The sequence below is a fragment of the Vipera berus genome, assembly GCF_964194415.1.
Source record: "Vipera berus genome assembly, chromosome: 8".
Lineage (NCBI taxonomy): Eukaryota > Metazoa > Chordata > Lepidosauria > Squamata > Viperidae > Vipera > Vipera berus.
Window position 1 is genome coordinate 24,383,459 of NC_138211.1, and position 60,665 is coordinate 24,444,123.

At 47.9% G+C, this 60,665-nt stretch overlaps 1 protein-coding gene across 1 annotated transcript; it reads left to right on the plus strand.

Annotated features, from left to right (window-relative positions):
* Positions 1–772: 772 nt before the first annotated feature.
* On the plus strand, positions 773–43,049 carry TGFA (transforming growth factor alpha). The gene is made up of 6 exons (XM_081333617.1): positions 773–944; positions 13,436–13,489; positions 36,400–36,517; positions 37,350–37,499; positions 41,058–41,167; positions 42,540–43,049. Exons 1-6 carry the CDS (start codon positions 905–907, stop codon positions 42,545–42,547), a joined length of 480 nt encoding a protein of 159 aa, XP_081189743.1. The 5' UTR covers positions 773–904; the 3' UTR covers positions 42,548–43,049.
* The last annotated feature ends 17,616 nt before the right edge of the window (positions 43,050–60,665 follow it).

The window sequence follows — 60,665 nt, forward strand, 5'->3', positions numbered from 1 at the left end:
TTGATGGGCAATTTAGGACTGGTGGACACGCAGAGACAGAAAGATGGTGGTTCAGGAGAGCGCAGCCACTTTTGGGAAAGACACAGGCCCCTTTCACAAACAGACATGATGAGGATTTCAGAGAATTGGTTTCTTAAATAGAGATGTTGCCAAGGGCGTCTTCCAATCGCAAACCGAGTTTGGTCTATAAAAGGGAATCCCGGTCTGTCAGAGCAAGACTTAAGGAAACGTAACTATAGAGAGAAGCAGTAGTGGAAGACTGTAAAAAGAAAATGCATGGAAAACGGTTTAGCTAAAGGTTCTGACTTAAGAATGCTTTGGGACGCCTATAACGCTTTTATGAGAAGTTATAATAGCGAACCCTAAAAGAAGAGGCGAGAGAAAACATGAAGCATTTGGGATGAGATCAAGCGAAAGGAAAAAAAATTGAAGACATTCTAAAAGAAGTAGTTCTCAACAAATTGTCTACAACGGCAGTAAGTCTGTTAACAGTAATTAAGTAATTAAGTTAATGTTAACAGTGAAAGGAAATAAAACTGAACTATATAAAAAATGCGCCCGGCCTGACAGGAGACCCGCGCCGGCGCGTCCAGACGAGCGGGACGCCCCTCCGTCGCCGCGGTGGCTCCGCGTGTCAGCCGCAGCTCGGAGGGGCGCCGCCCACCCGGCCTCCCCCGGCGCGCCAGCCAACCGGCCGCGGGGGCGGGGCGGCAAGGGGCGGGGCGGGGCGGGGCGCGCCGCACACCTGCGAGCCGCCGGCCGGCCGAGCAAAGCCGAGCAGAGCCGAGCCGAGCCGAGCCGAGCGTCCGCAGCCGCAGGTGGCAGCCTCGCTCTCGGCATGCTGGGCGGGCTGGAAAGGTGAGCGCGCCGCTCCCGCAACGCTCCGCGCAACCGGCGGGCCACCATGGCCAGCGCGGCCGCCGAGGTCGCCCTGCTCACGCTCGGTAAGTGCGCCCGCGCGGGGACCCGGAGCCCGGCGCGGGAGGAAAGTTCTCCAGAAGTCGCCGCTGCTTCCCGGGCGGCCCCTGGCGGCTGGGGGTCTCCGGCTCGGGCTTCGAACCCCTCCGAAACGGCCGCCCCGCTCGCTCGCTGGGCCCCCGCCTTGCCAGCCCGCCCCGGGAGCCTGGGAAGAAAGCGGTTGGTCGGCGCGGCTGAAGCAGCCAGGCTGGGGCCAGAAGAGCCGGGGGAGACCTTCGGGGTTCGAGAGAAACGCCGGGAAGGGGGAAGCGAAGCTAAGAATCTTCCGCCTTAATGAGGACTACCTGCTTTTCTTTAAAGAAAGGGAAAACTGCGCTCAAAGCTTTCCAGCCTTTTGCAATCCGTGGCTAATTGGAATTCTGGGATTTGTAGGCACCAAGTTGACTTCTAGGTGAATTGTAACTATTTACCTCTCAGCTTGCTTGGTTTGTGCTTCCAGTATCTATCTCTGTGTGTGTGTGTGTGTGTGTGTGTGTGAGTGTGTGAGAGAGAGAGAATCTAGATCAGCAGATCTTCATTTTTCCTACAATATTTGGCAATTGAACCATTTGATATTGGAAAGAGTTGATCCTGGTAATTGTCTGTGTATCGCCTGGTGTTTTTCTTCCTTTAAACTTAAAGCCTTCTAAGGTGACTTTGCAAACCAGGGAGATTTTCTTTCTATCATTGCTGTCCAGGCTAATTTTTCTTTTAAACAATGTGAAATAGGTGGATAATTACAGAGGTGCTATTTGGGGAACTTTGACAGGCAATCCAGAGCTCCTTTCCCTCTGGTCTTGGAAAAGAAATCCTGGCTTTCAGGGCTGAGTTTCAAGGGCATGGAGGCTTGAAGGAAGATGCCTTCACAATTACAGTAGAGACCCCCCAGTCCTAGCCTCTCCTGCGCTTTGGAGTCAGCAGATCAAGACGTGGCCCTGCAGTGCTCTGGCTCATTTGGCCTGTGCTGTCAAAGCTTGAGCTGGCATTATTTTTCAGTCAGCCACATCTCTGGGCGCTCATATCTCCCTCTGATTGGGGAGACAGCCACGGCTGCATTGGGAAGGCCAAAACCCCGAGCACATGTTCTACCTCCAGGGGATCCCCATGCCCGTGCCCCACTTGTGCTGGTGGAAGCTCTGGGCTTTACGGTGGCAACCCATTCAGAGAGCGCCACGCTGGGGAAAGTCTTGTGGAGGATGGGCTGGGCTCGGGCAGAGCTTCTGAACGTGCCCTGGATGGTCCTGCTCTGTTCTAGGCTAGCTGTCCTTTCAGGGTTTGGTTGGTTTTGTTTTTTATATTTTTGTATCTAGAAACTCCAGGACTTCCTTCCTTGCAATTTGGAAACTTCTCCCTTAATGAGCTTTCAACAAAAATAGATTTGCCCTGAGTCACTGCAGTGCTGCCATTCTTGCACAGGACGTAGGAGAGTAATGCCATTGAGACATTCCTGGTCCTGGCCTCCAGGCACCCTCATTAAGCATCCCTAATGTAGACTTATCAGCCTGCTTACTTCCTAACTGCCGTGAATTAAGTGGGAACTACTTTCGAGTAAACACATTTCAGGTCTAGCTGCAAAATTACAGGCTGGAGAATGCTGCTTTGTTGACAGGCCCTGAGCACCGCTGCGGATGGGCAGAGCAGGGCTCTCAGGCAACACTTGGGGAGAGGAGTGAAGTTCAAGAGTGAGCCCATCTGGAAATGCGGTCTGCTTGATGTGGAACGAGGCTAATCATGGTCAAAATGAAGCTGGTCTGGAATTCAAAAATGTTTTGATGGTATAACAGTTTTCAGATGTACACACAGACCAGCTCCAAGTTCACCCATCGTTGAATGATGGCCATCAGAGACAAGGTTCAGTTGGACTTCTTCAAATATTTCAAGTATTTGAAAACTATTTGTCAGCAATGGGCTGTTTGCACAAGCCTGATAATCATCTGATGAATCTCCCTTAAGAAGCAAACGATAGAATCCAGCTTCTGCTTCCTCTGACTCTAGACATGGTGGCTGTGCTTACTCGAATTGTGGGAGTTATGTTCCCAGCATGTCTTGGGCACGGCGCTGAAGGCTCTTGAGCTAGTACCCCAAGGAGTGTTGGGCTATTGTGTTGCAAGAACTGCAGGTATTATGAACACCACTGTCTCCTAAACAGATTACAGTAGATTAAATCGGATATCTTTGCAACGTGCAAGATCCCTTCATTATTTGGGTATAATTCTTAGAGGGTGCAAGTATCAGCTGCATGTTTGTCTAGAGTTAGAATTGCTCAGTAGTTACATAAAGAGGCTGGTCCTTCTTCAGAATGCATTCAGAATGCATTCTTCAGAATGCATTCATCTAATATTATAGGGCCCACTCTGGGAAGAGGTTTCCTGATCATCTCCTGAAAATGGCTGGGTGAGCAAGAAGCCGGACAATGGCCAAGACCTCACTTTCTTGGGCTGCTCAACCGTCACAACAGCCTGGCTCATTCTAAGCATCAGCACAGCCACAAGGTCAGAGTGCCAGAAGCATGGGACATTGCCTTTGTACTGCCTTGTAGAGGGGGAAGGGGGGCAAGTGATGATCACCATACCTCCTCCTAAGGTGCTGTGCATGTGATACATGTAAAAAAAAGGGGCGGATTTCATTTGCACAATTGCGGAGACTATCTTGATTTTCTTGACTCTCACTGCAGGTGCCCTGTTTGGATGGCGCTGTACTTTGAAATGGTCTTGCTTGTATGTGTGGATTGATAACAAAGTGGGACTAATGTCTGTTCTTACGATTTTCTGGGTTTGCCAACGTGTGGTGTGTACGGTACATAGGTTTTCCAACACCTGTTGCGGACCGCATGCATCACAGCAGTTTTCCTACAAGCAAGCTTAACTTGGCTATTGACTTAGCCTGTTCTTGAATCAGCCTAGCATGTGGGATCATGGACTAAGCAAACTTTTTTGGTCTATGCAACCATCTCAACTGCAGAAAAAACTAACTAAGCCTGGGATGGTGTAAAACAGCTTGCAGTGGGCAGGTGCAGCCAAACGCGCTTTCTTGGGTGGGGTCTTTGTGATGTCTGCGTTCTTAAAGGCACCTGTTTGCTACATTCCCAGAGGGGTGGACTAGAAGACCTCCAAGGTCCCTTCCTGCCCTGTGATTCTAAAGAGCTGTAAGACCAGGCCGACTGCCAAACACACAACATGCAATCGTGACTGTCAGAACTTTGAATCCAGGTCATAAGTACCTTTTGGGGTTCTCTTGTCACTTCAAAAAGTCTCTAATTGACTGGTTGTCAGTCAAGGACTGTATAAAAGGCAGGTGTCCCAGAACACTTGTTCTGACTAGTTGTTTTTTATGTTGGAAAGAAGAAGGAAGCTAAGGGCTTCTAATCTTCGATAAGAAGGAACAAATCAGAATTTTTGCACAGAGGTGGGTGACTGATACACTTTACAAATAAATAAACTCCATGTCAACAAATGTATTGATCAGCAGTTACGCTGTCATTCTTTCTGCTTCCTTTACTGTTGAGGGCCGTGAATGGCTTCCAGGCATTCTAGTCAGGGCAAGCCATATTTTCCCTGCTTTTTGGTTGGGGTGTCTGCTTAAACTTTTAGCAAAATGCAAGTTTTAATCAGGATATAGGCTATCCCAACTCTTCGGAGGTTTTTCCTGATAAAACCAATTTTTAAGAAATCACAATGCTGTGTTACTTTGAGTTCAAACTTAGGCTTGTTGGCCAACAACCCTGGGAGAGATTCATCTGAGCGGGAGCCATTTCCTAAATGCGGCTGAACGGCCTGGCAGATTAGTAGTCTCTGGCCTGTGATTTGCAAGAGGAAATGGTCTGTTGGGAGAAAAAAGCCAATTCAGGCAAGTCCGGAGTTATGCTAATTCCTCTTGATGTCATCAACTTTGCTTTCCGTGTCAGGTTGCTGGCCTTCTCAGATGGGAGTGGGCAAGCTTTTGAGTATTTATTTATTTATTTATTTATTCATGGCTATCGGAACAGGAGGGGCTGGCGTTTTGGTCCCCTTGGGTTGGAGATGGTTGAACTTCAAGACAGGCATAAATAAATCTACCCGAAGAGACTCAATACACTTTTAGGGATTATTTTGTGGGAAAGCCACTGTAGAAAATTAGTAGTTGGCTGCCCAGTGCCAGCCCTGTGGCTTGGCGGGGGTTCTGGAGATTGCTGAGGGGAATTTCAGAGCTATGAGTTCTCCTGCCTTCTCCGGCATTCTCTTCTGCCCGCCTGCTAAAGAATTTGAACGCCTCTTGTTGCTTTTCAACAGAGGAGCCATTCCTGAGTTTGGCTATGAGGAAGCGTAGCTGAAAAACCTGTTGTGGGAATCCTGCCTTTTTCTCTGGCTCACTTCTTTCTGGTCCTGAGAGGCCTGGAATGAGCCACTCTGCCCTTGGCTGGCAGATTCTTTCTTGCCACCGAAACTGCCTGGTTTCTCTTGCTGACTACTCTAAAGAGAGCTGTCGAGCTGGGATGCTGAGGGCACATGGCTCTCTCTTTTCTTCCAGCCTTGCTAGTGGGAGGGCAGGAGCTGAGGGGCTCCACAATTAGGGGAGGGGGATGACTGACAGTCCGTCTGCCTTGTCCTAAGAATACCTTCTTTTACACCTTGTAGAGCAGTGCTTCTCAATCTCAGGGCCTTTAAGATGGGTGGACTCCAATCCCCAGCCAGCAAGGGTAACTAGGCAATTCTGGGAGTTGGAATCCGCTTGTCTTAAACACTGCTGAAGAGGTCACTCTGTGGCTTGCCAGACCTGGTTGGAGGTGGGGCATTTCAGGAGAATCTCCCTGGATTCTTCAAGCAAATAAGGGCTTTTTGTCATGGGGTGAAACATCAGGAGGCCTCTGATCTTGACAGTCATCCAGTGCCATGGCACCTGCAACAGATGGAGCTCCAAAGTGGAGGAAAGATGGCAGCCGTGTCCTCTTTGGTGCAAATTGCTTTAGGACACGGGAGGGAGAGTTTTTCAGGCAGGGCCACATCTTTGCTTTCAAAAAAATGTCTTTGGCCTCTGAGAACATTGGGGGGAGGCATGTGTTGCTGATCCACGTCACCTTGGGAGGGATAGTAAGGAATATAGGCCACATGATCAGGAAATTTTAATGTGTTTGAGCAACATGGTGGAACTAAGGTAACATACGACATACGACCGACAATCTTTGCTGGCATGGGCTGTTTCCAGAGGAGGCAGAGGAGGAGAGGACCTGGAGCTTATGGGGCAAAGGAACTGGATAAGGCTGTCGGCAGGCCCAGAGGAAGAGAGAGAGGCTTTTGGAGGAGTTGGTGGCGGTGGCAGCAGCGTGCTCCAGGGGTGAAAAGAAGCAAGGCCTCTTTAAGGAAAAGGTGGAAGAGTCAGGATCAGAAAAAGGAAAGAAGGCGAGGTTGTCAGAATACAAGCTAACTTGAGGGCTAATCCACATGGAGCCCCATTTCCATCTGTCCTGTGTGCCATTGTTCACTCCCTAGAGACTAAAATGGACAATGTGAAATTTGAGCGGGCCCTGAACAAGGAGTATATATCGGAGGTGGTGACCCTTTGAGAGCTGTATGCAACGAAATTTCATTTTGATGTATGCCGATTGGTGTACATTCAAAGTGACAATAAAGTTATCATCATTATTATTGCTGACCTCAGAATGGAGGGGCTGAAATCCCTTTTCTGGTTGGTTGCTATTTTTCAGCTGCTATTTTGTTTCTGACAAAATAGGTTGGAGAATTACTCTCATCCTGCACCCATACTCCTGCCCTGGACTGTGAGCTACCCGCGTAGTTATTTGCCTTGAAGAAGGCCCAAAAACGTGGTCTAGAAGTGCCCTCAGAACCTTTGGAGGAAGCAGCCATCATGTACTAACTGCTTTCATATATTTGGGTGGCTGTCGTGACCAGCGTCAGATCACTTGGTATTTACAGATCTTATCTTTTGAAGTGATGGCTTGGATTATATGTCAATGAGTTTTAAGGGAACAGAGAAAAATGTGGCCCAGAAAGAGGATAGCCATATATCAGGTGTACTTTGTGGTAGACTTCCTGAGATGATAGTAAGAGTGTAGAACAGGGGTCCCCAACCCCCAGTCCGTGGACCGGTACTGGGCCGTGGCATGCCAGCAACCCGGCTGCACAAACAAGCAGCGCCCTATCTGCGGGATGCAGGCAGCACACAAGACCACACACCCTCTGGTCTGTGGAAAAACCTCTCTCCACGTAACTGGTCCCTGGTGCCCAAACGGTTGGGGACCTCTGGTGTAGGAGGTCCTTTCCCATTTTTCTCTCTTTAACCTCCTGCTTTTCAACACAGTGCTTTACAATGCTTATTGATTAGATTTTTGCCCCGCCTTCATTAGTTTTATAAGTAACTCAAGGCTGCAAATTAATACCCCTTCTTCCTCTTGTTTTTCCCACAACAACCCTGTGAGGTAAGTTGGGCTGACTGGCCCAAAGTCACCCAGTTGGTTTTTGTGCCTAAGGTAGAACTAGAACTCACCATCTCCTGGTTTCTAGCCCAGCACCTTAATCACTAGACCAAACCGCTTGCTCTTACTCAGAACTTACAGGTCTTCATTATTTCCAGCACTGTCCCATCACCTTAACTGGTGACTTGGAATTGGCACTTAGATTTTCAAGCTGCCCTGTATTTTGCGTCCCTTTGACTCAGGAGCCACACTTCACTAAATGAAAGCAGTTAGGCAAAAACTGATTTAGCATTAAATTTTAATTCAAACTTGATAAGTTTTATTTGGCACCATGTGATTATTCCCCATGTAAATTTTCCATTTTTTTACAGACACAACTTGTGGAGGGCTCTTGGGCTGCCTCCCAAAATATGTGGGGGAAAAAATGTGGCCTCAGAGCCTGAAGTGTCAGGTTATCCAATATAAACAAGATAAGAACTGAGGTCTTCTCAAGAGCTACGTAGTGTGTAGTGTAGCGCTGTAGGAGAAAGGAGTTGGGGGCATTCATGTCCTTCTGAACTCTTGGCAATTGTCTGGTCAAGTCTTTGCACTTTTCCAAGGCAGCATTTTGGGGATGGTTTGTCCCAGCATCCTCCTTCCTAAGGATGGCCCAAGGTGCCCCAGCTGGCTTCATGTCCAAGGCAGGACTAGAACTTACAATCTCCCTGGCCCCAGTCCATGACCTTAAACCATAGATCAAACCAATTTCTTCCCCAGTTCAGAGAACCCCAACATGTGAAGGCCAAGATGGTGTGGTTAGAAAAGCTGAGGTGGTTTGTGGCTTCTGTAGTACCAGCATTTCTTGCAGGAACTGAATTGAGGTTGGTTGATGAAGAAAACTTGCAAGCTGTAATCTTCACGTTCTCCCTCTTTTCCCCTGTTCTAGACAAAGAGTGCTTTGCTCACAAGTGACCTCTGGTTCATAAATGTTTTAATCTAAATTACCTTGTGGGATTAAATCATCAACTTGGAATTCAGTTTCTCATCCTAGCCAGATATCTTTGGTGATTGCATTACTTCTTTGCTTCTTGCATGAGGATCTGTTTGTTATGCCAACTTGGCTTAAACTTGATTGTGACAACTCAGTAAAACATTTCGTTTGTGTAGTGAAACACACTGGAATATAATTACTTCCTATCCTGTCTCAAGCAAGTATTCTTCTGAAAGGCTTGTGCTGACCCCTTTCAAATAAAAAAGACAGGAAAAAGATGCTGAGACCCCAGAAAGAATGCAGAGAAGACCACCAAACATGATGAAGGGTCTGGAGGCCAAACCATATGAGGAACAGTGAAGAGAACTAGGTCTAGTCTAGCGAAAAGAAGAATGAGGGGTGACATGATAGCTGTCCTCCAGTATTTGAGGGGCTGTCACAGGTAAAAGGTTTACCTACTCTCCAAAATTCCTGAGCGCAGGACAAGAAGTAACGGGAGGAAAATCATTAAAGAGAGATCAATGCTAGAACTAGGTATAAATTTCCTGATAGTGAGAAAATTAACCAGTGAAACGACTTGCCTCTGGATTAACTATTTGACCGTGATTCTATGATATAGAAACATAAGGATGGTATACAAGGGATGGTATAAGGTCTCCTGCTGGAGGAGGGGGCTGGACTAGGAGACCTCCAAGGTCCCTTCCAACCCTATATTCTGTGTTGTCTTTTCTAAATAATCCAGTGCCACTTGATTAGAAGAAATATGGGCATGGGGGTCTAAAGCTTCAGGCCAGGAACAAACCACCCCTTTGCATGAAAAAGTGGAGTGTAATGGAAATATTTTTGAAACTGTTGTGAGGGCTGTTGTGGTGTGTGGAGAGATTCCACTAACACCATTATTGCTAAGCTCTTTGCTCCTGCTTAATCTGGCATCCTGCGCTGCAGCTCCCATTGGTGCTTGCCATATGGTGGAGGATGCCCAACATGGAGATCTTCCCTATAGATTAGAAGACCTCCAGACAGTAAGTTGATCATGACAATCTGAGATACAACACCATTTTGTATTTTTAGTTGCAACCATATCAGATATGATCTTAAGCTCCTCTCCAGGTCAAAAAAGTGTAGTTCCTTCCATAGTTTTTGAAGAAAAGAGGAACATGATGTTTGTTCCTTTCTTATGCAACTGTTGTAAGGCATAAAAAGAACAAAACTCAAATGTCCAGGATAAGGGTTAGCAGCACACCCTTTTCTCAAGAAATCTAGAAATGTGTAGTCATCATTTCTCATCTCGGAGCATCTTCTGACATAGATATCAAATGGAGAGGCTACGCCTTGGCTTATGTTTCAGTGTTCATCATATGTGTTGCTTATACTCATTAGAAAGTTTGAAAATTGTGCGGTGTGTTAGATCATAGTAAATGGTGCTTAATAATTTTACCTAGTAAGGGTAAAGCATCTCTGCTTCAGACTGCTGGATTCCAGCAATCACTGGACGGCCTCCTTGTGGTAAAAGAGGCCACAATCTGTCGCCCCCCCCCATCAAAACGCCTTGCCCTTGGGGAGAGCAATGGGGCAAACAAGGGTCTTCGGGAGTCTCTGAAGCTAAATATGATGGATGATCTTCAGGATGGAATCTGACATTTTGGGATTAATGGCTAACTTGGCCCCTTTTAAGCTTCATGTGATTAAGGAGTGGGTAGTGTGTCAGAAATAGTACAATTGCATAATTATATCATGGAGATACTTGATCAGAGGGATTGTATATTTGACATAAATTGGAGGAGTTTCTATATCTTCCCCGCAGAAGTGTTAAAAAATTGGGAGGTGCCGTTGTGACGGAGGCCCCCACTCTCCAAAATGGCTCCCTTCTCTGCCATTGATCTGGCCGCCCCCGTTGAGGCCTAATCATTTCATGGCTGAAGAAGGAAAGGCACCCTTTAAATCTTGAAAACCTAGCAGAAATTGGGGGGTCGTGTATAGTATAAAGAAGCTAGCCATCAGAAATATGGCTTGTTTTTAAAAATTGAAATGAACTTTGGTTTTTATAACTTGTTTTATTAGGAGCCAAATTATTGGAGGACTTATTTACCAGAATAAGATGTAGCTGTCTACCTCCATAGGGTGGGAGGGGGAGGGGCTGCTAAAGCCAGGTTAGAAAGAGATATTTCAGCCATTCTGCTGAGTGGGAAGGGGCTCTGGGGGCCTCCCAGGACAGACCATCAGCAGTTTCATCCCTCCAAGCAGGGAAACTCAGTCGCCATTCCTCTGCTGACTCATTAGGATTCTGCTGAGTCAGAGGGAGTCCCCCCCAGGCGCTCCTGTGCTGCCCATGTTTTATCCAGAGGCCTAGCTCATCATACATCTGTGGCAAGTGAAGCATTATGGACCTGGGCAGTCCCAGATATGCACCTCTATGCAAAATACCGCCCCCACCGTGCTTTCTCTGGGAGAAAGTAGGGGCAAACTGGGGTCAATTTCTGCTGCTGATTTTCCCTGCCTCAGTTTCTTCTTTCAATGGCTGGAGATGCAGGTGGGTTGGCCTTGGCCTTGCTTTCTGCCACCTTGGAACAGCCGGTGCAAACTCCCTCTGGAACAGACTGCGGGAGAGCGCCCTCTTTCGGAACGTGCTTTTTCTGCCTTCAGCCTCTCTCGGGTCACCCCGGGTCTCCTTTCAGGCTGCTCTGCCTCTTCCCTGGTGGGCTTGGCTGGCCTCCGTGGGTGGGTGGGTGGGTGGATGGAGGTGCTTCCTCCACCCCGGGGTGCCAGCGTGCTTCCGACTGTTGTTGATGGAAAGCAGCGTCAGGCCTCTGGAGGCAGGGGCGGGCGAACCTCTGCGCAACCTGCACCTCGGGTTCTCTCTGCGTCTTCCCAGACGTGATTATGCAGGTCACAGTTTCAGCCTGGAGGGGTTGGTTCCTTCCCTGCCATCTCACGGTGACTCAGCGGCATAGAATTCCAGGGAGGGGAGGGGGTCAAAGTACAGCTTTTTATACCCGTCTAGCGTAGCTGGAGCCTAACCCTGCGGCCTTGGCCAAGTTCTTTCAGCCCGTGGCGGAGTGTCTGCCCACACCCTCGTGGAAAGAGCTTCTCCACTCTCCAGACGGAAACCAGAATATGCCAGCCTGGACGATGGCTTTGTGGCACCGCTTCCTTCTCCTCCACTAGGCAGTCACGCTGGTTTCTCTTGTGTGGTCGTGTCAGAGGGGACTCGGGGCAAGGCCACTCCAGGCTGGCCCTGAGGTCACCGGCAGGCCAAGCCCTTCCATAAAAGAGAAAGCCCCATTATCAGCCAGCAGAAGTTAAGGCTATTGCTGGTGAAGTTTCATTCAGTAATTTTATTAATTAACAAGATCTCTTAAAATGTTTCAGTTTTTTGAGGATTGGAGTTTGGCTGAGTAGAGAATTCATCAGGACCTGAATTGGACAAGCTTAGGAAGCTGTATTGCACATATTGATTTTAGAGGGCCATTGTGGGAAGGTCCTTCGCTCTTTAATTGGTTTGCCTTTTTGAGGACTTGCACTAGGGCACGGGTGTCAAACTCGCCACATCATGTGACGTGTCACGACGTATTGCAACTCTTTTTGCATTGCCTGCAGTGGGGTGGGTGCGGCTTCAGTACGATGAAACTGACCTGCGGGCCGGCAGTTTGACACCCTGCACGAGGGGCTCCTTTTAATTCCCCCTGCAAGATGTGGGAGATTGCATGAACAGTTTTTCAGTAGTTGCATTCAGAACCAACTGTGGCAACTGCAAAATGCACGGGTGGCCCAGAGTTCCAGCAGACTGCAGCAAGGTAGGGAGAACCTGTGAAGAGATTTTGGCTTCAGTCTCAAATTAGGCCACGTTGTTTGTGTTGTGTTGAAGATTCAATTCTGGGTGTTGTGTCAGAACATTTATAAATGGAGGAAGGAAAATAGATCCTCTGACATGGAAGATTCCTCCAGGGATGGTACCGTGTTTGGGAAGGTCAGATGAATAAATACTTTTCCTCCAGGGGAGAAGAACCTTACCTGAAATTGCTCTTGGGACTTGGATGTCAACATTTTGGATTTCCCCTGACCATTTTGTTTATAGGCTGTTGCCTTTGGTGGACAAGAAACAACAGAGAAAACAAAAGTTCTAACAGGATTTTTTTAAGAAGAAAGCCCTTGGGTGGGTGACTGGGAGGGAATCTTAAGATCGGGGCCTCTCCGATTCTTTCAAATGGCGTTTCTCAATCTTTTGCAACTTTAAGATGTCTCCACTTCAACTAGATCCTCAGAGCAAAGTATAAATGTTGATAAATATCCAACCCCCAAATTGCGAGAGAACAGCAATCTACTAAAAGCTGCCTGCTGGCTGTGAATTCTGGGAGTTGAAGCTCACACATCTTAAAGTTGCAAGGCTGAAAAAGACTGCTTTAAAAGCTGCTGATTCTGAGAAAAGTGGGTTGCATTACTAGCCAGGAGTCAGGTGGGTCATAAAGATTGCATGTCTTTTCTAAAGCAAGTAGCCACGGAGGGTGGCTTACAGCTCTTGACCCACATTCCTCTCTTTTTTCCTGCCAGATCTCTCCCTCCCCTCAAGTCCAGCTCATTCCCCAGCTGAAATTACAAGTCTGTTGTCTTACTGCAAATGGGACCCAGAAAAATGGTTGGAATGTATGCATATGCACATAACTATACTGGTTTTGCAAATATGAGGCCACTTTGGAAAGTAGTCACAGCAAGAGCTGCTGTTTGGACTTAAAGCAGATTTGCTCAAGTGCCGAATGCCGATATAATTTCCCCCTCATCAGTATTTTAAAGGAAGAGAATGTGTTGCTGTCATGGAATTGCCATCTGCTTCATGTGGATGTGGAAATAGGTAGTCTATCTTGCTCTGCTCACAGCAGCCAATGGGACTTGCTCTAGAGCAGGGTTTTTCAAACTTGACAATTTTAAGATGTGTGGACTTCAACTCCCAGAATTCTACGTGTGTCTGGCCATTAACAAACCCAAATTGCATCTCTTAAAATATGTTGCCAAAATGTGATGTCATACAACCAAAATTTAAAAGTCAACTTGTATTTCCAATTAGCTGCTTGATTATTTTTAACTTGGATGTTTTCTTCTTGTAGGTGTTTTGTTGGCGGTGTGCCATGCCTTAGAGAACACAACATCAGCCTTGAGGGGTGAGTTTATTGCATCAAAAGATCTGATACCTTAAAACTTCACCAGCGACTGTTCTTCTCTTCCGGTGGGACTGTGTGCTAAGCATCAGCCACTCTGGGGCTTGGATGCATGGAGGAGAGCAAGCTTTTGAAGCTCCCCATTGGTCTTCTCTAGCCAGAGGCCTTCCAGGCTTGTGGCCACTTGTGGGTGGAGAAGACCTTAACCCCATGTGCTTGAGGGGGCAGCTGATTTCCTCTGGATCATTTGTAAATCAGCAACTTGAGGGAACTCAGCTTTTATCTCAGCAAGCGATTGGGACCAGACAATCCCCACAGTATGGACTGTTTGGTCCATTCAACAGCAGTAACTGTGACAGGGATTTAGGTGTCCTGGTGGATCACCACTTAAGTATGAGCCAGCCATGTGCTGCAGCTGCCAAAAAAGCCAATGCAATCCTAGCTGCATCAACACAGATAGCATCAAAATCACTCAAAGTGACAGCACCGCTTTGTAATGCCTTGATAAGACCACACTTGGAATACTGCATCCAGTTCTGGTCACCATAATACAAAGAAGATATTGAGACCTTGAAGAGCAGAGAAGAGCAACAAAAATAAGAGGTCTGGATGTTAAACTGTACAATGAATGGTTAAGGGGACTAGGTATGTCTGGTCTAGGAAGGAGAAGGACTAGGGGTGACGCGATAGCAGCCTTCCAGGACTTGAGGGGCTGTCACAGAGAAAAGGGAGAAAGCATCGGAGGGCAGGAGAAGAAGCAGTGGCTGGAAGCTTGTTAAAGAGACATCCAACCTAGAAGTAACAGTGAGAGCAGTTAACCAGTGGGACAGCTGGCCTCCTGGAATTGTGGGTGCTCCGTCGCTGGAGGTTTTCAAGAAGAGACTGGACAAGCATTGTCTGGGATGGTATAAAGACGCCTCTCCTGCCTTGGGCAGAGTTGGACTAGTATAATGTAGTCATAAGTCGAGGACTTCCGTATAGGCGGTCCTCAACTTATCACAATTGAGCCCAAAATTTCTTTTGCATTTGTTAAGTGAGTTTTGCCCTTTTTTACAATCTTTTTGCCACAGTTAAATGAATCACTGCAGTCATTAAGCGAATCTGGCTTTCCCCATTGACTTTGCTCGTCAAAAGCCGTCTGGGAAGATCACAAATGGTGATCACATAACCCTGGAACACCACAACTGTCACAGATGCATGCCAATTGCCAAGCACCTGAACTCTGAACACCTGGCCATGGGAATTGTGTGAAAAATGGTCATAAGTCACTTTTTCAGGCCTGTTATAACTTTGAAGGGTCACTAAATGTATGGTTATAAATCGAGAACTACCGGTACTGTTTCATTTTTGCCTTTGCCTTACTTCTTAGCAAGTGTGTGTTCTTCTTGAGGCTATTATTGCTGTCCATAGCAGAATTTATCTTTTTGAGGATCTCATCTTTCTGAAAATAACATTTCTTGTTCCAGAAATATGTGGTCCTCGGAAGCTAAGCAGCACTCCCTGCCTCTTACGAGAGAATGTCATCCTAAGTTAAAAAGCTCTTCTATTAATAATGAAATTATTATTATTATTCCATCACTGGAGATTTTTAAGAAGAGACTAGACAGTCAACTTGTCTGAAATGGTATAGGTTCTCCTGCTTGAGCGGGGGGCTGGACTAGAAGACCTCCAAGGTCCCTTCCAGCTTATATCCTGTCCTGTCCTACCCTACCCTACCCTACCCTACCCTACCCTACCCTACCCTACCCTACCCTACCCTACCCTACCCTATCCTATCCTATCCTATCCTATCCTATCCTATCCTATCCTATCCTATCCTATCCTATCCTATTCTATTCTATTCTATTCTATTCTATTCTATTCTATTCTATTCTATTCTATTCTATTCTATTCTATTCTATTCTATTCTATTCTATTCTAAATAAGAACTGTGGCCAATGTAATTGGATTTTCTCTGAATCCTTAAATGAATATCTCTTACTGTACATTTCTGCCAAGGCAAACTTGTGTGTTAGTGAAGTACACACATTTTATCAGATTCGTAGAGTCACACCTGCAGGATTAGAAAGATGGCAGTGGGCTTCCCAAAAACTGGACATGTGCTTAAAAACCCCTCCCACAATTTCAGCATCCGATTGCAGCCTTTCAGGACACGTGTCCAGCAGTCGTCTGAAAACTCCTAGACATGCTTCAGAGTGTCTCATGTCCATCGGTCTTAAATGCTGCAGTGGCAGACCTCTGCCCCGGAGAACTTTGTTGGGGTTATGCGGCCAGCAGCCCATAATAAAGCCAACTCTAAAGCCAGCAGGCTGGCTCTTTTGACTGTCAGTCAGGGGCAAAACAAGAGATCCAGCTGTTGCCTGCACAACCTCTTTAGACCTGTGAGTCTGTCTGATGCTCAAGTGAAGCTTTCCCATGTTTCATTTGGGGAAGGGGCTTCTGCGTCCTCACTAACCCCCAGCTTCTCGCATAGCCTCCTCTCTTAATCTCCCTGATCTCTACCAAACAAACTCCAGCAGTTTCTCCAACATACTTTTGGAGGGCACCGCTTACTAATTGCTAAAATATGCAGGTGCGGCTCAAGACATCTCTGTGGTTGCTTTTTCTCACAGCAGCCTTCAGTGGCATCTTGTTTGGCAGCTTCCAGCTGATGCTGCTGAGAAAAGTGCTCGGTGTCGGTGTTTGTTCCATCACCATTTCTCTGGCAGCATTTTGCTAACGGAGGAGGCAGCGTCTGGGGCCACCTTGTGAAAGGAGCGCCTTCTTTTCTTGTCCTCATTTCTGCCAGGCAGAATGACTTCATCAGGACTGGCAGTTATGTGGCGAGGAAGAACAAGTGACATTCCTGTCTTTCAACTTGGTTTTAATTGTATGTTTGCCTCCATCATGGCACGGCCTTCACACACTTGGTAACACGACTCTGCTGTTGATGGTTCTGCTTTTAATGTACTGAAGTTGTTATTTTTTCACTAAAGTAATTGACCAGGTTCTTCTGGACCTCACATTTTAAGGAGGGTTCAGGGAAACTGGAGCTGGTTCAAAGAAGGGAAGTGAAGATGGTCAGAGAGCAGGAACTGACCAGGAGAGCTTGAAAGATCTGGGAATGTTTAGCCGAGTGAAAAGGTGATTGCAGAAGGATCCAGAAAGGAGAGCTCGAGAAGGCTGATCTCTCTTCTGTTGCATCTGAGAATGCAGGACGTAGAATGGCGGATGTAAGGAATGAGAAGAAGATTCTAATTGTCCATTAGACCATGGCTTTTCAAACAGTGGTATGTGTACCACTGGTGGCACTTTGGCACCTGGCAGGTGGTACGCAACCTAGACAAGTGTAGCGGGGGGATGAGCTGAAGTGACAGCAGCGCTGCACAGGCCTGGGGGAGAGTCAGCTGAGGCTCTGCTGAGGGCCCAGGATCAGCGCGCGTGGCTCCAGGTGCTTCCGGAGGCCTCGGGGGTGGCGGGCAGCCACACGCAGTCTTTGGGCGGAGAGTCAGCTGGAGCTGCAATGTTGCTGGGGCTCTGCTGAGGGCCTGGGTTGGAGCACGCAGCTCCACCTGATTGGTGCTTCCAGCAGCCTCGGCTATCACAGGGAGCAGTAGACAGGCCTGGGGTGAGAGCCTCAGCTGGAGCTGCCGGGGCTTAGCAAAGGGCCCAGGATTGTTGCGCACAGCTCCAACTGAGCAGCACTGTGTGCCCCAGCCAGCCAGGGAGTGGGTGGCTGCATGGGGGAGGGAGACTGGGGTAGCAACTGATCCTGGAACTCTGCCTGGGCCCCAGAGAGTGGCGCACCCGGGAGGGAAAAGGAGGACGAGGCGGGAGAGAGGAGAGGATATAAAAGGAGGTTTTTGGCGGGAGAGGGAGAGAGAAAAAGACGATGGGGGAAGAGGAGAGGCTTCTGGGATCAAGCGAAGGAGAGCCCAGCAGCAGTGAGGAGAAAGAGAGAGGAGAGGGAGAGAGGAAGAAGGGCTGACCAGCCACCTGAATAGCAAGGTAGTGATGCATATTAATACATAAGGGTAAATTTGTTATTCATTTGTCAGTGCAAAGGGAAAGTGATTCAGCAAAGGAACCATTACTGAAGAAATTAAAACCGGTACTTTTCCCCTTTTTTTAGTCATTAAGTTGTTGACCCCTTGCTAAGCACTGGTGGTACTTCAATATTGTCATGTCCTAAAAGTGGTACAATCTGTGAAAAGGTTGAAAAGCCGTGCATTAGACAAATAAGAACAGTAGGATCAGTGACCAAGGAAGGGCACAGGCACCTCTTTGCTGGAGGCATTCAAGCAAAGCCAGGGAATCATTTTCTGGGAAGGATGATAACGTGAGACTCAGTGTCCTCCGTGGCCCCTTTCAAGTTGGTCATTCTATGAAGCGGCATCTCCAGTTGAGCACTGGCGATTCCAAGAAACAATAATGTCCCTTCTCTGGGTGGCTGTGAAAGTTGTCTTTACGGCACAGCTGACGGGGACAGGAAGGAGGCAGCTTCCTGTCTCTCATCAGGATCTTTGCTATCCCCATATTGGGCCTCCACATCTGGAATCTTTAGGATGAAAAAACCCGTGATTTGGAAGTAGCCATCAACTTTCGTAAAGATCCTCACATCATATTGGTGCATACAGTAATCATAGGATGAGTCTCTCTCTCTCTCTCTCTCTCTCTCTCTCTCTCTCTCTCTCTCTCTCTCTCTCTCTCTCTCTCTCTCTCTCTCCCTCCCTCCCTCCCTCCCTCCCTCCCCCCCTTTCTCCCTGTCCCTCACTTCTCTGGACTCTTGTGTTTTCTGTCACTAAATTGCAGGCACCGAAACATCTGGCAGCACTGTTAAGCGCAAATTAACAATCAGTAGAATAGGAAATACAGTAGTGCTGTGGGAGGTGATGTAGTGCCTTAAACTACAAAGCCCACAATCCATTTCCAGTGACCAGACTGCCTGGAGCTTATGGGAATTGAAGGTACCAGGTCCTCTAGTTTTGCAGTTCAAAGTGTTGCGAACGGGAGAGGGTCAGTAGTTGGTGGTCCTCTGTCATTTAAAGAAAAATTGTGGCAGAGTCTTTCTCAGGCCTGCCTTAACTTCATCATCCTCATCCTCAACCAGCAGTGTGCAGCAGCAGCCAAAAAAGCTAATACAATCCTGGGTTGTATAAACAGGCATAGAATCAAGATCACATGAAGTATTAGTACCGCTTTATAAAAACTTAGTGAGACCACATCGGGAATCCTGCAGCCAATTTTGGTCACCATACTACAAAAAAGATGTTGAGAGTTTGGAAAAAGTTCAGAGAAGAGCAACTAAGATGATCAAAGACCTGGAGACTAAAACATATGAAGAACGCCTGCAGTACTTGGGTTTGGCTAGTCTAAAGAAAAGAAGAAATAGGGGTGACATGATAGCAATGTTCCAGTATTTGAGGGGCTGCCACAAAGAAGAGGGGGTCAATTTATTCTCCAAAGCGCCAGAGGGCAGGACGAGAAACAACAGTTGGAAACGGATCAAAGAGAGAAGCAACCTGGAATTAAGGAGAAACTTCCTGACAGTGAGGACAATTAACAAGTGGAATAGCTTGCCCACAGAAATCGTGGGTGCTCCATCACTGGAGGTTTTTAAGAAGAGACTGGACAGTCACCTTTTTGAGATGGTATAGGTTCTCCTGCTTGAGCAGGATGCTGGACTAGAAGGCCTTCAAGGTCCCTTACAATTCTATTGTGTTCCGTTCCGTTCCATTATTATCCTCCTCTCCTATAGAGGAAAATCAGACACTCCAGTTGAACTACAGGATTTGCCCAAATGGTGCCTTGAGGGTATCTCCTGAGTTCTGGGGTGGGAGAACCCACACCTGCCTGCCTCATAGTCCTCTCACGCACTGTTTGCCCCAGCTCTGAGCCTATAGATTCAGCCCAGCCTTCTTTGACTTCAACACTCAGGGGTCCTGACCCCCCCTCCCAGTACTGATTGGGGACATCACCTAGAAGGGAAAGGTTTGATTGGCGCTCTTGATCCTGCAAGCCAAGCTCAATTTCCTGAGTCTGAATTGGCCAGCCTTTGTTGGGCTGCTTGATAATGTTGGTGGCAGGATTAGGATGAGTGCCAGGAGCCAGAAGATCAAAAGGGAGCACTAATTTTGGCTGAAATGGCTCTCTGTTACTCATCAAGTAGTGGTTCTGCTGATGTTTTGCAGCCACGGGAAGGGAAAGCTGTGCTGCAGCTGCCGAGTCAGGCTGGGGCAGGGGAGGGGGGATGAGGAGGGACTTCAGTGAGTAGTAAGGAAATACAATTGTTATTTTATTCTTTCATTGATTTCCACACTCTTGTGCGAGATGTGAGATGCTACTGCTTTGTATCTCATGCACTTTGAGTCCAACCACTCTTTTTTCCACATAGGAAGCCACGTATGGGGCCACGTACTCGCTCCTGGAGCCAGAGCTCTAAAGGGCTTTGGAAGGGTCTCTGAAGGAGAAGCCCTCATGCTCTCTGGGCAAGCCATGAATGACAGTGTGGGAAGCCAGGCAAAGTCTAGGCCATTAGAGAGAAGAGTGTGCAGTGAAACGGAGTGTTGCCCGCCCCATCGCTAAATAAGTGCAAGAATGCCACGTTTGGTCCTTGAGCGTGTCCTCGAGGCTCTCTCCTCCTTTGGAGGGATCTGTGAACCCAGCCTTTTATATCAGATGGGATGAAAACGGGGGTTAGGGGGAAGGTGCCTGCGGCCCGCCCTTGCTCTTGCTGCCCCAGAGGGACTGAACTGCCCAGGGGAGGAGTCTTCGCAGGCAATCCCAGGATTGGGGCACCATGACGCCTTTAGACTTCTTAGTGTTGAGATGTCAAAGGACTCCTTACAAGCCCACGTTTGGTCGTCAGTGTGGGCTGTAAAAATAGGTGAGTCAGTTTTTCACAGGGAAACAATTTCTTGTTACTCTGCCTTGATATGTTAGCACAGAGTTCCCCGACCTTTTGGGCACCAGGGAGAGAGTTTTTCCACAGGCCGGAGGGTGCGTGGTTTCGTCTGCTGCATGCCTGCATTCCGCAGATGGGGCTTTGCTTGTTTGTGCGGACTGTTGCTGGCATGCCATGGCCCGCTACTGGTCCACGGACCAGGGATTGGGGACCCGAGTACCTGGACCCTTGAGCACAGTCTGAGATCTTGGAAAACCTTTGCCTGCTTCATTTGAAGAATGTGTGACGTTTGGCACAGATTCAAGCATTGTTAAAATATATGTGGGAAATTTTTACTGTCCTAAATGCCAATTTTGCCCTTGGCTATTCAGGGTGGTAATGTAATGTTTTACATAAATACAGGTAGTCCTCATTTAGTGACTGCCTCAGAGAGAAACTGTTTGCAGTTATGATGGTGATGAAAAAGCAACTTTGCAACCAATGCCTGCATTTGCAGTCTTCACAAAAGTAACACAAAGGTAAACTGAAGTAAAATTGTAATGTTTCACTTAGTGACTGCTTCACTTTACTAAGTTGCCAGTCCTAATTGTGATTGTTAAACAAGGGTTGTCTGGATTAGAGTTAGAGTTATATATTTATCATTACTTCCACTTTTCCATAGCATTAAAAGTGTAAGAGAAGACCAGGCAGAGCCCGAAGGTGGGGTCAGACTTTCTGGTTGTTTGCGTCTACAGACTACTCAAGGGAAAAAGGGAAGAATGGGGAGCAGCACCCTGGCTGGACTTGATCACAGTGGGGATGGGTGCACTGTTGGAAGATTTGAAGAGCCGGGTTGGGGAGAGATGGTCACGCAGAAGTGTTATCTGTGTGTTTGCTAAGAGTTAATGTCCAGCCTTCATCAGCCATCCCATCCACACATGCTCTGGATGTGGGTTTGCTCCGAGGGGAGGGGCACGCCTTTCCCCAGCTCTTGTTGCTCTGTTGGACGGCTTCCCTTCCCAAACCTCTCAGGACTGCTCGTCTCTGCTGAGCTGCTGACCAGAGTTTTTGATCCAAAAATGCTCAGGACTGATTCACGCATACTTGGCCTTTGTGACACTTTGATTTGGTTCTGCCCGCACTGAGGATGGGGGTGACAGGACCGCCCCGTCCCCAAATCTTGGTTGAGTTGTAGCCAGTTGAGCTTTACCTGTGGAGTGAAGGACCGGACACGTTTAAAGACGGCAGATTTGGCCTGTGACCGATGGCATCTTTTTATAATACACACATCGATGCAGAAGCGTGTGCGCAAACGCGCAGTTTAAGGAAAGGGTCCACTCTGCCCCTGGAGACATGATTTGCCTCTGGCTCTTGGAGAGGAACGTTGAGAGCCCCCGGCTCCAGCTGTGGCTTGCAGGCCATCTGCATCTGCTTCAGGGGGTCCCTAGGCCGGAGGCCTGGAGCTTCGTGCTGCTGCCCTGTGGCCTGGCCTGGGGGTCTCTCGTGAGGTGGAGAAGGCAGCCGTTGAAGCCCAGGCGTGTTTTTGGTTGGCCTCACTCTGGACGTTCTAGAAAGGCCCCAAAGGCCGCCTTGGTCGAAGGGTGAAGGTGTCGGATCAGGCCTTGGACTGAGGGCTGGGCGGGGACTGGGAGGAGAGGCTGAACGCCTGGGTGGCCTTGTTTGGCTTCATCTCTTTATTTTGCCACCCATCTCCCCTACAAGGTGACTCTGCTGGCTGCTCAGACTCTGGGGTCCAAACTGCCAGCTTGACTTCTTCACACACACACACAAACACACACACACACACACACACACACCGTGGGAACCCCCTGAGTGGACCAAGCCTTGTCAAAGCCTATGGAGGTTCACAGGTTGCTATCGCTGTCTCAGGTTAGCCTACCCACAGGGCTGCTGTCGTGCAGAAAGAGTGGGTTCCCCACCTTGAGCTCTAGCAGGAGACTAATTCAACCTCTGTAGTTGAGTCTCTTTCTCTTATTTTTAGAACTATGAATTTTGCTTGAAGGAACCACACCATTATGATTTAAATTTGCACTTCTCAGCTGCATGTCCTCCTCAGTCGACTTCAGGTGCCAACCAACTGGCTCTTCAGTGTCTCCGTGCAGTTGGCAGATGAGCATAAAAGCTCCTAAGTAGATTTCTACATAATGCATTCAGGGACAGAATAGAAATAAAACCAAGTTAATCAACCTCTCAGCCCCTTGCTCTGGGAGGAGGGAGGGGCGGTTTCCCGAGCCCAGCTGGGGTGGGTGTGTCCTGCAGCCTCAACCTGTCCTCCTCCTCTTCCTCCTCCTCAACCCCCCCCCCGGCCCAGCTGGGCTCGGCTTTCAGGGATTCTTTATCGGGAAGACATGGGGAGCTACGGTTGTTGTGCTCCCCGCCTAGTGCTGGTGGTAGCCTCAGCTGAAGATCCTGGCTGGCAGATTGCAGGGTGGATGGGTTGTGGGGAGGGGCCACGCAGGATCCCAGCAACTGAAGCTGTTTTCCCCTTCCTCTGTTTCTCTGCCTTTCCATCCATCTGAAGTTGCTTGGATGTCCTGGGTTCCCCTTGTTGTTTGTTTTTAAAGCTAAATTGCACAGGTCCTGGATTGCTGCTTTAGGCCCTTTTGCACATTTTAGTCCGTTGCTTTCTCGAATGGTCTCTTGGCTGCCAGGTCAGACTGGGCAGAGCTGGGATGGGGAGGCACGGAGTTCCCGGCCCATAAAGTGACTCAGAGCGAGCGCCTCTGTCTTCCCAGATGAAGGCTACCTTGTTCTCACTCATGGCCCTCCCCAAGCTCCCCCACACCAGCACAGAGGAGAAGAGAAGGAGAAGCAGAGCAAAACCCAGCAAGGCAGGAGGGAAGGCTGGGCAGCAGCAAACGATGTGCCCGAATAATGGGTCACCTATTCCGTGTGTAACAAAAGGTAACAAAACCTATTCGGTGTGTGTGTGTGTGGAAACAGAGTCTGTGCTTGGCAGCTAACAATGCTAGCAGGAGGGGTGTGTTGCTCTGGCCAAAAGCCAGGAACCCAGACAATTATAGATGCCTTTTAAAATCCCTCTCACCCACACCCACTGTAAAGAACAGACAAGTTGAGAGCAAGCTGGGGAGGGGGGCTGTCTTTGTGCACCCTCCCACCATGTCTACAAGTCTAGGAAGAAAGTCCTTAATTTTTTGTCTGCGCTGAGATATTATATCTACTTCTATAACTGAGAGGTTTAACAGTAGTAAAGAATTGTCAGTGCATCTCCATCCTGTCAGGTATACCAGGCCGCCCAAAACAAATTGAATTCTCCAGACTTCTGATATGTGCAGTCCACTTTATGCTTGCCACTTTGCATGTGCCCGAGGAACCATGAACACACTCAAAATGTAAGACTTTGTTTATAAAGACTCAGTAAAACATCACCAGCCAGATAACCTGTCAATGGCACAGTGCTTAAAATTAGCTGTTCTTATTTTCCATATTGTGAAAAATCTGGGGAGGATTACAAATATATTTAATAACATTCAACAATCCTCCTTTCTACAGACTTCAGAGTAGCATCATCAAAGCTTCTGTGTATCTCCAGAATCATTCAGACACTGAATCTGGAGGCTGGACTCAGAATGGATGAGGGAAATCTGGTTTTTCCAATTTATTGGCATCCTCAAACCTTGACTGTTGCAGTGCCTTCTTTGTGAGATGGCCCTTGAAGACTGTCTGAAACAGTGTTGTCTCCTGCTTTCCAGGCTAAATGGAAGGATCCCTTGAGGGTGTATCAAGTATCACACAGACTTTTTATATAAGCATCTCCTGCCAAACAATCTATCTGGTGGTGTTGGGGATTTCGGGGGAAGTGATAGTTCGGCCACAAATACTCAGCCGAGGCCACAGTAACCAATTCCGCTACGTCTGTGTAAGGCCAACGTCGGGAGAGGCTTACTGAGTAAACTCCTTCCTTACTGCAGTTTAAGAGGGGGCTCAAACTAAATGTATATTCCCCAGCTTTTAAATACTGTTTTAGTTTCACATGTTAAGCTTTCTTGCTTTGTTGGTTAAAATAACTGTGGTTTACAAGCCACCGTGGCCTTAAGGGAGCAGGTGGCGCCTCCTTTTCTCAGAGAATAGCTGCAAGAGATGCCCTGCCCTCCTTCCTCAGGTGGCGGCTGCCAAGCTGGTATTCAAGAAAAGTCAGAGACTAATAATCTTGCGATATTGCAAAAAAGCACGTGGGAAACTGTGTATGTGTTCTGGATCAAATCAGAAATGATTTAGGACTAAATATTGCTATACTGTGTTTATATGGAGTTTAATGTCTTCACAATTAAAATGCATCCCTAGATGTTCTGAATGTTAAAAATTCCTTCTTTAACATTGCCCTTCTTTATCTTCCCAGTCACTTTCTTGGGCAAGATCTACCCACTCAGGGTTGCAGGTCTCCAGGCCTTTGATCCTCCCCCCCCCCCCCGCCCAGGGCATGGCTCTGTCCTCTGTAAATATTACTGTGGGATACTCTCAGATACATGAATATACTAAAGTCATTTCCCAAGTACTACATACCTTAAAATAGGAAATAAAAATAGGGGAAGGGAACATGTGCAGAAATGCCGGCTGTGGTGCTGATTCCAATCGGAGCCCCCCAGTCCTGAATCATCCTTTGTCTTGTGTGGTTGTAGCTGCCCACAAGCTTACGCTTTGGCAACTGTTTCGCCTGACTTGTACAGTGGCCCACAAGTGTGACATTATTCCACTGCCGAAGGTCCCTCTGATGTTTAGTGGATGTTATGAAAGGATATAATTGAAAGGCAGTTGAGGGAGAGAAAGAGAGGCCATAAGCCTCTCAGCTTTTTCCTTTTCTGGCCAGGGCTACAGAAATATTGGTAACTTGACACGATCGATGTACGTAGGGGTGGGGTGGGGTGGGGGGTTCGTGCTTTGCCCAGGTTCAAAGAAAAGGAGCCTTGGAGACTTGCAAGGGCTCAATTCATGCACCATCGTTATTTATGCAGCGCCGTGTTGAAAAGCAGCCTGTGTCTGTTGGGCAGTTCCTTTCTGGCAGTTGAATAAAACCCCTTTTCTAGCAGTTAAGCTTGACTTTGGATGCGAAGGGGAAAAATCTGGGAGGCTCTGCAACCTCCACATCAAAGGGGCTGTTTTTCTTCATTTTCAGTGCCAATTCCTCAGGGTGGAAACAGCCATTAGCAAATGGAAGGGGTGCATTTTCCTAACTAGACTAGAGCATCTGCCGGGCCAGCTTTGCTGTCTGAAAGGCGTCTGTCCTTCTCTTCCCTGGCCAAAGAAGAAACCTCCACATTATCGCCCTGTAGCTCCCCACTGCGCAGCACAAGCTGCTGATGCTTGAAAGGTGATTCTGAAGTCACACATCTTTTGCGGGTGTGACCATGTGCACGTTGTTTTTTCAACATTGAATTTCTTCCTGCTGGCCCACAGCCCATGGTTCATCTCCTCTCTCCTCTTCTTTATTTTTTTCAGTTCTCCGGCTGTTTGACCTGCCTAAAATGGGAAGTTTCTTCTAACGGTTACTTTCTCTTGCTTATGTTAGGCCCTGGAAACGAACTGCATGAATGGGCTCTGCTGAGCTCTCCTTGTGCCTGTTCCTGTGCTATGTTGACACAGCATAGCCAATACATTTATTCCCTTATATATTTATTAGCTTTTTAGCCTGCTTTTACTACTGTTATAAATAACTCAAGGTGCCAAACATAGCTAATGCTCCTTCCTGATCTTATTTTCCCACAACAACAACTCTGTAAGGTGGGTTGAGCTCAGAGAGAAGCGAGAGAGCGCGATTGGGTCACCCAGCCGGCTTGCTTCCTAAGGTGGGACTAGAACTCACAGCATCTTGCTTTCTTGGCCAGCACCTTAACCAAACTGAGTTTATCAAATATCTATTAACACTTCAATTATTGTTTGGTGTTGGGGAATAATGCAGACAGAGGGCCTTGGAGTTTTCTGGGTTTTATATTTAGTTCCTGTCTGGCTGAGCATGAAGCAATGGGGGTCTTGATAGAGTTCATTTCACGTGCAATGAGCCTTTGAAATCTGGCTCTTCTGGACCATGGGCCAGAGTTTATCTTGTCTGGGTGTTTAATAAATTTACACACAGATTTTAGAGGCAATCAGTTGTGAGGGTCTTTGCTGAGCCGCACATAGTGTGCAGAGTTGCTGCTGGCAGCATCTGCTTGGAAGGTCTTTCTTCTGGCTTCGGCTGTGTTTGGTCTGCAAGATCATTGAATAGTAAAAGTTTATTGCAAAATGGTTGGGAACAATACTCAGGAGGGAAGAGTTACATGGGGTCTCTCTCCCTGAGCATTTCCTGGTGTAGTGCTTTATAAATGATCTATTCTAGAGTTGCATTTCTCCACCTCAGCAACTTTAGGATATGCAGACTTGAACTCCCAGAATGCCACGGCTGGTATTTTGGGGCTTGAAGCTCGAGCATCTTAAAGTTGCTGAGGTTGAGAATCACTAGAGCAAAGGTTACCATTCCCTGAGATCCTGAACAATTATAAAACAGATTGCCATTTTAGATCTATCGAAGCAAACCAGGATTACCATCAGAACTCATTGATTGCACAGATAAACCAGCTTCCAGCTTGTCCGACCGATGTCCAGAGCAAATTCTGACAGAGCTCCAGTTTTGTGTTGCAGGCCTGATTGCTTGCGCAAATGAGGCCAGGAGCCATCCAAGTTCATTCCAAGCCCAGGGAATTAGGGAGTGGCTTCTTGTTGGGAGGGATTTCCAGCGTGCCATTTAGTACGTGCCACTATAGGAAAATGGAGGAAAGGCTATCATGCTCAGGTTGTCTAGAGGGGCCTAGGACCCAAAGTGGGACACAAAACTGCAAAGAAGCCCAGGTGGAGCTGCCAGCGGATCCTGGTGGAGCTGCTTGGGGCAGTACTCAAGCATAATCTCGGGCAGTTTCACAAGCAGTTGCCGCCAGAGAAGCACCTGGCCCAGGAACAAGTTCAGAGAGCAAGCCAGCTTTGAGTGTGCAGATCTGGTTTCCGCGTGCACAACTCGAGGGCTGCCAACCCTAACCCCATCCAACAGCTAGCATGGTCAGCAATAGCAGAACATGGTCCTACAGGGGTTTTTTGGGGATAGGGGGAGCACACAAATTAAATTCATAGTTTTAGATGACAACTAGACCTTTGACCCTTTGGGTCATCATTTCAGAGGTACTTCTTTGCCTAAACAGAAAACAGAACGACCAGGGGCGGGCCAAAAAGCAGTGGTAGTGAGAGCGAATTGTGACTTTGTGCTGGCTTCCCCATTGATGTTCCTTGTAGGGAGCTGGCAGAGAGCATTGGAAATGGTGGTCATGTGACTACAGCTGACTGTGCCTCAGGCCTCCCCCAAGACGATCATTTAGGGAAGCAGGTTCTCGACTTTTTAGAAAAATGACTTTTTCTAAAGACGCTGGTTGCAGGAAGGCGAGGCGGAAACTGAGGTTCCCACTCTCCAATACAAAGAGCCAAACACACCGTTCCCCATCCCTCCCCCCGACATCCGATCCGTTAGCACCCAAGCCAGGATCGCCACAGTGTTGTGGGAAACTCAACATCTGAGTTTAGGCTGTTTAGAATTTCACACCTGGGCCAGGCGGCCTTGAAGATGCCCTGCACACATACAGCTCTGGTCTTCATGTGCCAGTTCCCCCTCCCCTTTCCCCCCATTAGGTACACAGGTGTGGATTGCCCCAAATGCCTCCCCCTTCCCCCCTGGATGGCAGGATGCCAGCAAGGTGCCAGGCTGACGATGGGGATCCCGACAGTGGGGTGGCGTGACAGCAACACTGAGACAGCCACAACGGTGACATTTTCAATCCTGCGTGAGTGATGGGTCCTGGATTTGGGGCAGCTTCTGTAAGTTAGCTCATCTGAGATACATTGATTAAGAAATTGTTGCCCCATGATGCACTGTTTTGCCCAACTGAAGGTTACAAACAATCAAACAGACACAAGAATTTTAGTAGTATATAGACATCCCAGAGGCTGAGAACTCCTGTTTCAGTGCATTGTTGCACTAAACGCACTTCGAGCTATTCATTTATATGGTCTCCCTTCTCACATGTGGGTCTCTGGGGACTCACAAATATTAAAAACAAAGCTCATAAGTATCAAAACAACAACAAAACAAATTAAAGACAGTAAGCCAGAAAATGTAAAATGCAGAAGACTGCCCACCAACATATTATGAACAACATGGCCATATCACCGGCCGCATCTTTCCATGGGATCCCCAGCTTTATGGCGAAGTAAGCTTAGATGGCCAGTAGGATCCTCTCATTTCTGTTCTGTGATCCTGTGATTCAGGCTGAGCATTGACAAAACCTGTGTGATTTCTCCTTGAAGTGGAACTTTGGGAGCTTAAAAGCCATTTCTTGGTATGAATTTGCAACTATGTAGACATTCTATGGAGATTCTCACTCATCCAGGTCATGGTTGTGCCAAAGGTGATTTTTCAAAAGGCAACTGGACTTCCTTGGTTTTTGAACTGAACTGAAGGAGCTTTTTGGATGAGAAGCAAAATGTCCATAAGCAAAAACACCTTTGGAACAAGACAGGTACATTTTTGACCTGATATATTAACTCCGGGTCCCGTTTCCAGAACTGCCTGGGCACGGGATGGTACAGGAATCAAGTGGCCCATAACTGACTTGAAAATCATTCTGATTGGTAGTCATGCATAAAATTGGGGAGTGGTGTCATGTGGGGTGCCATGAGGTTCAGTCGTAGGTACCCCTTTCTTAAGAACTGTTATTCCTGACTTGGATGAAGAGATGGAAGGAAGATCCGTGAGATTTGCAGGTGAGCCTAAATTCTGTAGGATAGGAACTACACCTCAAGGACTTGCAATAAATAAAATTCAAAATAATTTTGATAAATGATAAGGATAGGCTGAAAGTAGCAGATAAATACAATGTCCTTGACAGCAAACTACGTATGTCAAAAACATGAAGGGCTTTGCAGCTTTAAGATACAGCAAAATAGCACTTAAATCAGGACATAATTGCCCCACTTCATCCTGCTTTGGTCCAACCCCACCTACTTCCCCGTTGCCTCATACATCTGAAAGGATGTCAGACAGGTGGAATAAGACCTGTTCTCTCATCTCAGCATGGAGGACATGGAATAATGAAGGTAAATTGCAGGAATTGTTTGCTTGGGGAAACACATCAACTATTTCATTTGTGTAAACAGTGTTTCTCAGCTTTGGCAATTTGATGATGTGTGGACTTCAACTCCCAGAATTCCCCAGTCAGCATGCTGGCTGGCTGTTCTAGGAAGTTATAAAAATAAACATGGATTTTTTAAAAAAAATATCTGATAAACAGAATTTTAGAATGCAAAGAGCTTCATGTTGCTGATCAAACCCGCAGAAGAGCTGCAGCTCGGTGTGCCTGAGTTGTCCTGCTTGGTTTCGTGTGGTTCTCCCAAGAACCCGGCTTGGCAGGTGACTAAGCCAGCCTTGGGCATCTTATGTGCTTCAGGAGGAGTCCTTGATGCCCAACAGGTTTGGAGGAGGCTATTGGCCAATGTGCTAGATCAGGGCTTTTCAAACTTTTCACCCACTGTACCACTTTTAGAATATGGCAACATCCGAGTACCACCAGTCGCCTAGCAAGGTGTCAAAAAATTGATGACCAAAAAAAAAAAAGAAAAAGGAAAAAAGTGATGAAGTACAGGTAGTCCTCGACTTACAACAGTTCGCTTAAGGACTGTTCGAAGTTACAATGGCACTGAGAAAAGTGCCCCCCAAGCCACACCCGAGCAAGACACCTGCCTGCCCCCCCCGGCGGCGCTCTTCCTCCTGTCCGAGGTTTTCATTGTGAGCATTTCTGTTGAGGATTGGCAGTGGGGGTGGGGTGGGGGTGTTTGGTTTTTATTCCCCCCGTATGCTGGGTGGTTGCAGCAGGTTTTGGTCACTTCACATGACCCTGGGACACTGTGACCGTCATAAATATGAATCAGTTGCCAAGCATCTGAATGTAAATCACAAGACCTGGAGATGCTGCAACATTCCAGCGGATCGGCACTTCTGGGCTCAGCAGAAGCACCAGAATCGGCGTCGAGCTCTAGCTCGATCCTGGCACTGATCCTGGTGCTTCCGCTGAGCCCTGACAGCCCTGCAGTTCCAGCCGTCTCTCGCTCAGGGTTGTGCAGTGCTGCCACCGGTTCAGCTCATTCCCCTCCCCCGCTACCACTTTTCTAGGATGGTCGCATACCACCTGCCAGGTGCCAATGTCCCACAGGTGGTACCCGTACCACTGGTTGAAAAGCCCTGTGCTAGACCCTTTGGGTTGTCGGCCAGGGTTAGCGCAAGCCCCCCTTTGACTTTCCAAGATGCCCCTTTCAAAGCCGTTTAATCTCTTCCAGGCGACATTCAACCGGGTGCTGGAAATGGCTTCAATTAATTTTGCTGCCTGGTCTGCTCCCCCTTAATGGGAACAGGAACTTGAGGGGGCTTAGAAACGGAACAGAGATTTCCAGAGGGGTTAATAGGCAAGGCAGAATATTGTTTGCAAATCTTTGGGGAGAATCGGGGATATTTGGGGCTGGGGACGGGCATAGGAGAACTTCTCACATGAATAAAAGTAAGCGATACGCGTTGTCGCAATTCCCGAGGAAGGGGAGGCTAATCCTCTCCCTTTGCTTTGCAACAAAGCGGGCTCGTTCCTTTCCCTGCTCGTGTTTCCCTGGAGAATAAACGGCTGCAAGGTAGACCAGTGGTTCTCAATCCGTGAGGTCCGCGATCTGGTCACTGGGGGTCTGTGAAGAAATGTTATAACACAAATCTTGAGTTTTGGAGTTCTGTGGCTATGGTTTGTGTCCACAAAAGGTGTCTAAAGGGGGTCTGTGGCTAAAAAAAAGGTTGAGAACCACTGAAGTAGACTACATAAATAGATATAACATTAAGTGCTCTGACAAGCGTATTGTGGTTTGGGTTTTGGTAGTACTGTGTTTCCCCGAAAATAAGATCCGGTCTCTCTCTTTTTGCTTCAAAAGACCCATTAGGGCTTATTTTTGAGGAATGGTGGAGGTCCCGCACTGCAGGCTGGGTGTAGCGTGCCCCCCCCTGTCTTACATGGCTTTGGCGAGTGTCTGGCAGGCAGAGGGAGGGGGCCAAGCAGCATGTTCGGTAGGTCGATACTGCCACCATGACATTCGGCATCCCATACCGTGCATTTCAGGGCCCATGCGGCCAGGCGACTCCCTGCTCGGCGACCTCCCGCCCATTCAGTGACCTGGCTGCCTGTTCCCTTTCAATCCCCACTTGAGCCAGACTGCCATGTTACGGAGGATGGGCATAGGAGGCTTGGTCCCCTTACCAGGTCCCCCTCCACCGTTTCGGAGCCAGGGTGGAGTCACGGCAAGTGACGGTCCCTGCCACCTCTGCTTTGCCCCACCCCGCAGATCACCTGCCCGCTGGCGGCTGCCGCCTCCTCGGCCTGCCGCTTGGGTTCTGCAGTTCTGCTTCTGCCTCACACTGCCTGCTCGCCGTTTGCCACCTGCATTGTATGGTTTCAATGGCAGCAGCTCTGCCAAATCCCTGGGCTGGTGGTTTCGGCCCCCTGGCCCCCTTCACGGCTCTGCCCACACAGCCACGAGATTTATATCAGGGCTGACGGCAGGGAGGCTCCGTAGCCTGTGCTGCTGTGACCAGCTGCCAACTGCCCTGTGGCTGTGCACAGCAGATGCGGCTGTTGCATAGTGATGGCAGAGGCCTTTCGCTGTCACTCCCCCCGTCTTTGAAATGGTCACCAAGTGGGGAGTGGCCTGGCTGCGGGGGCCCTGAGGTGCACAGGTGCAGGGTGCATGGAGCAGCTACACACACATACACACACACACACACACCATCTGCCTCACCTCACCTTGTGGCGGCACCAGTGCGCCGCACAGCCTCCTGCCCCGTTGTGGCAGTGAGCAACCAGATGGTGGGACGGAGTGGGCAGGTTCTTAACTAGGCCTTATTTGGGGGGAGGGGGAGGGATTTTATTAGGTGCATGCGAAAAAAATCATGCTAGGGCTTATTTTCTGGGTGGGCCTTATTTTCAGGGAAACACAGTAGGATAGACTAGACTGCCACTGGACTGTTCAAAGTTACAGCGGCACTGGAAAAAGTGAAATGATTGTTTTTCATATAACTGTTGCTATATCTCCATGGTTACGTGATTAAAATCCAGGCACTCGGCAACTGGTGTCATGTGATTATCCTTTGGGATCTTCCCAGTCAGCTTCTGATAAGCAAAATCAATGGAGGAAGCAGGATTCACTTAATGAACATGTGATTCACTTAACAACTTAGTGATTTGCTTAACAACTGTGGCAAAAAAATCATAAAATGGGGCAAAACTCACTTAACTGACTTGCTTAGCAGCAGAACTTGCTACTTTGGGCTCAATCGTGGTCATAAGTCAAGAGCTACCACTATATGTTTAATTTAGCTTGGAACAGAAAGAATGCTTGAAACTGGTGGGTTTCCCGTTCCTCGCTTGCTTTGTATCCTTGCGAGACCCAAAAATGGGCAGAAAGGAGAGTTACGGATTTCTTCATCTGTCTCCCATGAGACTGTGCTGTACCCACTGCAGCCCCTGTTGTGGGATGTTCCCTGTTCTTAAAGGGGTGCTGTCTTTTTGATGGATTTGAAGTGTGGTGGGGAAGGAGCAGAGAGATTTGAGAGCTGCCAGATGGCCATGAGGGGAGAAGATGGCGCAGCTTCCTCCAGCCTGAGCCAGGAGCCGCACATTTCCCAGGCCGGTACAAGGGTGCCATGAAACATCCCCGGAAGGAAAAGGGAGACGGCCGTGGCTGGGGGAGCACAGTCAAGGCCCTGCCTGTGTGTTGCCATAACAACCGTCTTGCTTTTTTTGCACCCACAGACCTCCTGGGGACGCCCGTTGTTCGGCTGTGGGTGGTGGGTGAGGGACAGGCTGCCTCCATCTCCTTTTTCACCCTGAGACTTTGCTGCTTTAGGTGGGTCTCGCAAACCCCGTGTTGTGTTCTGGATGCGTCTGATGAAACAGGCTGCGATCTATAAAAGCTTGTGCAGTGGGAGTCCTTTGGACTGGGACAGCCACAATCAAATCAAAGAAAATGACAAGCTCCCGGCAGAAAAGATTAATGCTGCTCCTCCTTGGAATCCGGAAGTCAAGAATTTAGGCTTCAGAAATTATCGCCACCGAGCACTGACTGATTTCTGACTGCAAATGTCTCTGATCTGCAACTTGGAGCATTTAGGAATTAGGCTCTGACTGCTGAACATGTGCTCCCCAAAGGCCGCTTGGGTGAGGTTTGTCTCTCCCAGTTGTCAAGGATAATAAAAAGGGAGGCAGAGCCGCCCACCAGCGGTGCTCAAGTTCTCAGGATCCCCATTTGGCAGCTTTATTCCTGTGAAATATGAAGCCTGGTGCAACTTTTGGGTAATTGCATAACACCTGGTTGCACCTGCTGGAGTGTTTCGTGAAGAGTTAAGTAATGCCTGCAAAGGGAACGGCATGCCTGACTCACGGGTTGGGAAGGTGGCTCCTGATAGGGCAGTTGGGTGATCTGATGTAGAAAGCAGTGCTGAAGATGGAAGTAATTCAGAGTGGGGTTTCAGGACACATGGTTTCTAGGGCTGGGACTGATGTCACGCTCCATTATCCTCTTCCTGCAAATGGATGTGGTTTGATCGCAGTGCATTCTTTCTCAGCCCACTGGCCTGAGAAAAATATGGGGAAGTTCCTTCCTGGGCTGAGCAGCTGTTCCTGCTCCTGGGATGCTAAAGTTTAACCTCACTGTAGCATCTCATAGCTACCGGGTCTCAAGGCAGGCAAGATGAAACGGGCTTTGGACTCTGGTGCCTGCAGGGCGTTTTCCTTCTCCCCAAAGACACCCTCTGTTTTCAATTCACACGAGGCAGTCTGAGCTGGGATATAACCCCATTTTCTTGTACGGGTAGTCCTCGGTTAACAGCTACAATTTGGATGAGAATTTCAATAGTTGAGTGAATTGGTTGTTAAGCGAGATGCCACGTGACTGCCCACATGACTGCTTCACTTAATGACTGCAATTCTGACACTCTCTATTGTGGTCGTTAAACAATGACATATGCCATTAAGAGACAGAGCCCCAAATAAGGAGTACTCTGGGAGGGTGGGGAAAAGCCAGAGAAGCTGAAAATCCAAGCAGGATTTTCAGCCCTGGAGGGAAAGGCTCTCGGGCCTGGCTCCTGAGACACCCCGTGGCTCCCTTCTTCACCGAGCTGCCTCACTGTTCAGAAGCCGAAAATCCTCCCTGTCAAAACCCGTGAAGGATTTTCAGCCCGAGTGAAGAGACGCTCGTGCGTGGCCTGAGGCACCCAGGCGTCTTCCCTTCTCAGATGGCCTTTCTGCATGGAGCGAAAACCGCTGCTTGGACCTTCGTCCTCTGCTCTCTTGGAGAGGCCGACTCCCCTCCGCATGTGAGGGTGAACTCCTTCCGTGAGATACAGGAACGGGGTCCAGACCTGCAGGCGACTCAGCCCGTTCCCAGAGATGAGAGGAGTCCACTCGGAGGCGCAGCAACAGCCTGCAATTCCCCACTGACTTTCTGGGGAACCTGGCAAATGGCGGTCACATGATTGCGAGGTGCCTGGCAACTGGTTGTAAGTGTGAACAGGTTGCCAGGTGCCCAAAATGCGGTCGTGTGATGATGACAATGATTGGATTCCTGGTGACCGCCTGAACCAGCCTCTGCAGTTGTCTAGGGTTAGGACTTTTGGAGGTGGTTTGCACCTGCCTTCTTTTTGCTAGGGTTGAGAGAGAGGACCTGGCCGAAAATCATTCAGCTGACTTCGTGCTTCAAGCAGGACTAGAACTCATGATCTCTTTGCTTCTAGCCTGATACTTTTAATCACTCCACCAAATTTGATTCTTATAGTATATGATCGAGTGTCTTGTATGACTCTAGCCTTCCTTATACACAGAAAAGTTAGAGTTACAGGATGCAGAATAACCAAGTTGGAAGGGAGGTCTTGGAGGTCTTCTAGTCCAGCCCCCTGCTCAAGCAGGAGACCCTCTACCATTCCGGTCTCTTCTCAAAAACCTCCAGTGATGGAGCCCCCACAACGTCTGGAGTTATGATATGCCACTGGTTGATTGTTCTCACTGTCAGGAAATTTCTCCTTAGATCTAGGTAATATTCTTAGTTAATAGTAAGGTTTCTTACTACAAAAATATACTTGATGCGGCATTTTATGTGCTCTTGGTAGTTATAACAGGAAGAAGGTATAGATTTAGATCTAGTAGTGGATCTCTTAGCTATTGGTAATAAATTAATAAAGAGTTTTAAATAGCAACAAATTGAGCATTCCCTGCTTAGATCTCTACAGAACGAAAGCACCAAAATGAAGTGAGCAGGATCTTTGCTTGGCAAATTATGAGTTTTATTCATTTTGATCCTCTAGAAGAATTCCTGGGCTCAGATTGCTATCATTTTTAAGTCTGTCTTCTGCATCAAGATCAGCTTGATGGGCATTAAGATTCTGGGGGATTAAAAAAAGCCAAAATAGATTCTAAAAGACTAGTATCTGCAGATTATTTTTTGCCAGAATGCCCCAACATTGGGCATTACACTGATTTACATATAAGTCTTCATTTTGTGTTATGCTGACGAAAATATGAATCCATTATAAGCAGCAGACTGTAGTTGATCATGGAGTGACAATAGCAGCAGCAGCGATGTTTTTAAGAATAGAGGGGAATTTTCTTGGCACAGAGGAGAAGACTTTCATCCAGTGCTTGGGTTGAAGACCATTTTTGCAATAGATCAATCATGGTTTGGCCTTGAAAGAGCTGGGGTTTCACATGGTCTTATTTTCCTGACTATAAAATGGGTGTAATAAGAAACCTCACTGTTTATCATAGAGTACACTTGAATAAAACGTTCTGAGCAATCTGAAAATATTCTAAAGAAATTAAGAATGTCCCAAGAAAACAGGTTGGAATGCTTTTTTTAAGATATTCTGAATTGGTCTTAATATAGATGTGAAAATTAATAAATCCTTTTGGACTTTTAGGTCCCCCGGTGGCAGCTGCAGTGAGGTCCCATTTTAACAACTGTCCAGATGCCCACAGTACTTTTTGTTTCCATGGGACTTGCAGATTCCTGGTGCAAGAAGAAGAACCCACCTGTGTGTAAGTGTTTACTTTTGCATTCTGAAGTGCCTGCGCAGGTGCATCCAAGAGCTTTAGAGGGGGAGCAGAGCGAATGGAAAGAGCCCCAGGAGCCTTATTGTGGAGAGCTCAGAGGCCCCTGGACATAGAAGACCGAGGCCCTGCAGGAGGGAAAGAGGGTCTCCTGTTAACTAAGACCAGCTTCTCCAACTCTGATGTTCGGCAGCTGGGCTAGCCCCTGGCCTCTCAATTTTAGCAACTTTGAGAGGTGTAGCCTTCAACTCCCATAATTCCTGGCTAGAGAATTCCGGGAGTTGAAGTCCACTTCTCTTAAAGTTGCTAAGGCTGAGAAACGCCACCTAGACAATACTGTATATCTTCAACATTTGGATTATAGCATCCCGTACAGCCATTTGCCCAGGATGACATCAGGTCTCTTCTGGCCATGGGTTGGGGGTCAGACAGGAAGACCTCCAGGGTCCCTTCCAGTCCTGTGACTACATGTTTCTAAGACTTAAAAAGACTGACCAGAGGAGAGGAGCCCACACAGAAATGGAGTCTCATAAAAGGCGTTCAGGCTGAGGACAGATTTGATGGCAAATGCTTTTCCGCTGCTTCTCCCTCACCGGAGAGGTCCTCAGGCTGCTTAAATCTGGCTCGGGGCCCTGAGCAACAGGGGGCCTGATCCCCTCCAAAGCCTCTCACACTGTTGCAGCCTGGAATCCAGATCGTCTGCCTGCTCCGTGGCCAGCGAAGGCAGCCAAATCCCACTTCAGTTGGAATGAGCTGAGCTGGTGGTCTCCCCTCCCTCCCTTCCTAAGATGAGGCTTTGGCTTCCATTTTCCTTGCGCAGGTGCCATTCTGGGTACATGGGAGCCCGCTGCGAGCATGCCGATCTCCTGGCAGTGGTGGCTGCCGCCCAGAAGAAACAAACCATAACTGCCTTGGTGGTGGTTTCCGTCGTCGCCTCCATTGTCGTTATCATGGTCTGTGTCCTGATACAGTAAGTATAGTTATGTGGAATGCTGATTTGAATTTGCATCTGCCGAAACCTCTTTGCAAGAGCTGCTGGCCAGGAGGCTCCTCTGGCACAGGGAAGACACCACAGTGCCAGGGGGCAGGAGAAAGAGGGGCTCGACCTGGAGAAATGCAGCATCGGGCAGACTACTGTGTGATTGTCTTCCCAAGCATTGCCTACATTGAACCCTGGTTTGTGACTAAAATCTGCCTGCAGCAGGAGGGGGAGGGCAGAGGGCTACATGCAGCTTGTTCTAATTTCCAGCTGCTTGGAGGGCAAAACAGCTGCAGATGCGGCTTTCAAGCTTGAGGCAGGGCTCTGGGAGGCCAAGCAGCCCTTCTGAGCATAAAACATCCCCAAATGCTCCAAACAGCCAGACTGGCCCTCAAGATAGCCTGTTGCAGAGGAGTGTTTGCAACTCAAAATATTTTGTGCACATAATTGCATGAAATGAATGTTTGGTTGCCCTGTGCTTGGGCACTGGCTGCTGATCAGCTCCCACAAGAAGTATCTCCTTGAAGTCACAAACTCTTAGTTGAAAATCTTACTTTGTACTTAGAAGTTCTAATTCTCTCGATAGGAATAGCTGTGTGAGATGCTGCAGTGCCTATTAATGCTAAACCCAGGCTGTAATTGTCAGCAACAGTTAATAAGCTATGAAGTGCACAAAACACAGGCGTCTCTGTTCTCACTTCCTGCTTGAACTAAAATATTTAGCAAAGGGTAATCTAGAGATGGATCAAGTCTGTGTTTTTAGGTAATCACAGAGCTAGGACATTCTGCAGAGAGAACAGCAGGCTGGGAGATTAAGCAGCCAGTGTGAATTTTTCTGCTTTCATTCCACTGGTGCCATTATGTAAATGATAAGTAATTCTGTCAGAACCCCCTTCAGCCGACTTCTTAAGAAAGTAGGACTCTTGGAGACAAGGTTTTCCAAGTAGGAACTTTTACTAAGAAGTAGGAGATAGCAGGCATAATAGACAAGATCTGAGGAATCCCGTCACAGATCGATATTTTTAAAGTGTCCCCAAGCAAGCCCACAGTTCATCCGGGCAGTTCCGTATCAGCCAAGCTCCAGATGGAAAGCCCATCGTGGGAGAGTAAGCAATCCGTTTGCAGCAGGATCATTTCCACCCCCCTCACACTTCATTCTGAGAAAGAAACCAGATTCCGGAGAGTTTCATTCCTCCCTTTCCCACCCCCTTTCCTAGTTACCCGTAAGATGAGAGGGAATGCCTAGTGAGAAAGCAATTGATTATATTGTGATGGATAGCAGGCAGGCAGAATAAACATAGGTTACATTTAAGGGAGGAAGTGAAAGCCATAAAGCTCCATGCCTGTTCCCTCTCCTCCTTGGGAATGGCAGAATCCAGGGGGAGATGAGATTTGGGGTTAGCTCAGAGGAGATAGTTAGAAATGAAATATAAATGGATTCTGACAGATTCCTTTGCTGACAAAGAGGTAGGCGCCCTGTGTCAAGACATTTAAAGTTTGGGTCCTTCCGAAGGAACAGCTCCTGGAAACGTAAGTCATTTGCAAGCCATTTCAAGGATTTTCTGCAGGCAGGACGAGAGGAGAGGGGCAGCGTGTGTGTCTGTGGGCCTGCCTGTGGTTCCCGGTGGCTTCCCTCTTCAGTCTGCTCCGTGAATGAATGAAAGGGAATGTTTGCTGAATGGCCTCTCAGGCCTGCCCTGCCGAACCAGCCAAATGTCCTTGAGTAGCTTCTCATGGTGGCATTGTGAGTTAGGTTGTTTTTGTTCTGATGGCAACGTGTGTGTTACAACTGGACTGCCTCCATTAAACTCAAAGTCTCTGCCGTGTGATACGGAAGAATGGCTGAAGTGGCTGATTTCCCAGTCTGAGGGTCTCATCTTGGGAGACGCCTGACCTCTTTCACTCTTCCTTGATATTTTTTGTGTCTAGACCACCCATCTCCCTCAAGGAGGGACTCTGGGCGGTGTACAGTACAATAGTGGCAAATAAAACAACACATAAAATTAGAATTAAAATATTAGCTGTGTGGCGCAGTGGTTAGAATGCAGTATTGAACTCTTCCCATTGCCAGGAGTTTGATCCTGAGCGGCTCAAAGGTTGATTCAGCCTTCCGTCCTTCCAAGGTCGGTAAAATGAGGAACCAGATTGTTGGGGGGGGCGTCATTATGCTGACTGTAAACCGCTTAGAGAGGGCTGTAAAGCATTGTGAAGCGGTATATAAGTTTAAGTGCTATTGCTATTTGGGATTAAAACTTTAAAATTATAAGATTATAAAGTTAGAAGAAATTTTGAATTGGCAAGAAAATGTTTGAGAAGGCAATTTAACCGTTAAAAACAGATTGATGAAGGCAGAGGGAGGGGTCTCAGGGCACTCACCAGCCCCTTGGCTGGGTGCTCCCCTGGGCTCTCCATGTGAGGCTGCAGAGCTGCGTCTCAATTCCTTTGAAGAAGACCAGGAGAGGGGAGGGCCGGCCTCACCTCTGCGGGGAGGGAAATATTCCATAATGTGGGGGCAGCGGCAGAGAGTGCCCTCTTCCTAGACCCCCCAGTTGAAATTCTTCGACTGATGGGGTCTGCAGCACGCCTTCCCTCCTGACCGGGTGGGACAGGCCAATGTGATGGGACGAACGCGGTTCCGTAGGTAACCTCACCCTAGGCCAAGTAGGGCTTCGTAGGTCACAACCAACACCTTGAAGTGGACCCGGAAGCAAAGCAGCACCCAGTGCAGCTCACAGAGCTGAGTGTTACACACACCCTTCTTTGGGCACCTAAAATTGCCTGCGGGGCTACATTTTGTACCTGTTGAAGCTTCTGGATACTCTTCGAGGGTAGCCCCATGTAGAGCATGTTGCAGTAGTCCAAACGGGATGAGAAGTGATGGAGCCTCCCTGTCCAGGAAAGGCCTCACTGGCACACAACAGGGAGTTGGGCAAAGTTGGCCCTCCTGGCCACGGCTGCCACCTGCCCTTCCTTTCAGCTTCCCTCTTGAAGTATTCTTGGCCACAACGGTGCCTGCCTGCTGGAGCCCATCCTGGGCTGGCTGCTTCTCTGGGGCTGGCAAAGGAGAGGAAGAGCCGAGCCTGGCACGAACCTCCGTGTACAGCAGAGCTCTCTTTTGGGCCAGAGCCCGTGGCAGAATCCTCGGCTTTCGGAGGATTGCAGCTTGGCTTCCTTGAGTGGTCTGGGAGGACAAGTGGTTCTAGAGAGCCTAGTTCTTTGGGGGGGGGGGTTGGGATCAGTCCACCAAATTTGGCTGTCAGTATTGGGTTAGCTGAAGAACTGCTGAAAAGACTGGGATTCCAGTCTTGGACTGAAGGGCTTTCATGCTGTTGTCAGACTCAGGGGCTGTGGGACCCTGCACACAAGTCTTGCTTCAGACAGGCTGAAGCCACATGTCCCCAGCCCTGCAGAGGCTGCCTCCCGACAAGTACCCCGTTGTTTCTGCTCCAGAAACTGATTCTCTGCTCCTTCCTTTCCTTCCTTGCCTGCCAGCCATTCCCGTCCTTGGCCCAAACTTTGATTAACCCACCATTGTGTGTGTTTCTCTAGTTGCTGCAGGATACGGAAGCACTGCGAGTGGTGCAGGACGATGGTTTGCAGGCATGAGAAACCCACTGGGCTCCTGAAGGGGGCCACGTCTTGCTGCCACTCAGAGACAGGTAAATCAGACAATAAAATCCTGGTTCTTTTATTTGGTGGGAATAAAGAATTAGAATAAAGGAATTAGATTGGCACTCAAGCATTCTGGCTTTGAAGCAGAAGGGAAAGGAAAGCCCTGAGGATCCGGCGGTGTTCCAGGCAGGAGCACAAAGCTTGCAGGGCAGGGGATTGGGGGGCGGGGGTGGGGGCTCTCCAGACTTCAGAAGAACTGCGGGGAGTCCTCAGAGGGCTCCCTGCACCTGAGCATGTTGGCTGAGCCTAAAAGCTAAGCAGGGCCAAGTCTACTCCCTCCTGGCCGAGAGACCACCAGGCCTGCAAGGCCAGATGGGAGGTCGGGAAGACCATCCGAGGGGAGCCCCCTCCCAGCTCTGCCGAGAGAGTATCGGTGGAGTTCCCAGGAGTAGTGCTTGGCTCAAGAGAGGGATGGATTAGAGACAGAGACAGAATCGTGGTTTGTAACACTTAGTATGAAAAACACCAGTCCCCAATCCCTGCCCACAAAACACACCTCAGCAGACCACGAGGCTGTCCCCGTTTTATAGTTCTGTTCCTCTGATCGACAGGACTGGAATATAACAGGAATTCCCAAGAGCCGAATTCACATTTTTTCAGGCACAGAGCGCTGGGCTCGTCCAAATCCCAGATCTCCCGGCCCTGCCTCGAATGCTGCAGAGTGAGCAGACCAGGATGTCTTCTGATTCGGGGGGGGGGGGGGGCTTGGGGAGGACGGAGCCCCAGCCTTCCCCCTCCTGCCCCAGAGGGGACAGTCTTCCTACAGATGGGGCTTCCGTAGGCAACAGCCTTCCGGCAGGGGGGAGGTCTGGTCGTGGGGTGGTGCCGAGTTGGGAATTAACTTGCCCTGCAATGTTGTAGAGACTCTTTTGACATCGATGCTTGTGGGCACAGTTGTAAGCAGGGCTAACCTGCCTAGTCCCTGACCCAATTCTTGACTAGCATCTGATATCTTCCTTTGGAGAAAATAAGATTTTCCTCACTGGATCATTTTATGGTTTAGCCAAACCTCTGTCGGCCAAATGGCCTGAACAGTTCTTGGGGAAGGAGATACCGTGGCCTCCTCTTCTGCTCCACCCAACGTTCTTCGGCGGGAGATTCTTTTTGAATGGGAAAATCTGCTCTCTTGTCTGAAGACCTGTTTGCCACATCTTTGTCTGGTCTTCTGCTTGAGCAAAGCGGTTGAACTGGAAGATCTCCAAAGTCTTTTTCCAACTATGTTATTCTGTTAAATAATCCCTTTTGAAGGCACGATGGTCATCCTCCCATTGTGTGGTCAGTATTCTGTTGCTGCGCAAATATTAGTCCACAATAAAGAGGTTTCTTTGGTATGAACTTACCTAATTGCTTGTTTTGCAGTTGTCTGACAGAAATCAGGTCTCCTGTAGTTCCACGGATGGCAACAGTGCAGCGCTCTACCTGGGAGGTCTACAATATTCTGAGAAAAACTTTAATACGGACAAGACAGTTTCCAGGGATTTAACCTGAAAGCCAATTTAGTGCAACTTTTGAGGCCTTCTCCTAATCTTCCACCATAATGCTGGTCATCCAGAACTTTGCTAAAGGAGCAGCACAGTTGCTGTAGCTTCTGACTAAACTTCTGCGTTGTTTGTGACAACCAGCAAATCTCCAAGACTTCTTTTTAGTCGAAATAGAGAATAGTGACAATTGGCAGCTTTATATTTACTTTAAGCACCAAAGGACAAGCTTGTTCAAGGAAGGGAATGTATCTGGTTTGTCTTGGAAAAGGTTTAATGGAGCCCTGATCCAACATAACCTGAAGGGCTGGCTTTGATTTGCACATCTGTTACGTCTTTGACTCCTCTCCAACGGAAGGATGCTCCGTGTTAGACCTTTGGCAGTAGCGCCACCCTCTTTGAGTGGAAAAAGCCTTCCCAAAGTGTCTCTGTAGCATCCTGAAGCAGAAAAAAAAATGAGCGGGGTGGGGGGTGGGGGGGCAGACTGACCAACCGTCTTTCAGCCAGAAGAGAGCAAAAGTGCTTCGCCTCCGTCCGTCTCTATGAGCCATTGCTGCTGGCCAAGTGAGAAAGCCTCTTTGCCTCCCCAGCCCCCTGGGTCTCTGGGTAACTGGGTGGCGGCTTTGCTACTTTTTTCCAACAAGACAACAGACCATAGAAGCCCTAGTTATCACATGACAGGTAGAAATGGGATCTTGAAAGAGGTGCTTGTTTTTAATACTGACTTAAACGCCTTTGAGTTAGATGAGAAGTTTAATTAAAATCAGTTTTTAGCAGGGGTGTTTTTAAAACACTGCACTGTTTCTAGGTTTACATGCTTGTAGGGGATTTCTAAGTGTTGCAGTGACTTGGGAGATAGAAGATTCCTCCAAGTCACAAGGACTGGGGACAACACTCCACAATTGTGCAGCTGCTTGCATGTTTTGACCTCCAGGCACGACAAGGGTTTGGTTCCAAGAGTGAGATAGATCTGGGAAAGCAGTGCGAGTGTGAGGTAGGATGGGAATCTTGGAAGCCGAGTTCTTCTCGTGAAGGCTGAGAAGCCCTGAGGGTGTTGAGGAGTCCTGATGTTGTGGAAAGTTCTGTTCTGAAGCCAGGCCTTTGGCAGTTGCATGAAGGTGTAAAGGATTGGGCCTGTGAGGACAAATGCCCTAGTTTCCAGGGCAGAAGTAAGTGAGAAAGATGGTAATAGATCTAAGAAATGTTTAAAAAGCCATTCTGAATTGGCCATCAATTAATTCTGATTTACAGGCAAGCCAAAACTTCCACTGCGAAGCACCAGTTTCGCCTTCTTTCTTTTGCTGATGGAAAGAAGACATATTTGCCGACACTCCTGGTTTTTCAGCTTCCATTTTCCCAAACGGATGGCTTGGCATGTCGATTGAAGCTTCATGCCATAAACTTTGTGGCCATATGACAAAGAAATGAAATAGGGACAAATATTTTTGTTTCTCAAGTTGCCTGGCTGACAAATGCTTCTGTTACTTTTAGTGGATCAATTCTTTTTCTGCCTTATTATAATGGCATTCCCTCTTTGACCTTTCTCAAAGGGGAAATAATTGGGGTTTTAAACCCGCCCCCTTCTTTCCTAGCCTTGCTTCTCAACAACCAATCTATAAATTGGGAGTTTCCCAAATAAGTAAAAAAGAAAGAAAGAAAGAAAGAAAGGCATTCCAAAAAGCACGGCCTTTTGCACTACCCCTCAAGGCATAATCAAAGTCACATTGGCTTCGTTGAGAATTGCCTTTGAGGAGACCTTGATTCCTACCAGACCCAGTTCAGGAGCTCCCGATGCTGCAGTTTCAGAGGGCATCCGTTCATCCTGAATTATGCTTTTGATACTTCGAATGGTAAACCAGTTTGTCCAGGACAGGATTCTTTTCCCTTTCGAGGGGAGGAAAGAGCCTCTGCTTCTCCAGGTTTCTGTTTTGTGATGCTGTTTAGAAATGAATTGCACCCTTTCAGCTAGCAATCGTTTAAGCTGATGCGACCTGGACTTGTGGAATTGATCAATGCTAAGCTCAGCATGGAAGTATCAAGGCTTTGGGGGAGTAAAATTCTCAAATAAAAGTTTTCTGCTGAGGCAAAACAGCCCATTTTCATCTTAAGTGCATTTGAATTAGGCTGAATTATCAGCCACTAAATGCCTCTTCCTAATTCTGTGTGTTGACTCAGAAATTAACACTCTGTCTTCACAATTTAAGTTTAATTTGGTCCATAGCCAAACTGAAGTTTTATTTTTAGCCAAGGTTACACTTTTTTCTTCTGTATATGTTGCACTGAAGGTTACTATTTAATATTTTAATTTATTGTGTGGATAAATTAATTTGATTCATGTAAGATGTTTATGTGATTGGTTGTTATTTCTTCCTTAATATGCTGAGTTAATGGATATTTAAATGAGTGAAATACACTTTTCATAATACTTTGTTGTATTTTTTTTAAAAAAGGAAGGCTATAAATTAAATAAGGAACTCGTTATGCAAATGTTAGCGCTCTGTGTCTCATTGCAATGCTACCTCTTCTCTTGAACGGACGATTATTCTTTCCGGGTGGCTGTGAGTGTAAGGAGGTTGGCCCAAAGCCATGTGTTGTGTTGCGTACCAGCTCCCTTCTTCCAGGGTGATTGTATGAACTGTGGTTGGATGAGCCACAGAGACTTGCTTCACACAACAGAGTAAGCCACGGATCACAGTTCACAAACAATAATGGCTCCATTCATACAGTAGTTGGATGACACATCGCTGTAAGCCACAACCAAACCAACCAACCAAATTACTCATGCAGGCAAAACAAGTGGTACCTTTCAGTGATCTGACCAGCCTCTCTATGATATAAAATTATCCTGTTTTTCTGCAAATTTGAATGCTTGCTTCAATCATTTATGTGCATTGTTTGCATATTGAAAATTGGAAAGTGTGTGTGGTAAGTGCAGAGTGATTAGAAAAGGTGATTGATTGGGACGACAGACAGGAGAAGGCAATTCCATAAGGGGAACCCTGATCCTTCTAATTTGTCGGATTGTAACGTTTCTGACTACTTTTGACAACCATCAAGATTCCCTGAAAGCTTGAAAAGCAAATATAATTATCTCTTACCACATGGGAGAGCCTTAAAGGTTTCCTGGCTGCCAGCAGGCAATTTCAACTATAAAGAAACCTAATTAAGAAATGGAGGTTACATGGAAAATTTGAGGTCAAGGCTGGGAAAATGCTGGCTGAGGAATTCTGGGAACTGAATTTCACACATGCTAAAGTTGCTGAAGTTGAAAAACACTGATCTAAAACATGCAAGAGGAGACCATGATAAGCCTGAAATAGTTTGGAACAAAGTGCTTTGGGCTGATGAGACAAAAATTGAACTGTTCAGCCACAACTACTCATGATACACTTGGGGGGGGGGGAAAGTGAGAGTCGCAAAACAATATTTTGTCAATTGTTGAGCCTGGGGGTTGCTCTACCGTTCTCTGGAGTTGTATGGCAGCCAGTTGCACAGGAAATATTGTGTGGGTGGAAGGAAGTAGGGATGCAACTAAATATCAGTGAGCCCTAGAAGTCTCGCAGTCAGGAAGGAATGGAAGTTGAGAAGAGGTTGGCTATTTCAGCAAACCAACGCATTTGAAACCCAGATCAAATAAGAAGTGCAGGAATGTAAAAGAGTTGAATGTCTTCAAAATTCAGATGGGAGATTTTAAATGTGCTGCATCTGAGAATATTTATGAATCACGTAAACATACAAGGAAAAAAAATACCAAAATAACCTATCATGTTTCCAAGGGACTCAGTGAAACTTTCCCTTTTCTTAAATAAAACAGGTGGTGAAGTCTACTGGAAACTTATTAAACAATACCAGCAAATAGCCTGAAACTTCAAGGATACAGTTAGGAAAGAAGAAATGCCAAAAATAACGATAAAAAAGTTTCAGCTCGTAAAAAACAAAAATGTTCAGGTAAATGATTGGTTCACTAATGAGAAGATGGCAAAGTGGTGACAAGTAGCAGGGAGAAGCATCTGTCTTCATACAAAAGGGGAAAAAATAGCCTAGCCTACCAAAAGCAGCACTATAGGACACAAAACAGGACTGCAAGTCAAAACTGGCAAGAAAATGGTAAGAGGACACCTATTCACTCTCAATGAGTTCAAATCACCAGAACCAGATGCATTACGTCCCAGAGTTTTGAAAGAGCTGCCAGACGTGATCTCGGAACCACTGAACAATATTCTTTCAAAGAGCACCAGGGAACCACCAGAGGACTGGAAAAGAGCTGGGGGGGGGGGAGATATGGATCTAGGAATCTACAGACCAATCAGCCTGACCTGGGAAAAATCCTGGAAAGGATAAGTAGTGGATTTGTTCTGGAAACTATCTTTCCCAGATCCTCGGGGCGAATGTCTTTGGCTGGCTCAGCTAAGCAGGTCACAGAGATCTTCTCTCTCCAGATTTCAAGACTTGCTCGCTCCTTGAGCAGTAGAAGAAACAAGAGATGACGGCAACTCCCACCGTCCCTTTCCACTGGGGAAGGAATGTTGATGCTAAATTCATTTCAGTAGGTGTGTTAAAAAAGAAATCAAAGCTGCACTTGCATCTGGTTGGATATTTTGCTGTTGCCCTGGTTTTATTTTCCCTGATGGGTCAACCTGGTGGATCTGCTTCAAGAGGAACAACTGACCGGCTGCTGAGACATCTGCACAGGACTGGGTGTGAGGCTGAGAATCTCAAGCCTCGGTGTCAGGTGCAGCTGCAATAAACAATAATTTGCTTAAATCCTCCAAGGGAATCATCCACCTGTCCGGGTCACAATGTGGGCGTGTGTCCCAAAGGAGATCTGCGGGTTCCCGTGGCCAGAATGAGGCCCCACTTGAGCAAGCAGCTTCATTTCCCAAGCTGGACACTCATCCATATTCCAGGCTGTTTTTAAGGCCAGCCCTGCCCCTTGGCAAGGTGTGAATGTATACAACAGACCGAGGGCAAAAGAACGGACAGGTTTTTCTCCATCTGCAATTGTACTAGAATTGGAGGCCACCCAAGGAAACTGACTAGGAGAAGATTAAAACCGATAAGTGGAAGTATTTCTCCACCCAGGGTGTGACCTGCCAGCTGAACACACTGTCCCAGGACCCGGGGTTGGCTGCTGGTTTACCGGGCTTCCCAAGGAGCCCAGAGCAACTCCCTGAGGACAGGCCACTCAGTGGCCACAAGGCCCACCTTGATCCATGTTCAGGGGAGCCACCGTGGGTGAGGACACTGCCCGGATCTCCTCTCGGTAGGCCACTGGTGGGGCCCCCTGCGGGAGGGAGCGAATGATGGCGGGATAGGCTGAGTCCCGCTCTTCTCTTCTGCCTGGTTCATCTTTATTCCAATTTCAAAGTCAGGGTTTCATTTTTTTCTTCCATTCAGTCACGTTGAGACCGGCTGGACGAGTCCCTGCGGTTTCCTTAGGAAGGTTTTTCGGAAGTGCTTTGCCATCACCTCCTTGCCAGGAAGGAGAGAAGATGACTGGCCCAGGGTCGCCTGCTGGCTTCCACTCCCAGGTGGAGCTAGAACTCCCAGTCTCCAGGTTTCTAGCCTGGTGGCTTCAGCATGACACCCAACTGGCTCCCATGAAAGTGCAACTCCTGGAGTTACTCGGTCTCTGGGCAACCCCGATGGCCTCTGAGCCCAGGTGGGATAAAGGATGTGACCCCTTCGTATCCCTCCCCTTTCTCTCTCCAGGCAGGCAGACTTGCTGAATAGCTCTTGAATGGAGGCATCAAAGTCCTTGTAAGGAAAGGTAAATAAAATGGCTGTTTTTGCCTTCTTCTCTTGTTTCTACAGCCAATTCCGTCTCCCTTGTTCTCCTCTACAACACCAGCACGATCCCAACTCTGCCATCAGACTCACGAGGCTCAAGCGGTGCAGTAGCCATGATAGAATTGGCTTTTATGCCCCACTTGAAAAATCTTCAAGGATTTTTCGCTTGTCAGTGGGGTACCTAGCAACATTCTAAGGGAATTGATAAAAGAAAAACAAATCTGAGCTTTTTACTCATCTTAAAAGGCAAGTTGCATTCAGTTAAAATTAAGGGTCAGCTTTGCAACAAAAAGGAAATGAGAAGCCTCTTTTAGAAAATTTTAATGTTTAAACATTCACAGAGGTTCCACTGTTGTAAGAAGAAGTGAAAGGTTGGTCAAGGTCCCAGAAAAAGTGAAGAGTTTGGGATACAAATTGCAGGTACCAGGGCAGCTCAGGGGACTCCTGCCCAAGCTCCTTCAGCAAAAATCCCGTAATGCTGACTCTGGGTGGGACCCCCGGTGGGGACACGATATCACGTGTCTGATCAATGCTCTGACTTCAACCTGATGTCAGGCCAAAGAGGAGATGGTCGCTTCAGAGCAGAACTTTTGACTTGGTGGATTGTGTGAACAGACTATTTCTGGCTTGCACAAATAATGAATAAAAGAATGGGGCATCCAGGTGGCATTTACATTAAATAAACAATCAGAAAGCAAAGCTTAGCACAATGAGGCCTCCCTCCCTCCTTGATCGTAAAAACTGTTAGGCAGAAACTGCCTAACAAAGAGGCCTCTGTGGATATTCACACCTGAGCTAAGGTGGGGGGGGGAGGAACAGGGAAAGGGCTGGAGAGGCATTTATCTGGAGGTGAAGCATCCAGCCAAGGGTCTTCCTGCTTTGCTTTGAAGGACGGACAGGCTCATCCCCAATGGGGTCCTTTCTCACCGTCTGGGGTGGGCCAGGGTCCTTCATATCTGAGCTGGTTGGAGAGCTACCCGTGCTTGGCCAGCTGTCCATGACCCAGGATGCTGCTGGAGGTTGTAAGTGTGAGGACCAGTCATGACTCACTTTTTTCAGTTATTAAACCAATGGTCATTAAATTGAGGTTACCTGCAACAAACTCCTTCTCCAATAAGGAAAGGGAAAGTTCACTTACAGAGCAACGCTGACTGAAATTGAAGTAGGAGATGAAAAGTGATTGGTCAGAATAACGTGCATTTTTTTTAAGTTCCTTTGTCAGAAACCATTGTGGCTGCTGTGATATAATAGAGCAGAGTTTTTCAAATCTGGCAAACTTTAATATGTGTAAACATTAACCCACAGAATTGCCCTGCTAGGCCAGGCTGGGAGTTCCGGGAATTGCAATCTGCACATCTTAAAGTTGCCAAATTTGAAAACGGCTGTGATGGAGTAACCCTGCTGCAGCCAATGCAGAATCCTGGCTCTTGGTCGGGGGAGCTTCTCCTCTTGGCCATTCTGGCTGGCGAAACTACGAGAGACACGAAGCTGCACCTGGTTGGACTTGGGTTTCTGTGTTCATCCAGTGCATATTTTAATTTCTATTTTTGAGATGTTTACTCTGTTTTTAATTTTGGGTTTCTACTGTCCAAACCTGTTTTTTAATTTTAGCTTTGTTACATCACACAGCTTTGTTGATGGTAATAATTTAAATTTTAATGACCTTTGTAAAAATCACTTTGCTGTGTTTTGTTCAGGATCAGTTGCAGCAAAACAAAAACAAACCCACCACATGTTGATGCTGGAACAACCTCAGGAAAACTTTTGGGGCCACAATGTGCATCTCATCACACATTTCTTTTAAGTCAGAGCTCATGTAGTCAGAGACCTTTATTTAGTCAGAGGCTTCATGAGGTGACAGTTCTGACCTGACCCTCTACATTTAAGACCTGCATGAACGTACACAATTCAACAGCCTTCCCGAAGCAATCCATTTTAGGCAAATAGATGAGATGGATGGTACATAAATTTAATAAATAAATAAGAAAATAATAAATACAAACAAGCAAAACAAACAGGTCACAAGACAGCTAAAAACATTTCCATCCCACAGAATTCTCCACTGGGCAAAAAGGGTTAACAATCAAAATCAAGCCATTGGGATACCACACTATATTCTCAGATGGCGTGAGAGAACTTAATGGTATCTTATTTGACCGAAGGTGATGCTAAGTTTCATTAGGGGGAAACCCCAAAATAATTTTGACCCTTATTTCCCCCCCAGGAATTTTTGGAAGTCCAAAATATATCTGTTAATCAAAATTGTTTGCATCCTTTGTGGTGGGCACAGATCGCTTGGCCAATGGAACCAGATGAGTTGGGCAGCCTTTGTGGAAGGGGCTGATCTAAGATGTTCCACAAAATAGTAGAACTCCATCAAAACCAACTGAGGTAGAGATGCCTAGAATGGGATCATGACAGTTTTCAGATGAGTAAAAGGAAGCATGTGTATCTTATTGCTGTGCCCGGCTTTGGCTCTCATGCTAATGGTTTGCTCAAACCATATTTTTAAGTAAACCATTATTGATTAGATTTTTTATTAAACTTTTTGCTGCCTACGTTCTTCAGCTCTGAATAGCTCATGCATCACACTAAGCCAACATCAAAGAAATCACACTTGGGCTCAGTTATGTGAACTGTAGTTCCAGAGCAGATAATTGGGGTGCAAAGGGATCCCCTCTTCAGGGCTGAGGTGGTCAGTCTCACTGTTGGGGCAAAGAACCATCATTGGATATATTTTTTGCTCCTTCCAAGTTCTGAATGAAGGGTCTCTGTCAAGTGTCAGAAGAGCTCAGCTTGGCCTGGGCAAAACTGTGCGCGCGCGTGCGCACACACACACACACACACACACACACACCAGCACAGAGTGTCCTCAAAGGGGGGGCCAAAGCAGTGGGGCAGTGCAAGACCGTAATCCTGTCTCAATATGATGTTTCTTGGAGCCAGGATTGGCAGGTTCCACAAAGCCCTTTTTGGCTTGGAGTGAAAGGAGAGGTAAGGGGGATTCTGTTCCATTCAGAAAAGGTCAGGGGGGAGGGGGGGGTCCTGGATCCCAGCCAGTGGATCAGCCCTGCAGGGTCTTTCAGGCCCTTCAGAAAGGAACGAATTTCCAACCGTCCTTCCGGTGCAGTTTCAGCATCTGTGTTTTCTTTCTAACACTGCAATTGTTCTATAGACATTCGAGTTTAACAGCCTAATTTTACCCATCTGGAGGCTGTTGTGTCAAGCAGTCCTTGTGCGGCCACGTTTGTACAACATGCCTCAATACCATTTGTACAATTAAGTGATAAATGGAGCCCAATCATTGTGTTCACACAACCATGGGGCTGCCTGGGCAGGCTGCAAATATCTAGTTGCTCTCTTGGGTTTTCCAGCCTAGATCAGTTGTGTGAACCATATTCTAGCTTAATGCACTGTGTGATCACAACCAGAACACGTACCAGGTGAGGCCCCTGGGGAAGAAGCTTGTTTTGTGCCCCCATTCCTCCACTTGCGTTGTCTGGGCCTAAAATATTATTTCTGTGACCAATATGGGATTTCTAGGAGCAGATTTATAGAACGTACCGTGGCCTTTTCAATGGAGTCAAAGGACTTGTAGCCTGTGACCTGCCAGTTTCTTTCCTGTAACCCCGAGGGCTCTGTTCTCACTTGGGATTTGGCAAACTAGGACCGAATTTATCTGACATGCTTAACCTGGTTACCGAATTAACCCAGTTTTAGATTTTGCACACAATTAGAACCAAAATGGTTATGAACCACAACTCAACAGCTTGGTTTATACAACATGCTTACAGGAGAGCAGGGAGGTGCAGGGAGGGAGGGACGAAGGAAGGAAGGAAGTTAATGCAACCAAGCTTTTGTGTGACTAGATTAGACTTTCCCCTTTCCCAAGAGGATGGCAGCTTCTCCTTCCCTGAGTCGTGGCTGTGTGCTGTGTGAACTCTGTTCAGTCTGGCTGCCTTCCTTCCCCTTGACTACTTGAATTACGACCACAACTGAGCCCCAAATGTATGTTGCTAAGCGAGACATTACGTAAGGGAGTTTTACCCCATTTGACAACCTTTTTTGTCACAGTTAAGTGACTCACGGCAGTTATTAAGCTAGTTACACGATGGTTAAGTGAATCTGGCTTCCCCGTTGACTTTGCTTGTCGGAAGGTCGCAAAAAGGGACCACACAATCCTGGGACACTGCAACGGTCATAAATGTGAGTCAGTTGCCAAGTATCTGAATTTTGATCACGAGATCATGAAGTTGCTGCAATGGTCTTGTGAAAAACGGTCGTGTCTCTTTTTCCAGGAATGCTGTGACTTTGAACGGTCACTAAATGAACTGTTGTAAGTTGAGGATGACCTGTACTTTTTCTTGGTGGGAACACAAAATCCGCTTCCAGCCCCAGCAAGAGGAGCTCGGAGGCTCCTTCTTGGCTGCCCGAGGCTGCCCCCTGCCCCTCCCCCCGGGCTGCTCGGGGAGGTCTGCCAGGTGCCCTTTGCTGGCCCCCCCTTCCTGCACGGGGGGGGGCAGGGTGGCCATACCCCCCCTTCTCTGTGGTGCTCTCCCCATTGCGGGGATCGGAAGGCAGGGGAGGGCGAAGTCAAGACCTCACAGAGCTCACAACCTCACACCTCTTAAATGCGCAGATCCACACTGGCAGCTAAGCTGGGCTTTTCAGTCCTGTTTGCATAGCGTGCTAAACCCGCAGCCCACCGGCCGTGACTCGTGGGGGGCTGTGAGAGAGCAAGAGGGGCAAGGGATGAAATGGGACTTCTGACACTGAGATGCTAGGGAAGGGCATAGGGTTGTGACATCACAGCGTGTGTTTTGCTGTTTTGACATCAGTGTGGTTGCGAATGACAGCCCTTGAATCATGGTGTGGTTGATCATGCAAGAGGAAGTCATCAGCCAGCCTCCAGCGGGATGCTACTGGGACTCCCCAGTTTGTGCAAAGTGGTTCTCTCTCTCTCTCTCTCTCTCTCTCTCTCTCTCTCTGTGTGTGTGTGTGTGGCCTGGTGGTTTTGTTTTGATATGTACCTTCTGACCCCACAAAAAGATAAACTGGGATGATAGAGCATCCCAGATTGGGGGGCAGGGAGGTACCCCCCTTTGGCCTTCTGCTAAATGGATGTTTCTTGGCCACTCAATCCATGGCAGCCATTTGGGAAGCAATGCAAACACTGTGGCAAGTAGGGTGACAACAGAGTAAATCAAAAAAGTCAAAATGGCAGCCACAAGGAGCAATTGAAGCTCTGCCTGATGCATACCTGGCGCACACAAAAAGCTGGCAGAACTTCAGTTCTGCCATCATGGCCGCCCTCTTGACCTCTTTGAGCCCAACCCTTCAGGATTTCCTGGAGAGCGCCCCCAATAAGCCTGCAGGTCCCATTGGTTAGGATTCTGTTTTGGCAGAGATTAGCAGACGGATGTCATCCTTGGCCCCTGACTCTTGAACCCGCCCTGCGTCCCTCCCAGCATCTGCTCCTTCCAGAAAAGGACAGATTTCCTTTTGGTATCTGTGCATCTCCTGCCAGCCAGAGCCAGATTGAAGGCTGCCCTGCGTTGGCCTCCCCGGTCTGGCCAGCGTTTAGGGCCACCCTGTGGCCCCCAGAATGCCCCGGTGACCATCCAGGCCTTTTTTCTGCAATCAGGGTTTGTCAAGGAAGCGAACAGGACTTTGTTTGCTGGAAGTGGCCCCTGACCAAGGAAAAAACCCCAGGCAGAAAAGCTGGGCTGTTATCTGCAGGGCCCCTCCGGGAGAGGAGCAAGGTCAGTGGAAGTCCTGAAGCTTCAGAGCCGACACCAGTCGCAGCCCAGCTGAGTGAGGCCTCAGTCTCTCCACAGGGAAGTGCCTGCCTACCCAACGTGGCTGCTCTGAGCCTTGTCTCATGCTCCGTGGGACCCACCCGTCCCGCCCTGGTTAGGGAGAGGGAGAAACGGTCATGGAAAAACTATTCCTTTGGCCTAAGTCTGAATCTATTCATGGTGTCTCTGAATGTCCCCATCTACCCTCTTTGGAGCAGCGTTTCTCAACCTCAGCAGTGTTTTAAGAGGCGAGAACTTCAGCTCCCAGAACTCCCTCACCGGATGCTGGTGAAGTCCACGCTTCTTAGAGTTGTTGAGACAGAGAAGTGCTGCTCCAGAGGGCACCTTGGCGTGGCTCTTCAAGCCACCTTCTCCAAGCAAATCTGTCCATGCTGACTTTTCGGACCACCCCTCTGGGATGCCCCTGCTGGAGAGCACCAGTTTGGGGAAGGACAGATTTCCCATTTCTGCAGCTGGTTCAAGGCCTCAGGGAGAGACAAAGCTGGAGCTTCCCTTTGATCTCTCTCCCGCCACTCCCCCGGATCAGGTCACGAAGGAGCCCCCGTCTGCAGCAAAGGAGATGCCCCTGACTCCGTCTCAACTCCATGGAGTCCTTGGCGGCCCATTTATGAACAGACCAAGTTCCTTCTCTTTGCTCAGATCTCAGTGGTGTTGGTGGAGAGTGGTCCAAATCACCAAGAGGGCAGTCACATGGATGCAATGAAAGTGCTGCCACTATGTAAAAAGGCAGAGTCTGAAGGACGCTTCCCTTCCCCTCCCTCCATTCCTCTCCCCTTGCCATGGCAGCTGACAGCAAGCAGGCGAAGATGGAGGCTGACATCATTTCTGCATCCACAATCTTGGCTTTTTGGACAACCCCGCCAGGCACCTCCACCCCGCTCTTCTAATATGTACTGTTCTGTTTTAGCCACGCCACATGCTTAAACCAGGTCTGCTGAATTGGGGGCAGATTACTGGGCATCTTGTGCAAGCCAACTGTTAATCCACTTGGCTGGGGAGTGTTGCGGAATGGGGTGGCATCTTGGCCTGTTTCACAAACCCAGCCACTTGGTTTGTGTCTGGCCCATGCTGGATCCCTGGCAGAGTGATGGAGGGAGCCCTATATAATCTCACATGTACATAAGATGGGGGCTCATGGGACCATCCCTGCTTTTAGTTAGTTGATTTGAATATGTGCATCTCCAGCCAGGATTCCTGAGCGGGGGTGGGACACTGACCCCTTCCTTTTGACTGGCAAACATCCCTCTGGCAGACAACGAGCAGGAGCAGAAGAAACAACTTCCAGCCCCAGGAAACTTTTGCTTTTCTTCCTACTCAGAGACATCTTGACTCAAGCCATTTTTTGTGGGCCATGAAGAGCCTCCGTGCAGAACCCAGTTGGGTCCAGTTTGTTTGCAGCCTGGAGAAGCTTTTCTGCTCTGCACCGGGAGTCAAACCAAGGCAGGAGATTCTCATGTGCGGCTGCTCCCAGCGCCAGCAAAGGGCGCTCATTGCAGGTGTACAGAGGGGCGAATCTCCAAAAAGATACTCCGCATGTAATGCTGCTAGCTTGGGACTGTAGCAGGAATGTACGGAAACCTAATGCTCACAATGGACCATGTGTGTGTGTGTGTGCGCGTGCGGCACGTTTGCATACACTCTAAAAATAGCAGACAAGGCTTCTCCAGATGTGCCCCAAAGAAAAGGAAGATCAGGTGCTCAGCAAAGGTGGCAAAAACTCTCAAAGGGAAAACTAGTCACCTCCTCCTTCACTGCAGTCTGCTCCAACCACAGGTGCGGGTTCCAGCAGGTGATTGTGAAAAGCCAAATGAAAGGGCAGGACTGAATCTTGAGACTGTGGTCAGAACTACTGCAGCAAGCTTTACATGGGGCTGCCCTTGAAGACCACTCAGAAGCTCCAACTAATCCAGAACGTGGCAGCCTGGGCAGCGATGGGCAAACATCACTGTGGCCGGGCAGCAGCCCTTCTGCGTGAGCTGCGCTGAGTGCCGGTTGGCTTCTGAGCATCCTGCTAGATGCCGGCTGTTACCCAGAAAGGCCAGCATGGCCTAGACTAGAGTGTAAGCTTGTCTCTCACGATGTCTGCTCCGTAGCACATCTGGTACTGAGTGCCATCAGCTAAACAAGGCCATCGAGCGGGGTCAGAGTTGGGCCTTCTTGTCACTGCACTTCCCCCGGGGAATAGCACACACCCCCAAGACAGCCTGCCACCCCCTCCTGCCCATTTTCTGGCGGTGCTAAAAACCTGGAGTTTCTCCTGGCCTGGGGCTGGTTGATTTGGATGGGGGGCGGCTAGTGGTGGTCATGTTGTGTTCTGATGGTTCCCTCCCCTCAACTGCCATGCTTATTTAATACTACATAGTGTACTGTTTTAAGTAGGTTACTGTGTTCTTAAGTTTTGAAGCTGTCCAGAGTCCTTTGAGTTGAGCAGCCCAGAAATTTGAATCATAAATAAATTAGTAATTTTGACTTTATATCTCCATGGTCGGATGAATGGAATTCTCAGGTGATAAAACTGGCTGTTGCCCTGGCAGAACCTTTGTCTGTTATCTTGAGAAGGCCTGGACAACAGGTGAAGCTCCAGATGACTGGAGGAGAGCAGATGTCTCCTTTTTCATGGGGATCTGCCAAGATGGCAGCACAGATCTCTAAAGAACTGGTCTTGCCAAAGTTGCTTATTAATCTAGTATCTTCTTTGATTAAATTTAGGAAAGCTGTAGGCTTAATGCATCTTAATTTCAGCAAAGCATTTCACAAAATGCCCCATAATATTCTGAGTAGCAAGTTAGTTAAATGTGGGCAAGAATCAGTGGTGGGATTCAGCCAGTTTGCACCAGTTCAGCAGAACCGGTAACTAATTTTTTGTTGCCAGGCCCAGAATGGACTTCTGGAAGCGGCATCCACACAGAGAACTTGTTGTTCACATATCTGAATCCCACCACTGGCAAGAGCTGACAATTAGTCAGTTAGTGAAGCCCAGCCATCAAGAGGTTATCTCTTGGTTGGCAAGAAATGGAGAACTTGCCCTGGTAAAAATGGAGCCCACAATCCCAGCAAAATAAAGAGACGTTGAGTGGAAGCTTGGCTGCTGTCTCCAGGGCCCCTCCAGGACAGGAGCAAGGCCAGGGAATGAAGCTTCTTCGAAATCTCTTCAAAATTCCCATCTGACAAGGAGAAGACTTGAGATTGCCCACAAGTGCTCCAACCAGTACCAGGCCATGGCCTGTTTGGAATCAGGCCGTGGAAGTGATGGGCGAGCGCATGTGCACAGCTCCACTTGCGCAAATGGCGGGTGAGGGCACATGCACGCACAGCTCCATTTGCACGCGTAATCAGCACATGTGCCCGCCACTTGCATGGAACCATCCCCTCTCCCCCCCTCCCCCCCTGCCGGTCCACAAAGCCGGAAGAGTTGGGGAAGGCTGCTCCAGACAGTTGTTCCTCACTCCGAGACTGCAAGACCATCGTCTGTAGTGGTTTTGGAGCGCTGGGAGAGCCGCAATCTTGCTCAAACTGGGCTCAGCACCTTTGAAAGGGCACCAAGTTTGTATAATCTAATCTAATGATGTAACTGCATTTGGAAATTGCTCGTTAACTGTTTTTCAGTTATTAGGGACATTTGGATTGGCAAGATTTTTACAGCACCAGCTGAGTCTCCTTCAGGCCTTAAAAAAGTAAGTTTCGCATATAAGTTTCCTCTTCTAGCAAACGTTATTTTAAAAGCATCAGCTTTTATGAGCTGCAACGATGTGAGTCTGTGGTGGCAAAAATAAGGACTCTTGATATCATCTTTTCTGAAGAATACATTTTATGTAAAGATGAAAGCTTTCATGAACTGCATGTCACTCCGATGTATGCAAATTTTATTTAAAGGATGCAGCTTTTGCCTTTGAATGAAATTTGCATCTGCAACATACAAAGGCTTATATCTTTTAATAGTATTTGTTCATTGGAGATGCTACCAGACTCCTCCTGAATTTTGGCTATGATAGACGAACACAGCCCTCCTCTGAGAATCTCAGCAATCCATGATGGATCTGTGAATTTAAAGCAGCCGAGAAGCTTCTGGCCAGCTTGGCAGCTCAAAAGGGGGCCTTGAAATTTTAAAAAATGACATTCTAGTGAGGAAAATGTGTGGTGTTTATAGGATTCTTTCCTTTCTAATATATTTACTTGTTCTCCTTAGTAATTAAAATAGATTTTTGTCTCTGCTAGAAGTATGAGAAAAATGTAGAAATTAGCAGTTTAAAGCATTTCATGTGGATTTCTTTGCTCATCTAAGCAATCCAAGTTGGAAAAAATACTTTCCATTGCAGCATCCCTGGCATTTTTGTTTTCCCATGGCAGGCAACTTCCCTGGAGGCTCAGGGACTTTCCCTCTTTGTTTAGGTAACTAACTCTTCTTCCTTCAGGAATTTTCATCCGCACCCCAGTCGAGGAAGAGAGGTGGGGAAAGAGAAAGGAGAGCCCAGATTGTTCCATCGCTGGAGGAATTCAAGAAAAGATGGGACAACCATTTGTCTGAGGTAATATAAGGTCTCCTGCCTTGGGCAGGGGGTTGGACTAGATGACCTCCGAGGTCCCTTCCAGCCCTACAATTTTATGTCTGTGTCTATTCCTCCACGTGTAAGTTATCGATGGCCTTTTATTTGCATTCTGCAAGGCATCCTTAACAATCAGCAGTGAAGTTGATTGTTGTTCTTTCCAGCAGGTTTCTCAAAACAAAATGGCTGGTGCCTTTTTCCCACATTCATCTTGATTTTCGCGTGTTTTTAGGCCTTAGATCACGGGTGTCAAACTTGATCATGTCATGTGACATATCGTGACGTATTGCGACTTTTTGGCCTTTGCAGAGTCGGGGTGGGGGGAGCCACAAGCACCCAGTTATTGTCTTAGGATGAGCCTCACTGTGATCCAGTTAAGCTCTGGTGTGGCTCATCTGCTGGCGCAGACAAGGGGCAAAAACACTCGGCTAGCCCTCCTCCTTTGCAGCCCCCTCCCCCGAACTGTGGTCTGCTGGCTGGAACCACACAAGCAGCAAGCCCTGAGACCTGTAAAGTGCTGGGGAGGGGGGAAAGGCAGGGGGGCAGCTCTGCCTTCCTAACATGTGAGGAGGGGACTCTGGAGGCTACCGCTGAGTTCAGCTGGCTCAGATTCAGAGGAGCAAGAAATGATTTCATGGTCCTATTAGAAGGTAATCTCTTTGGGGAATGGCATCACCTCTTCTTGCATCTTTTGAAAAATGTCAGCATATTTCTTTCTCTCTCTCTCTGTCTCTCATATAATTGGTTTTGGCCTATTATGATTTGTGATTAAAAGTGTGGATTGTTAATCATAGTTTGTGACGAGGGGGAATTCCTGTAGCCACACAGCTGCCTCTTGCTCGGTCCCTTTTTGGGGGCCATGGTGGCCAAAAGCATTCCTTTCAGTCCTTTGAAGTGGGAATTGGTAGAACTATTGCACCATGTGCAAATGTGCACAAAATGACAGCTGCAAAACAATGTAGCCATCTATTTGATGCAGCCCCGCCTTTTTGTGGCTCTCATTCCTCATCCCATGCACCGAAGGGGGTCCCTGTCACCAAACGTCTGCTCAGCCAAATATCTTGTGACTGAGTCAGCAACCTACGCTTGAGCAACAGTGTGTAAACACAGCTCCTCTTTACCTTCTAGTAACTGCAGTGCATTCCAGGTGCTCAGAGTTGGATGTTTCATAACCTGTTCTAGACTGGCTGGTTTGCAGTTCCTGATTTCCTTTTGTTTCAAGAGAGGGAGAACGTTGCTCCGCTCCAGCCTTTGGGGGTTTGACTCATTCCCCAGGAGTTTACAGGGTGCATCAGTGCTGGCTGGGCGAGATCAATTCCTCCAGATTAAGCCGGGTTCTTCAGGAAACTGGACCCAAGTAGATTTAAGTCCATTATTCAAATGGCTTGGGTCCGGGATACCTGAGGGAACACCTGCTGCCGGCATCAAGTTCCCTTCGTCCAGTGCGCTCCCACAGGGAGGGTCTTCTCAGGGTGCCACCGGTAAGAGATTGCCGGCGGGTAACACCCAGGGATAGGGCCTTCTCAGTGGGGGCGCCTGCCCTTTGGAACCAGCTGCCAGTGGAGCTGAGGACTGCCCCCGACCTCCGTTCATTCCGCCGGGACCTGAAGACCTGGCTCTTCGAGCTCTCTGGCCCAGGCTGAGGATTAATCTTATTTTAACTGGGGTTTTATTTATGCAGGGACAAATGTAATTTTTTTAAATCTGTTTTTAACTTTTGTATTTTGGTTTTTTAATCATCCTGTAAACCGCCTTGAGTCCTTCGGGAAAGGGCGGTATATAAATGTAATAAAATAAATAAATAAATAAATTCATCCTTCCTGATCTCCAGGGGTAGTAATGCAGGTTGAGGGA

Excerpts from the sequence above, each read along its gene's own strand:
- TGFA (XM_081333617.1), top strand. The coding sequence starts at position 905 with ATGGCCAGCGCGGCCGCCGAGGTCGCCCTGCTCACGCTCG. Across the intron at positions 945-13,435 it reads GGTCGCCCTGCTCACGCTCG|GTGTTTTGTTGGCGGTGTGC; the intron begins GTAAGTGCGCCC and ends TTCTTCTTGTAG. Across the intron at positions 13,490-36,399 it reads CACAACATCAGCCTTGAGGG|GTCCCCCGGTGGCAGCTGCA; the intron begins GTGAGTTTATTG and ends TTGGACTTTTAG.